This window comes from Cucumis melo, chromosome 5 (assembly GCF_025177605.1).
Source record: "Cucumis melo cultivar AY chromosome 5, USDA_Cmelo_AY_1.0, whole genome shotgun sequence".
Classification (NCBI taxonomy): domain Eukaryota; kingdom Viridiplantae; phylum Streptophyta; class Magnoliopsida; order Cucurbitales; family Cucurbitaceae; genus Cucumis; species Cucumis melo.
Genome location: NC_066861.1, coordinates 24,672,941 through 24,745,029, shown reverse-complemented (window position 1 = coordinate 24,745,029; position 72,089 = coordinate 24,672,941). Strand labels below are relative to the sequence as shown.

General features: G+C 31.7%; 3 protein-coding genes and 1 pseudogene across 4 annotated transcripts; all 4 read right to left on the bottom strand.

The window, feature by feature from the left end:
* Nucleotides 1–1,496: 1,496 nt before the first annotated feature.
* LOC103493164 ((R)-mandelonitrile lyase 1-like) lies at nucleotides 1,497–4,682 on the bottom strand. The gene is made up of 2 exons (XM_008453819.3): nucleotides 3,799–4,682; nucleotides 1,497–1,759 (listed from the first exon to the last, which is right to left on the bottom strand). Exons 1-2 carry the CDS (start codon nucleotides 4,437–4,439, stop codon nucleotides 1,714–1,716), a joined length of 687 nt encoding a protein of 228 aa, XP_008452041.2. The 5' UTR covers nucleotides 4,440–4,682; the 3' UTR covers nucleotides 1,497–1,713.
* A 421-nt stretch (nucleotides 4,683–5,103) lies between these two features.
* On the bottom strand, nucleotides 5,104–5,745 carry LOC127149588 ((R)-mandelonitrile lyase 1-like). The gene has a single exon (XM_051085361.1). The coding sequence runs from the start codon at nucleotides 5,743–5,745 to the stop codon at nucleotides 5,104–5,106; it is 642 nt and encodes a 213-aa protein (XP_050941318.1).
* Nucleotides 5,746–24,514: 18,769 nt separating this feature from the next.
* Nucleotides 24,515–30,810, bottom strand: LOC103493152 (probable beta-1,3-galactosyltransferase 2; annotated as a pseudogene).
* Nucleotides 30,811–47,268: 16,458 nt separating this feature from the next.
* Nucleotides 47,269–53,328, bottom strand: LOC103493130 ((R)-mandelonitrile lyase 1-like). 2 transcript variants are annotated; one of them, XM_008453775.2, is made up of 4 exons: nucleotides 53,244–53,328; nucleotides 51,840–52,487; nucleotides 49,697–50,543; nucleotides 47,269–47,647 (listed from the first exon to the last, which is right to left on the bottom strand). In XM_008453775.2, exons 2-4 carry the CDS (start codon nucleotides 52,474–52,476, stop codon nucleotides 47,608–47,610), a joined length of 1,524 nt encoding a protein of 507 aa, XP_008451997.1. In that variant the 5' UTR covers nucleotides 52,477–52,487; nucleotides 53,244–53,328; the 3' UTR covers nucleotides 47,269–47,607. The 2 variants fall into 2 exon arrangements, with proteins under 2 accessions (XP_008451997.1, XP_008451990.1); XM_008453768.3 differs by lacking the exon at nucleotides 53,244–53,328 and adding an exon at nucleotides 52,632–52,910.
* Between the last annotated feature and the right edge of the window lie 18,761 nt (nucleotides 53,329–72,089).

Genomic DNA, 72,089 nt, shown 5'->3' with positions numbered 1-72,089 from the left:
GTACTCTGTTCAATAATATAACTTAATAACATGCGTCTTGACATCAGACTCCAGGCTCCCCCTCAGTTACTTATCTTCACGATGTCTAGCTTCAGGCTCCCCCTGAACACATGACTGAATATCTTTGGCGACGTCTTTAGATCCCTCTAAAGATCCTCGTGATCATACCAATTACTTGTTTTGTCTGTTACTCATCAATAATTGTTACTACGATCAACATGACGACCTCATTGACATAAGATCATCGTACCTTTTTAACTCCGTACCTTCTGCGGACGACCTTTGATGCAAAAGACTGTCTTCAACCTGTATTTTTTGCTTTTTCGCCGCAAAACCTCACCGTTACATAACGTCACATATATAATATATGTATAGATCTTCCTATCTTAACAAGATTCCTAGAATACTGGGAAATCTTTTTATCTCTTAAATATCTCATCTTTTAATTCATTAATGAAAGATAATTAGTCAAAGATATTCCATAAAATCTTTTAGACAAAAACTCCAACATAATCATCCACAAATCTAGCAAACTTATATTCACTAACAAGTCTATTAGTGATAGATGTCTATCTCCAACAGACGTTTATCAATAATCAAACTTTCTATTACTGATAGAAACATTAATTAGGTGATAAAACCATGAAACTAAAATCAAGTTCGTGTTGCAATTTTAGGCATTAATCAAAGTGAATATCCATTTCAGTTAACGAAATTTTGAGCACTTTTCACATTATCAATCAATTCATTGTCAAATTCTAAAACTTCATAACATATATGAGTCTATAAGTGATAGGTGTTTATCAATTATATACTTCTATCACTAATAACAAATCTATCAGTATAGAAATTTATTGTTAATGGTTATATATATAATTGATAAGCTTCTATCTCCAACAATTGAAACATCAGTGACAAGATAGGTTGAAGTCTAAACAAAAAATGGTGAATCATTCTAATATGTTTTTGACTGATATCCTTCTACTATTTATAAAGTCTATCACTAATATGTTTTTAAAATATCAGTGCGTCAGTTGTAGAATAATTAATGACTATTTTTAATTATAAAAGCTCTAAACAAAAATTGTGAATCTAAAATAAATATTTTTTCACTAATAGAAGTTTAGTTATAAAAATATACATCTTAACAGTGTGTAAACGATAGACCAGTAAATATTGTTGATATAGGTCTATTAGTGATAACACACTAATAAGCATCGGTGATATACTTCAATTTTTCGTGCATCAAATGAATTTTCATACCTTTAATAAAATTTTTGGACATTTTCTAGGGGTTGAAGGTAGATTTTGCTATAATTCTCAATAGTCTTAAGCTTTTCTATTTTCACAATATTTTAGTTTAATTTTTCCATTCATGCAAAACAATAATATCTTTAAATTATATGTTTTAGCTTAGCTTCTTTTGCGCAGGCAAAAGTATTAGCTGATAATTTGTTCAAGATTTGAAGTCAACTCCATTTTAAGAGTAAAAGAGAAGACAAAACAATAAGTTTATTCATGTTGTTGGACAACCTACAAAGTGAGAAGAAGAAGAAGAAGAAGAAAAAAAAATACGATTCTTAGAAACTAATTAAAAATATGAAAAGAATTATCATAATAAAACACAATTATAATTAATTATATTAAAGAAAAAACATGATACATGCAGCCGACGAACAACTGAGAAGAACATTGACCAAAAAATGGCCTCTTTTAGTTGAGATTCAATCTTTCTTGGAGTACCTTAAGGCCAACATATCTGCAAAATTATTTTGAAATTATTAGTTCATATAAATAAAAGATAATATTGAAATAAAATCACAAAATACATCATATTTCTCTAACATACTAGCCTATTTCTTTATATGAAAATATTATATGAGGTTATTTTTATGAAAGAAAACTTCGAGGTTACGATAATCGATTAGTTTTAAATATAGTCCTTAGATTAAAAATATTAATATATATAATAATATTTTGGAAAATTGTAAATATAGTAAAATCTTGTTAGATTATGTTACAAATATTAATAGTATATTTGGTTATTAATAATTCTAAAATTGATATCGATTCTGATCTTTTGATAATAGCTTTTAAATTTGCAAATTATTTCTAAATCCTTAAATAGCTTTTGAGGATTAAAAAAATCAATTTAGAAGTCAATAACACGAATTGGATTTTTGTGGGTTATTTCAATTGTAAGCTTTGAATTAGTCCTTTTGTAGGATTATGAATAAAAATATAGGTATAAGTTTTTTTAGGTCTCTAAGGAAATGTTAAATAATTATTTAGTTTTCTTTTATATTTCTAAAATTAAACTAATAATTAAACACTACTTTCATTTATTGGATTTTTTTTAACTCTTTTTAAGAAATCGTTTTAAAAATAAAAAAAGTTCTCAAATAAATAAAACGTAATTTTAAAAAAGAAAACTGTTGATAAATCAAGTGTTTGTAATAAAAATGAAAAAGCATTAATAATTCAAGTCAAATAAAACTTATAAAAATTATTGTAAAGGATAAAAGTGCTAAAAATATTAAAAAAATATATAACAAAATTTCATATTCTACCAATAGTAGATATTGATAAACATGAATAGATCTCCACCAATGTTTATCATTAATAGAATTTTAAATTTTTTAATATTTTTTAAAATATTGGTTCATGCATTGTGTTATATTTGATTTGAAAATGTCAACAAGCGCTTAGCTAACTGACATCCCGTAACCACAAAATTTGTTGTTTGAATTCATATAGGCTAAATTATAAAAATTGCTCTTGAATTTGTTGTTTGTATCAAAAATACCCTTAAATTTTCAAAAGTTTAAAATATGTCTTTAAACTTTCTTAAATTGTTCAAAAATATCATTACCGTTAGTTTTGGATGGAAACCGTTAAATTTTTGTTCCAAAAATACCACTAAATATTGAAAAGTTTCATAAATACCCTTGAGCTAAAAAAACAAAGAAGTAGAAAATACTCTCATTCATCCATATTCAACACTAATTTTCTCACAGTGGTAGATCAAGAACACAACCAATCTCAATAGAGTTATTGTTGTAATTAACATACAGGTAATTGTCAAATAAAAATTTATTTGACTATTAACACAAAGTGATAGTTTGGTAGATCTACAGTGTGAGATTTTTTTTTTTATTGTTTTAATATATACTAAGGGAAAAATTTTATTTTGGAATTTTATGTTTTAACCAAGGTTTAAAATATCAATACTGATAAATCAAAATCTTAATTTTACAAAAAATTTAATTTCGATTCATATTTTTAGAAAATTATAAAAACGAAAAAAAACAAATTTTGATTAGTAAATAAGTTTTTTATTATTGTCAAATAAGCAGTCATGTTATATTAGTGTCATTTTGATGATTATTAAATTTTTATATAATGTAATAGAAATATCGATTACCTCTTTCTCTATCAATATTGAACCAATCGATCAAATGTGAAAATATCAATAGAAATATTAAAATATTGATGAAAATTTAAAACTATAGTTTTAACTTAAAATTTTGACTTTTATTTTGGATGCTAAGAAATTATTAAATTAATGAAAGTAGGTATTTTGAAATCGTTTTAAGTTGAAGTGTATCGATAAAACTTTTTAGTAGTTTTAAATATCATTTACATAAGTTTTAAGGAAATTTTCAAAACATTTGAAAGGCTAGAAGTAATTTTTTTTTTTTATCAAAATACAAAGTTGAAGGAATTTTTTTATAATTTAATGATTCCCATCTCCTAAATGTTGTACTAGAAAAATTAAAATAAAAAAGAAAAACTCACCGGCCAAGCATCATGAGAGTGGCCATAGGATTAGTTCCCGGCGACTCAGAGAAAGTGGAGCCATCAACAATACGCAAATTCTTAATTCCAATGACTTTATAATTACCGTCAACCACTTTTCCCACCACACATCCTCCATGGTAATGCCAATAAGTACTCTCCGTTTTTTTACAATATTCTTCAACAGCGCTAACATTCCCCAAATTTTCCGGCAATGGAACCCCCAAAAACTCAAATCCTTTATTGCCCTCCAAATTTTGTGTCTTAATCTTTTCCATAGTTTTAGTTTTAAGCAAATCTCCAATTTTTCTTACACCTTTAACACATCGACCAAGATCATCAGGATGTGAATAATAATTGAATCGAACAATGGGACTCCTTTTCACATTAGTGGAGGAATTTAATCGAAGTGAGCCTTCAGAATGAACCTCCGAGAATTTTCCAACAAATATTGCGAAGGTTGGGGTGATGGAAGTGACTTGAGTAAGAAAACTGAAAATTGGAGGAACTAAAATTGGGAAAGGGCTGGCAATAGATTGTATATAGATATTGTCTTGTAAAATTCCAACAACTTTTACAGACGAAGGAAGGACTGGGAATGGAAGGATGATGTTGGTGCCAAAACGGGGATTGTCGGACATGGATTGGCCGACATATGGTTGGTGAAGAACGACAGGTAGTTTTAAGGATGAAAGATAAGATTTTGGACCAATCCCACTTAGAAGAAGAAGTTGAGGACTTCCAATGGCTCCTGCACTTAAAATGATTTCTCCTTTTCTGCGAATGAATGCTTTGTGTAGCTTTCCTTTTGAATCTGAATACAAAACCCCATTTGCTGATAAACCTACGAGTCAAAATTACTACATGAGCAAAATGTATGGAAATTGTCCGTTGGAATAAATGTTTTGTGACTATTGGCGTGGAGTTGTATTAATCAACTTTATTTGAAGAGAAGAGGTATGATCAACTCAAAATATTTATTTCTTCAAAATTAATGCATTTTACAATAACTTTTCACGAGCACTTTTCTTACGTAGGAAACATTTCTCCCTTCTTTTGTAAACTTTTTCAAGTTTAATTTTTTTTTTTTACAAAAGTATAGTTTATTTGAAAGAGCGTTGCTTCCAAAAAAAAAAAAAAAAAAAAAAAAAAATTGTTCAATTCTTGGAAACAATTACTCATGAACCTCTTAGTGAAACAATATAAAATCATTTGCTCAAATTTCTTCGTGAAAATTTCGTTAAAGTATAAATTAAAAGTCCAATAAATTAAAATAAATATAATTTAAATTGAATATTTGCAGCACTAACCAGAGAAGAGGATTCTTTGAACTGTGGCTTCAGTAGCAACTTTAATATTTGTGGGATTAGCCTTATTAAGAAGCTCCACAGCTCCATGTCTATTTCCTTTATTATCAAAAATTGAACCTCCAGTTTTAGTTCCCACAAGATGCCTTAAATCAAACCCATTATCAGGGATAACACCACCTTCCAATAAAGAACTTCTAAAAGCAGATTGCCAAGCATTCAAAATTGGTTGAGATACAACAGTTTCTTCAACCCATTCATAAGCCTTCTCAACCAATTCCATGTTCCAATCAACACCTGCACTTGCGAAAAACTCTTGATGTCCCCTTGAATAGAACCCAGCATTGACCATGCTTCCACCGCCAAGGACTCGTGCTCTTATGTTCTCTATGCCGTCCTCTGAGACGAAACGTTGAAAGGGATTTTTTCCATCATCTCCAGCAGCAAAAACGTTCAACAGACCTTGTTCATTCAACACAGAAGGATATTTGTTGGGGTCACTGCCTCTTTCTAAAAGGAGGACTGAGAATTTTGATGATAATGTCGTAGCTAATGGACACCCCGCAGTTCCACCTCCTATAATTATGTAGTCATATTCTTCTTTTGTTGGTAAATCAGTAGCATTATGTACAAACTTCATGTAGTGAACATCTGAAAATTAAATTTCATTCCAAAGTAAGTATCAATGAAGGAAAATTTTAAATAAAAAAAAAAAAGTGACACAAACAAACGTTGTAAAACTGTCATCCGAGTTGTGACGATGACCTATTCTGCAATAATTCGTACCTTGATTGGGGATAGCAAGTGAGGAGTGAAGTTGTAATTGAAAGATAGAGATCATAAGGCTGAGTATGAGAATGGTAACCCTAAAATGTTCCATGGCCTTTCAAAAGCTAAATGTTATTGGGATACAAAGCTTGTCCCCTCCAGTCTATGAAACTGTTGGGTATATACATTTATATACATACAAAGTATGACTCTTGCATGTAACGATATAAATGGTTGGTCAAATTTAACTATAATTTTTAGTTCTACCAGTCGTGTATTGTGTGCTACCACGTTATCAAATGTGAATGTATATTTTGTTTGAAAAATGATAAATTTTTCAAAAAAAAAAAAAGTATTAATTTTGAATTACTATGGTTTCTATCGTCAAAACAAAATTTTTAAGGGAATGAGATGTTTAATCTGCAATATCATGAAGAATTCTAGCAATCGTTGTAGAAAAATTAAATAAAACGTCTTGGGCGTATATAGAATAGATAATACAAAGAAGAAGAGAAACATTTTAGGAATCGAGTCTAAATGGTTTTCTAATTCTTTATTATTTTTAATTAACAAATCAATAGAAAAAACAATAAATTATAGACACATCAGAACATCTCAACCATTGTTTACTTTATCTTTTAACAGTTAAAAGTTTCAATTTTATGTTTTATAGATTTCAAAATTTTAAATTTGGCTAATATATGTCATTTGACTTTCAATTTTTGTATATATCAATAAAATTATTGCATCTTAATTTTTTTTAAAAAAATTGATTTTAACATATCTATAAGTTTTTTTTTTAATATGAACCGAAACTTTCATTTTTGTGTTTATTACATCAACTAATTTAAAAAGGAAATTTTACGTGAACATAAGAAATCTGAAAGTATCTACGTTTTATAGCAAAAAATGGAGCTTAGGTCATGCCAAATTTCTATTTTTATATTATTTCAAAATTACCCATCAACTGATTCAAATCTTTGCTCGATTACTCGGTTCTTAGTGTCTTGTTCATATATTTTTTTTGCAAGTTGATCATAGTTGATTTGTGTTTTAATCTTCATTGATCATTAAAGTTTTGATCACGACAGCAAATATCACCACAGTCGGTGTTTCCACATTCATCACCAGCGAAAAATATTTTCATAGTTAGTGTTTCCACATCCACCATCGACGATTATTTTCTTTCTACATATTATTTTCTTCTTTTTCTTTTAGTTTTTCTTTCTAATTGTTGTTTTTGTGCTACTTTTCTCTATGTTTTAGGTTTAATTAATTAATGCTCTGTTTTTTTCTTGTTCTTTTTCTTTTTTTTCTAATTGAAATTCAATAGCTCACTTGTAAGTGATAGACATTGAAATTAAAGTGTTTTTTTAGAATTAATTTGAATTTTGTGGATTTTTTTCTGTAAATTATTTAGGTTTTAGTGATATTCATTTTTATTCGTTTTTCTGAATTTGTACATATAATTAGTTCATCCTTTGTGTAATGTAATGTATAACTTGAAATTTTATTTTCTTTTGTTTTGTATGTGAAGATGTAGGCAATGAAAATCTATCTATTAGTTATGTATTGGGTAAAAATGTAGTGAATTAAGAGTAGTTTACGATACAACTCTATCACTCATTTAAAAGTAAAATTAGTTTGCAATAGGACATTATCACTTTCTATCGGTAGAAAGTGATACTGTTAATGAATCCCAACTAAGGAGACTACTTAAAAGGTATATGGGCTACTCCTTCAATTGTCAATTGGTTTTAAGATAAAAGGAACTTCAATCTTCGATTCAATCTTCGAGGGTGTCGACTTTCAGGAATTAGGAGTCTTCTATTTTTTGGCAACCATATGGATTTGGGTGATATTTAGCATTTGGCTAAATTAAGCTTACTTTTATGCGTAATTGAACTGCTATAATAAGAATCTGTCAATTTATGTCTTCAATTTCAAATTGCGACACATGTTAACTTTTAATTAGTCTCGAATTCAATTATTTATATTTTTTCGTTATTAATTTGATAAATGATATGATAATTTGTTATTGGTTCAAAATTTCTTATTCAACAGTAGCTAATAGAGTTTGATTGGACGTATATACATCAACTCCAATAAAATGCACTATATACTCGAAAATTCCAGATAATATGACAAGTACGAACTCACAAACATGTAAAATCAATGTGAAATCAACATTCATTGCACTAGAATTTACATCTTTTTCAATAACATAATTTACAAGTTTAAAAGCAAGTTTCAAAATGTAACGACATTAATTCACGAAGTGAATAGTAAAGCAAGTTCCAATGTCAAGGTTGGCAAGGATCAGTTTAAGATGAAGATAACAATCCTAAGTTAAAGGTTGGAGCACTATTCATCAATGATGATGTTGCTGTTGTTGAATAATTATCTTGAATTATCAAGAAGTTTCTTGAAGACAAATTTTTGGACCATTGGATCTCACACTTTCTCAAAGAATAATTTATAGCCATTGAATCTTTCACATCTCTCTAGAATATTTGGAGTCATTAGATCATACACATATATCAAGGACAAATTAGAGTCATTGGATTTGCTTGATGGCCAAGTATCTTTTGGCTATAAATAGGTAAGAACCCATGGTTGCCAATCCCTCCCAAAATGTCCAACAAGTTGAGTGAAATATAAAATAGAGAGAGTTTCTTCTTAGAGAGCTTTGTATTCCTTAATAAGAAAGAAAGTTTTTGTAACTCCTATTTTATATAGTGAATTCTTCTATCCTTGCCCGTGGTTTTTACCCTAACTTGTTTAGGGGTTTTCCACGTAAAATCCTTGTGTTCTATCCTCTCCCTTCTTCTTCTTCATTATTATTATTATTCTCAATCTCATTTAGTTGCAATCTTACTTTATTCGATCACAGTCCGAATTAACAACAAGTGGTATCAAAGCCAAGTTTAATTTTAGGTGTTAATATCTACTTATTGTATGCTCTGTGGTTGCCACTAATAGGTGGATCCTCCACATCAGAAAATAAGTAAGATATTTTTCACCTTTATTAAACGGCATGATTGAGGATTGTTTATTGTTCGTGATAGAAGTAATGGCGGCAAAGTTCGAAATTGAGAAGTTCAACGAAACTAATTTCTCATTATGGAAGTTGAAGATGAAAGCTGTCTTGAGAAAAGATAATTGCCTTGAAGCCATCGATAAGAGGCCAGCGGAGATTACAGATGACAACAAGTGGAACGAGATGGATGGAAATGCTATGGCAAACATTCATCTAGCATTAGCTGATAATGTGTTGTCAAGCATCGAGGAGAAGAAAACTGCAAAGGAGATTAATTTGGGACCATCTCACTAAACTGTATGAGGCCAAATCACTTCACAACAAGATTTTCCTTAAGAGGAAGTTGTACACTCTTCGGATGTCTGAATCCACATCAATGACAGAGCATATAAATACATTGAATACTTTATTTTCTCAACTTACATTAATGGGTTATAAAATAGAGCCAAATGAACGTGCAGAACTTCTACTTCAAAGTCTTCCTGATTCGTATGATCAATTTGTCATCAATCTGAAAAATAATATTCTAACTGACTATCTAAGCTTTGATGATGTTGCTGCTGCTGTCCTAGAGGAGGAAAACCGACGCAAGAACAAAGAAGATAAGTTAGTAAGTTCATAACAAGCAGAAGCCCTGACAGTGACTAGAGGTAGACCATTGGAACACAACTCAAGTGGGAACAAAAATCAAGGAAGGTCAAAGTCACGAAGTAAGAAGAACAAAAAGTGCTACAATTGTGGAAAGAAGGGACATTTGAAGAAGAATTGTTGGAATCTAAACAAGAAAGATTCCAATCCTCAAGGAAATGTAGCAAGCACCATAAATGAAGGTGGTGCCTTGTCTTGTGAAGCAGTGACAACTATGGAAGGCAGAAAAAGAATGGCTGATGGATGGTTCTTCGACTTAGGAGCCACTTATCACATGACCTCTCGTCGAGAATGGTTCCATAATTACGAACCTATCTTTGGAGGATCTGTGTTCAGTTGTAATGATAATGCCTTGAAGATTGTTGGCATTGGAACTATCAAGTTGAAGCTTCATGATAATACTGTTTGCACGATTCAACAAGTGCGACATGTAGAAGGCCTGAAAAAGAACTTGCTCTCATTAGGTCAACTTGATGATCTTGATTGCAAATTTGTAGTTGAGAAAAAACTTATGAAGGTAATCTAAGGTGCGCTAGTACTTATGAAAAAGGTGGATGCAAACTTGTACATGTTAGAGGAAGAAACTTTGCAGGAAGGAGAAGCATCTGTTGCTTCAAGTAGTTTAGGTTTAAATCTCTCATGATGTGGCATTGCAAATTAGGCCACATGTCTGAACAAGGATTAAAAGTTCTTGTAGAGCAAAATCTACTCCCAGGGCTCACTAAGGTGTCTTTACCCTTTTGTAAGCATTGTATTACAAGTAAGCAACACAGATTGAAGTTCAATACATCAAGTTCTAGAAGTAAAGTGATTCTAGAACTAGTTAATTCTGATGTATGGCAATCACCGGTTACATCTCTAGGAGGAGCAAGGTACTTTGTGTCCTTTATAGATGATTTCTCCAGAAGGTGTTGGGTGTATCCTATTAAGAAGAAGGCAGATGTATGTTCCATCTTCAAAGTATTCAAAGCGCAAGTGGAACTTCAATTTGGTAAAAAGATCAAGTGCTTTACGAACAGATAATGGAGGAGAATATATAAGCAATGAGTTTGCGGAATTTTGTAATCAGGAAGGCATTAAAAGACAATTCACTACTGCTGACACTCCTCAATAAAATAGAGTGGCAGAGCAGATGAACAGAATCTTGGGAGCTGTAGGCTTAAAGAAAGCTTTCCGGACAGATGCTGTTAATACCGCATGTTATATAGTGAATCGTTCTCCATCAACTGCAATTGACTTAAAGACACCAATGCAGATGTGGACTGGCAAGCTAGCTGATTATTTAAAGCTCTATATATTTGGAAGTCCAGTATATGTAATGTATAATACGCAAGAAACTACAAAGTTGGATCCAAAATCCAGAAGATGTTTATTCTTGGGATATGCTGATGGGGTGAAGGGGTATCGGCTGTAGGATCCCACTACCCATAAGGTCATCATCAGCAGGGATGTAATCTTTACGGAAGATAAGAAACAAGTAGTAGATGATAGCACCGTAGATGAAAGCTCAGAGACTGCAACAGTACATGTGGAGAGAATCTGTAGATGACTCTTTTGAAGTTGAGCCAATGCACGAGATCCAAGAACCAGTTGAGCAACAAGTACTAGAAATTCGTCAATCTGGTCGAACAACAAGACCCCCAAGTTGGCAATCTGAGCATATTATGGAGAGCAATGTTGCATACTGTCTTCTAACCGAGGATGGAGAGCCATTAACTCTAAAAAAGGCAATGACCAGTTCAGATGCTGCTTAGTGGATGATAGTAATGCAGGAAGAAATAGAAGCTCTTCATAAGAACAAAACTTGGGAACTCGTAACACTACCACAAGGGAGAAAGCCCATTGGAAACAAGTGGGTTTATAAGATAAAGCGCAATAATGATGACCAAGTAGAGCGATACCGTGCAAGATTGGTGGTAAAGGGATATGCTAAAAAAGAAGGTATTGACTTCAATGAGATATTTTCTCCAGTAGTTCGACTTACTACTATTAGAATAGTTTTAGAAATGTGTGCTACATTTGACTTACACCTGGAGAAATTAGATGTAAAAACTGCATTTCTCCATGGAGATCTTGAAGAAGAAATATATATGCTCCAACCAGAAGGCTTTGAAGCAAAAGGAAAAGAGAACTTGGTTTGCAGGTTAAACAAGTCTCTGTACGGTCTAAAACAGGCGTCGAGGTGTTGGTACAAGAGATTTGATTCCTTCATTGTGAGCCTTAAATACAACAGGCTGAATGCAGACCCTTGTGCATATTTTAAGAGGTTTGGAGAAAAAGACTTCATTGTCTTACTATTGTACGTAGACGACATGTTGGTAGCAGGCCCTAACAAAGATCATATTGAAGAATTGAAGGCTCATTTGCCTAGGAAATTTGAAATGAAGGACTTGGGACTAGCAAACAAGATTCTAGGAATGCAAATTCACTGAGACAGAAATAATAGGAAGATTTTTCTATCTCAGAAAAATTACTTGAAGAAAGTCTTGCGACGCTTCAACATGCAAGATTGTAAATTTCTACCCCCATCCTGTTAATTTCAAGATATCCTCCAATATGAGCCTTAGCAGTGAAGCCGAGAGGATGGAGATGTCTCGGGTACCGTATGCATCGGCAGTGGGAAGTTTAATGTTCGCCATGATATGTACCAGATCAGACATTGCAGATGTAGTGGGAGTAGTTAGTCGGTATATGGCGAATCCTGGTCGAGAGCATTCGAATATTGTTAAAAAGGATCCTTAGTTACATCAAAGGATCCATAGATGTTGCATTGTGTTATGGAGGAACAGACTTTACTATCAGAGGATATGTTAACTCTGATTATGCAGGAGATCTTGATAAAAGCAAATCTACCACCGAATATGTGTTTACTCTTGCTAGCGGTGCTATAAGCTGGGTTTCCAAACTATAGTCAGTTGTGGCTATATCAACAACAGAAGCAGAATACGTTGCTGCTACACAAGCTAGTAAAGAAGTAGTATGGTTAAAAATGCTATTGGAAGAGCTCGAACATGAACATACGAAAATCTCTTTGTTTTGTGACAATCAGAGTGCCTTGTATCTTGCAAGAAATCCAGCTTTCCATGCCAAGAACATATTCCAGTGCAGTACCACTTCGTTCATGAGAAAGTAGAGGAAGGAATAATAGATATGCATAAAATTCATACAAAAGAAAACCTAGCAGATTACTTGACCAAGGCAGTCAACATTGACAGGTTCATTTGGTGTCGATCCTCAAATGGCCTAGCTGAAACATAAGCAACATGAACACGGCAAGGAAGAAAGAATGGTGTGGAAATGTGATTGATCATCAATCAAATCTCCAAGTGGGAGATTGTTGAATAATTATCTTGAATTATCAAGAAGTTTCTTGAAGACAAATTTTTGGACCAATGGATCTCACACATTCTCCAAAAATAATTTATAGCCATTGGATCTTTCACATCTCTCTACAATATTTGGAGCCATTAGATTATACACATATATCAAGGACAAATAGAGCCATTGGATTTGCTTGATGGCCAAGTATCTTTTGGCTATAAATAGGTAAGAACCCATGGTTGCCAACCCATCCCAAAATCTCCAACAAGTTGAGTGAAATATAAAATAGAGAGAGAGTTTCTTCTTAGAGAGCTTTGTATCCCTTAATAAGAAAGAAAGTTTTTGTAACTCCTATTTTATATAGTGAATTCTTCTATCCTTGCCCGTGGTTTTTACCCTAACTTGTTTAGGGGTTTTCCACGTAAAATCCTTGTGTTCTATTCTCTCCCTTCTTCTTCTTTCATTATTATTGTTCTCAATCTCCTTTAATTGCAATCTTACTCTATTCGATCACAGTCCGAATTAACAACAGTCGTTTCGCGGTCTTTCCTTGTTTGCATCTTTATTGGAGGGGCTTTCGTCATTGTCTCTGTTGTTTGTTTTTTTTCTTTTTTCTTTTTTTCTTTCTTTCTTTCTTTCTTTTTTTTTTTTTTTTTGCCTCTCATTCAGAACTTTAGTAATCATCGGCTTATACTTTTGGTTTAAACATTTATGTTTCTCTCTTCCTTTAGAAACCTAATATAACGGTAACAAAAAAAGAATATTAGTGATATAAATATTACTAACTGATCTATGAAAAATTATTTTTGTCATTTTTGTCGTTCTCAAAATGAATAACTCATGTTCTACTTAAGAAGATGTATTAAAACAACATGTTAACTAACACATTTTGAATACTCTAGTATGTATTGATTCGAACTGCCTATCAATGAAAAACATATATATATATATATATATATATATATATATATATATATATATTAAGAAGCCTCGTCAAGATTTCAAGAGGTAAATTAATAGGAAAATAAGCAAGTAATTGAAATGTCAATATGTTAGAAGGTTTAATCAAGTCTCATTAATTGCAAACTATAAAATCAAAGTTTAAAGACAAAATCACCTCTCCTACTCAGAATCCTAAAAAGAAAAAACAGAAATAAATAACACCCATTTATGATAGGATCAATCATAACAACCATGAAAAAATGAAAATAGTTAAAGCTAACACTTAAAAAAGGAAAGGATAATGATAGAACTTTTATCTCCTCTTTATTATATACTTTCTATGAAAGATATACACTATAAACTATACATTATTTTTTATTGATAAATATTGACAATAGTTTAACTTTCATTATCTATCGATGACAATACATTCACTTTTTATCATTGATAGACAGTGGTAATGGTTTAGGTTTATAATTGAGCTAACAAACAATATGGATAGATTTTGGGAATGAAAATAAAATTTGGGCTTTCTTTTACAATCTCCTTTTTTTTTTCATTTCTAATTTTGTTGTTTTTTCTTTTGATGATTCAACTTTTAATATAGTATTTTGCCTCTATTTTTGCTTGCCGTCTGATTTCAAAAAAAAAAAAAAGATTTAATAAGTATGAACAAACAACAAAGAAAATAATTAGAACTTTGTCACCTTTGCAATTTTTGAACCTACTCCTCTTTCTTAAATTAGAGAAGCAAACAACCGTCTCACGTCTTTGAAGGAAAAAATAAATTTGGATAAATGGTGGATTCGACCTTGGTTGTGTCTTGTTCTTTGAGATTCTCACGTGTTAGGTTGGGCGCTTTTTGTATTTTACATACCTTTTGGGCTATTATTCACATGCAAAAAATTTTGCTTAAATAGTTTCCCAATTTCTTCTATTTTTTAAAATTTTCTTCAAAAACTACATCTTAAATGCGTCTAAGGATTTGGTAATACATACAGTATAAAATAAACCTACATTCAACACAAAATTGGCAACTTAAAACAATAGCCATATATTAAAGTTGATGTTTCATATGACGTAAGTTTATTACATGGTCTCGATCATTTTTTAAAAAATTATTATAAACGACAAACTTGTTGAAATATTTACAAGATATAATAAAATTTTAAATTCTGACACCGATAGATTTCTATCATTAATAGAATATAAAACATGATTATATTTGTAACGTCTAAGTTTAGGAGGGGGACGTGAATGAATCCCTATCACATCTGAATGAGAGGGATTCTAATGACATGAAAAGTAAATTAAAAAATAGTTAAAAAAAATTAAAAGTTATTATCTATACCGACAAGGTGCATCTTTCTTTTCGGCATCTCAATCACAGGAACTCCAGTTTGTGAGGAGAACACATTTACTCTAATAAGTTTTTAAGACAAGTAAGGATGATGTTGTCAAGTCGTAGGTGAATGTCGGAGATTCGAATTTCAAATCCTGAACTTGTAGCTTTACAATATTTTGTAAATATGTTAGTTTATTTTGTCATATTTAAAAATGCATTTTTCTTGTTTCTACCTATTATATGCACTATAGTATAATTAATAAGAAATTTGTCGTGGGTACGTTTATTTAAGGGGTTTTTTAAAAAATATAAAAAAGCGGTAAAGTATTTATACTGTATAGAACAGTTCCGAAAATGGAAAAAACCCAGAGGCCCACCGTATAAAATACCAAAAAATGCCCCCATCAACAACATCGTCAACAACGTGTGCGTAATATATTTGCGATCGTTTAGATTTGACTATTATTTGGTACACGATCGTTTAGATAGGGCTACAATTTATTTTTTCAATTATATTGTTTAATTTTGTTACAGGATCGTTTAGTTTGGTTACACAATCGTTTATTTTGGTTACATTTAAATTTGGTTACACGATCGTTTAGGTTTGATCGTTTAGATTTGGATTTGGCTATTGTTTGGTACACTATCGTTTAGATATGACTACAATTCATTTTTTCAATTCTATCGTTTAATTTGGTTACGTTTAAATTTGGTTACACTACAAGAGACGGGGGTACTCCCGATGCACAAATACGTCGGCGAAAATGCAAAGTACGTCGGGAAAGGATATCCCGACGTACAAAACGACGTCGGGAAGAACGTCGGGAGAAATGCGTCGCGAGAGGCTTTCCCGACGCCGTACCAAATCAGCGTCGGGAAAGCCTTTCCCGACGCCGGGAGATGCGTCGGGACGTGGTTCTGTAATTCACAGAACTGAAACGAATTTAAAGGGGATTTCCCGACCAGTGACGTGGCGTCGGGAAATCCCTCAAAATGCGTCGGGAAAAAGGGAATTCCCGACGCTCATTAAACCCCTTTTCCCGACGTTTCACGCGGCGTCGGGAAAAACCCCTATTCCCGACGCCGCTCCCGACGCACTGTTCACGGCGTCGGGAAAAACCCCTTTTCCCGACGTATTCTTGCCGACGCCTTCATGGTGCGTCGGGAAAGATGGTTTTCCCGACGCATCTCCCGACGCCCTCAACAACGCGTCGGGAAAGCCCTTATTCCCGACGTTCTTTATGCCGACGTGCTTTTCGGCGTCGGGAATGCTCCATTTTCTTGTAGTGTTACATGATAATTTGATCGTTTAGATTTGGCTAAACGATTTTTTTAAATTCTTTTGCTACACGATCGTTTATTTTTTTTTATACGGTCGTTTAGATTTGTCTACTAGATCGTTTAGATTTGGTTAAATGATTTTTTTAATTCTTTTGGTACACGATCGTTTACATTTGTCTATAGATGATTTATTTTTTTTACACGATAGCTTACATTTGGCTACTCCAATCTAAATGATTTTTTTTCAAGATTTTTTATACATGATTTTTATTGTTTAGATTTGTCTACACGTTTAGATTTGGCTAAACAAGTTTTTAAATTCTTTTGGTACACGATCGTTTAGATTTGTCTATCGATCATTTATTTTTTTACACGATCGTTTACATTTGGCTACTCTAATCTAAAAATCACAGCAAAAAAGGAAAAGAAAAATAAAAAAGACGATGGGCAGATTTATGATGTAAAAAAAGAATTGAAAAATAAGAAAGATTATGGAAAGAAATAGCAAAAAAAAAAAAAAAAGAAAAGGAAAAGAAGAAAAACGATGAAACAAATTGCAGGAGGAAGACGATGAAAGAAATCGCAGGAGGAAGAAGACGATTTCATCGCGAGGAAGAGAAGAAAGATGGAAGACCAAACCTGAAATATTTAAAAAATGGCTAATTTTACCGGATTTGTTACATGATCGTAAATAGTTTGGTGTTTTGGTAGATGTACGTAAGTTTTTCTTTATTTAAATACTTTGTTGCACTCGTGTCATCCATTTTTGTTATTTTGCAAACATGAAAATTCTTCAAATCTCAAATTTTCTTTATTTATTTCGAAATTGTCGTTGATTCGTATTATTTCCCTTTTTCCTCTTGCGTTTTGAGCATATCTTCCTTTACGATATTTTTGTGCGATTTAATATATTTTTCTTTTAATAATTATGATATATCTAATTTATATAGGATTTCCAAGTAATTTTCTTTAGACATTTAAGTCCATGTGATTGTGATCAGGTGATCAATGTCTGATCATATATGATTTCAATCGGTTTGTAATTCAAGTTTACTCAGGATAGTCTTATAATTTTAGTGTATTGGATTCTAAATTATAGTATTCAATTCCTCTTATAATTTCTCGATAATAGCTTTATTGAATAGAATATTATTTTAGTGTTACAAATTATGAGTTTTAGAACATAAATTCCTACAAGTCTCATTTATTGTACAAATTAGTAAGTATATGTCAAAGAATAAAAGGTAATTAAATAAATAACAATAAAAAGGTAATCCAAACAATATTAACAATTACTAATAAATTGACAAAAAAAAAAAAAAGGTGATCAAATAAAAAAAAGTAATCTAATAGCTCTCAAAACGTTAACTAATTGGAAAAAAAATTATAATCATACAACTATCATATAACAATTAGATAATAATCGATATCATTGACAATCAATATCAGATAGTAATAAAAACAATTAGATAACAATCGGTATCATTGACAACCAATATTAGATATTAATCAGACAATGATCAAACAACACTACTTAGCATTATAGGCAATCAGATAACAACTAAATTAATATCAAATAGCAATAAAACAACATTTAGATAGAAAATATCATTATTAATTAGATAACAATCAATATCAAATAACTATTAAGTAATAATCAGGCAACAATAAGTATCATTAACAACCCATTTTAAATATTGTTAAACAACAATTAGATAACAGTCGTTATCAGAAAAGAATTGATGTCATTGATAGCCAATATCATATAGTAATTAGATAAAATTTGGTATCATTGACAATATATTGCCATCAATATCAAGTAACAATCAAACAACCATCAATGTCATTAACAATTAGATAGAAATCAAACAATAATCATGTAGAAATTAGTATCGTTAACAATTATACGGTAATCAAATCACAAACACATGATAATCAGAGGACAATTAAGATATAATCAGACATTTTTATTTGGGAGGGGCATTTTAATTGGGTTAGGGTTAAACATTTTGCCATTTTTATAAAAATCATAAATCATTATGAAAGGATTTGACTTTTTACAAAAAGTTTACTCGAGCAAGAGGCCTAATTAAATTAAACATGAGGGTGGGTAAGGTTATCTCAGATTTCTAATCGAGACAGAATTGAATAGGATATTGTTAATTAATAATTGATTATTATTATTACTATTTTTTTAATTTTTTTTCAAAGATAATAAGAAGTATTACTATTATTGTAAAGTCAATAACCCAAGCAGCAACCATCTGGTCCATTTAATTTTAATTTAATAATTATTTTGAAAAATAGTAATACAAATATCTATTTATTGAGTGATCAATCACACACCATATTACATAAATCAAAAACTATATTAATTCAAAATTAAACAAAGTATTTTCTTCATAATCCAGTTTTTATATACTTGACGTAATTTTATAATCCTTGGGACATTGACAACAATGATAATTATAATAATGTAATAATAATATATAAAGACCCAAATGTGATAGTTATTTATTTATGTTTTAGGAATTCCAACGAAAAATGTATATTTGGTTCTATCGAAAAGAAAAAAAATTGATATTATCCCGTTGAAATATTCACATACACGTCTAATCTTTTAATAATGTTGCATACTCTTCTATTTAGAAAAGCTTAATTAAAATGTAATCAAAGGGAAATGGAGATTAGCTTGTATTAGTCAATGGCCCTTGTTACAATAGAACACGTTTCTTCTCCAACAACTTTTACCATAAGATCTCTATTTAGGATTATTTTTAAATATAATAAAAAATAAATCAATATATTTATAAATACAACAAAAGTTATATTTTTTATTATAAGTAGTAGATCATGATAAACTATTCTCTATGTCGTAATTAGACCGTGACATTTTTGTCGTGATCGACTCCTTTAATTTATCATTTAAAAGATTTTTTATCTCATGAAAGTTTAAAATAATCAAGAGTCCGTCCATATTATTATTAAATAAAAGTAATATATTTCATATATATATATATATATTTATGTATAACTATATTGTCATTTAATTAGAAAAAAACAATGAAGTTAATTATGTTTAGAAAGTAATGCAGGGGAGAATTAAATTGAAGAGACTATTCTAGAAAAGTTGAAAAACTAATGGTTAGATTTGTAGAATTTTCAATTTGACTTAGGTTTATGGTGATGATATGAATATAATGATGGATTATATAGATAAGAAAGTATTCAAATGACGTGTAGAGTAGCACATCATACTAGCTATTGATTATTTTCTTTTTTCTTATTTGAAAAAATAACAAAAAGATATTGAGAATTATCGATTTAGCAAACTTCAACCATAATTTCTTTTTCTGATTTCATACTCATTTTTCTAAATTATGATTTTTTTTTTTCTAAATTATTATCGTTTCTTGTATCCGTGCTAAGGATGTTCCAATCTAATTGAAATATTACCTACTCATTTCAGTATTTTAAAATATATTTTAGAAAAATTAAAGTAATTAAGAAAATTAGACTTTGTATGTATGTGCCCATCACTCCTACGTTGGATCATTTCAAGATATTTTATACAATCATTTTCAACAAAAAAATACAGAAACAAACACAAGAAACCAAAACATTCAAACTTCAAATCAATTAAAGACATACTTGGAAGTTGGTCAATTTGAAATTTATAGTTCCTAAAGTTTCGTCCCTAATAATGGTTTCATAGATCTCTTAAAAGAATTTTTATTGTAGTGATTACTTAGTCACGTGAATTCTATCAAACTATATGAACTATTTATAAGATGTTTTATTAAACTACGGGACTAAATTCTAACATTTAGACATATGGAACGAACCTACTCTTGACCAAATTTTTTCATAAATAATAGCAAGAGGTCTGGCCGGTTTGATCTTGCACTAATCTTCTACTCTAATACAAGAATTTATTAGTATGAAAATGATTGAATGAGTCAACTGAATCATTTGATTTTTTGATTAATGAAATGCAAGACTGATATATTGTATAGGATAAACTCTGTCATCATAAAATTAATAAATGAGTCAATTAAAAACTTTTTAGTAGAGCTTTCTCAAGTCACAAGTTATCCTAAAAGCATAAGCTGATTGGTAAAAGTAAATTTAATCACTTATCATCTAACATCATAATTGAGCTTGAATAAAATGATCTCTAGACTATATATATATTCTTATAATCACCATATTAAATCATTAATTGATTCAAAGGTTTAAAAACATGTGAATGAAAGTATATTTAATATTATATAATTTAATTGAAGCTACGTTTATATAGGTGACATCTTAAATATTTCTTAAAGTTTAGGTCCTATTTGATACGATGAACGACTTTCCTCGATTAAGAGTGTAATTCATCTTTTAACCATCTTACTTATTGATTAATGCACGGAAGAACATGCCTATTTCGATAATATAATATATATATATATATATATATATACATACTAATATTTATGTTCAATAATTGATTGACAAAATCTTCGTGGGGTCGGAAAAAAAATATAGGACTAAAATTTATAAAACATTGCCTTTGGTTTGGAACTCCTCAAAATGTTTAGGTCTCAAAACGTACACTGTAAAGTAAATTAATATGTTGAACGAATTTACTGTGTTAATAAAAATATTTAATCTTCGGTCAAATTGAACTTAATTACATGATAAAATATAATATGACTGCCATCCTAGAGGGAAAGCTTAAATTGTCGTACTAAAAGAAAAATTTAAACGTCTATTCTCTTTGCTAAAGTTACTAAGAGTATCCTCTTTCACTTAGTGTATAGGTTTTTTTCCACTGGTTCATTAGTTCCTTTGATTAGATCTATCAAGGAGAGTTGAAAAGATTTCCAAAATTATTTGGAGTTATTCTTGGTTTCGAGAAGGCTAGACGTGCAAATAACGTTCAAAACTTTGTTGAAAATGGATTGAATCTCTCCTTAAGTTTTTTTTTTTTTTTTTTTTTTTGTGCAAATCAAGGGTCTAATTCTGCTGGTCATGCATTAGCTTATCATGCTCACCTGCATCGATATTTTGCTGTGTGGCTTGAAGACCACCTTCCATGGATGAACTTTGCTATTCCATCTGATTTTCTTTGTGTAGTTGTTTTTTTTTCCTTTTTTTTTTTTTTTTTTTTTTTTTTATCTTCTTCATTATTTTTAAGAAAAATATTTAAACTAATAAATAACTATTTAAGTTGTTGAATAATCTTGAGGTATATGATCTTTAAATCCTAAATGTGCATGGGTCTTTACAATTTTGATGAAATCAAAGAGATTTGCCATTGTTTTAATATGCATCTAATAAACGTTAATTTTAATCTATAGTCTTAATATGAATCAAATTCATATTTTATTTAATTAATATTTGACTCCTTCAAATATTTAATTCTCTTATAATTTAATTTTGAATCATTTCAAATATCAAATTTATATTATATAAAGTTCATTAAAATATAAATACCCTTTACAAGTTAGGAATGAGACCTAATAAATTTACACATGATATTAGAAATTCCAATGACATGAGATTAATGGGTTAAACCCATTAACTACATTAATCAATATTTGTTAACTGTGTGTGTATAGTCTATTAAAGACTTATATAGCTACACTTTTCTCACTGTATACATATTTGTAAACAAATAACAATATATGTTAGTCCTTCGCGAGTGCTTGAACACCAACTGTGTCAAATTACCATTTTACTCCTTGGTTGCTTCTAAATTCGATTAAATACTAATACTCTTCTAATGAACAATATGTTTATGGTTCTACTATAAAATAGAAACCCCTCTCAAGTCAACTCAACTCGCCTATCATTTTGAGGACAAGACTGATAGAGTATGAAATATGTTATCTATTTTCGCTTAACTTGAGCTTGTTCTATGATTTTACGTTCTTGATTGGATATTTTATAGGTGTTCTACAATTTGAAGGTATAATGTGGTGATTAGGTCATTTTGAAGCTAATTTGGACCAATACGGAGTCAAACAGCATCACCCGAGGCAAATCGAGGACCAAATTTGCATTGTGTACTTCCATACTACTAGCAAATTTTCAAAGGTTCTGACTTTCATACTTTTTAATGGTTGAGATAATTTCTCTAACAAACGAGTTCCATCTCGAGGTACTGAAGGGGTGTGGGCATAGTGAGACTGATTTTTCATTGCAAGAAAGCTAAATTGCTTGAAACTAATGTGAATTGTAAAGATTCAATGAATAAAAAGTCTAGCCTGGGTTATACCGATCTCTTCCTGTCCAAAGAATTTATTCACCGAGTTATCATCACTTATCTATATGTAACCTTCACGCAACCAATTTAATTAATAACTAAATTATCTTAAGGCCTAGGTGTTCTAATTGATCAATACGATTAAGGATGCATAATTGAATTTCCCAACTGTTAGGAATTTATGTCCTAAAACTCATAGTTTGTAGTTAAATTATATTCTATTCAATAAAGTGGTTATTGAGGACTTATTAGTGAAATTAGAATACTATAATCTTGAATCTAATAAACTAAGGTCCAGAGGCTATCTAGTGTAGACATGAACTTTATATAGAGATATAAACATGAAACAACTTCGAGTATACAACCCAAATGGTCTATATAGTGTGTGAATAAGGTTGGGTGCCTTATTCTGGAAACGCTATAGATATGACTCGCTTTGTAGTTAGTACAAACGAGATGATCATGAATCGTTCATGTTGTAGCCACCTAATTTTATCTGACATTATTTAAAATCAATTTAATTGTTAGATTAATTTTGGCCATAATTTGGTTTATTTTTAATTTTGTGATTAACTACCTTTTCTAAAAAAAAATGTTATTTAACTACTTTTTAAGTTTTGTAGGTAGTTTGGTTAAAGTAACTAAACCATTTAGTTAGGGTAACTAAGATGGTAGATAAATACCAAAGAAGGTAACTTTTTTGAATTTGATTTTGGTTATTAAAGACTCTATGTCATTTTGATATGAATGCTAAAGTTGGTATTATTTTCAAATGCAAAAACAAATCCCACCATTTTGAATTTTTAGTCATTTGAAGAAATGATTTTGGCTATAAATAATCTCTTCTTCTTGATACACACAACACAAAATAGAGAAAAGGCTACAAAAAAAAAAAAAAAAAAAACCCTAGAAATTTTTACAACCTTCACATCCTCTCTTCTTCATCTAAATCTTTAACTTCCATACCCCCTACTTCCTTTAACCTTCATACCTTCTTAAAATATATATATATATATATATACAACATCCATTTTATCTTCTCTTCTAGCAACACCTAAATCTTCATCTTTCTCCCTACAATGTCAAGAATCCAAAAAAAAAAAAAAAAAAAAAAAACTTTAACTTAATTGGAGGTATATGGTAGGGTTTTGGTCCCAATGCACTACTACAAAAACTGACTCTCTTGACGTTTTTAAATTGTCAAGAATGATTATTTTTTACGGTTTTAAAACCGTCGTTGAATCCAGTGTCAAGAAAGGTAATTTTCTTGACAGTTGTAAAAAACGTCAAGAATTGTTAACGTTGACAGTTTATAACCGTCAAGTATTCAATTATTCATGACAGTTTAGAACCGTCAAGATTATAAGTTTTAATGACAGTTTAGAACCGTCAAGAATGTGACTATGAATGACAAAAACCGTCAAAAATACAAATATTCATGACATTTTAAAACCGTCAAGAGTGCATTTTTCACAACATTTAATAATCGTCAAGAAAATGATTGTTTATGACATTTTTTACCCATCAAGAGTATTCTTTTTCATTTTTTAATTGTAATTTATTTATATTATTGTTCCTGTATTATGCTCCCATTAGTCCAAAAATTCAACTACATATAAACGACAAATATACATCAAATATAGTTTTAAAACTCAAACATAAATATGCACTAGAACAATTCCAAAAGTACTTTACATATTTGTTCGATATTGTCATATACAAAACATTACTTCTATCAACCCAACTCAATGACCTTGAATGAAACTTGGCTTCAAATAAACTTGCATTCTGCATCCTCTACTACCTCCAATTCATGAGCTAAAATAAGTACCACCAACAGCAGAGCCAATCTACAAGAAGTAGATAACATCACAACAACAAAGTATGTTCAAAACTTATTCAGTCAAAGAAATCAACTAACAACTATTAAGAGTAAGCTGATCATACTACACAAATAAAAATCACAGTTTCTATTCTCCAACAACCATGAATTTAATGCCTAGAGTTGCTTCCAGACCACCAGAATCATCAACATAGCTAATCATTAATACTTTACATTGATTTTTAATAGACCAAACGGTGCCTGTTAGAAACTAACCACAAAAGTAGTCCTTAATTCAAGACAAAGACAAATAAAATCTAAAATACCTTCGCAACATTATTGATATTTGCATCAGAAGGCAAGCAACTCTCAACCTCTTTTGTACATGCATTCGTGCATTGCAAGTCTGCTTTTGTATATGCATTTGTTTTGTAACTCTGCATTAGATAAATCACCAACTCAAGTAAATGAACAATTCTACAACATAGTTCGTACTAATTTCTTGAGGCCCAAATTAAACATCAAAAGAAAAATAAGCTAAAGAAACATCCAAAGCAACAGAGCATAAACATCAAAGGAACTGAAAATACAAAACAGATAATTAAGAATCGAAGGTTGAAATTCATAATAATCAAAAGATCACAAGGAAAAAAATTCCTTTAAATCACATCAATGACTATACTCTCTGTGAATGAACTTTGTCGAGTAATCTAGAGATTTTCAATGGTATTCAAATGGAATCTAACTAATATCAACATTGCTTGTATTAAAATTATTCATTTTCAATATAATCTCAAGTGGACACAACATGAAAATGATTCCAGTTTTCAACATGCCTTATAGAGCTTTACTATAATACAACCATGCCTTATATTGAACTAAGAAGAGTTGAATCACATCAGTACCTTGAAAAGTTGGCAGCAAGGACCCCAATGTGAGTGCTTCAAATTCAACAGAATCGATCTTAAATTTGGGAATTTGCTCTACAATTATAGGTTAGGTAATATTTCTTGTTGTTTTGCATATTTTCTGTGTCAAGAAAAAATAAAAAAAGATTGTGTATTCAGAAAAAAAAATCACTACCAATCTAAGGAAATCTCCATGCTCTCTGTCCTCTTCTTCAATAGCTCTGTCAAGGATACCTCTAGATGTGGCACTAAACATCAAGAAGAAGCTCATTTAAAATCTTTTGGTAAAGGCCAAATGATTCTACGACATATTATCACAAGAAAGTCTACAGATCTTGTTAACAGTTATTATCAAATGACAAAAGAACATGTACCTATGGCCGATGACAAATCGAATTATAATCCCCTTCTCCTCCTCTAGTTTCTTTCTCTTTTCCCTTGTTTTTCAAGTTTTCAATTACTCTCATCAGCACATAATTTAAACAAGAAGAAATGACGGAACAATTACAGTTCGTCTCAAAAGAATAACAATCACAAGCTACATACCTTGAGGCATCCACGTCGCACGAATTGAATCTCATCTTTTTCTACTACTAAAAGCAGTATTGATCCCTACAACCATTAAGTATCTTCTTTTCCCAGATGATTGGTTATTCTTTAAATCATCCGTTGAAGGCGAACCGCTCTGTATAGACTCCTGAGCTGCTTTGGTAGCAGTCAATTCCATCTCGAAATTTGAAATTGTCTTATCTAATGTTCTCAATCGAACAACATCAAAGTAAACTCGCAGTTTGAATTCTTCATGTAATACGTTCAAATCATGTTCAGTTAAGCAGTGTAACAATTTCAACTTTTACTCACTGTAGAGCATTGTGAGTCTTAGAGACTTCCTTGAAAATATCTTTCGACGCGCGCTTTACTTCCTTCTCATCCAACTAGAAAATATAAAAGTAGCAATGTAATTACTTTCTTGAACATGTATCCTTTTCGACAAGTAACGAAAACAGCTTTGAAGATGCTTATCGATTTCGGACCACAGCCTTATGAAACTAACTTTAACTTTTCGGCTTCAAATGGCGTTGTTCGAGTGATTCCTTTAGGTTCTGGAACATTCCACATCCTACAAGCAATTTGAATATGATCTTCAGTTTATCTCTTCTTTTTAAGGAAAAAAAAACATTGTAACGATCTTCCCGATAGAGCTGATTCTTAAGCTTCTCAAAACAGACGTCCTTTTTCCCATAATTGACGGTGGATGTTATAAGAATACTCATGATAACAACGAAATCAAATCCATAAATCTATAAACAACCCAAGGTTTTGTCTAAATCTTGATTCAATGAGGAAATGGTGAAAAGAAACAGTTCTTCACCCAATCAGAATGAGGAGGAAAACGAAAACAACTCGATGGTGGAACGAAATAGAAAAAAAAAAAAAGAAAAATCGTATTAATAGGGCTATAACTGCTGGTGATCAATTTTTCAGAATATACAACTTTAATCAACAAACAAAAATACAAAAAACCAAGAACATTAATACTGTCGGCTACATTTAATAAATGAAAAATGGGCAATGTTTCCCCAAATAAATACAAAACCCAAAAAGAGAACACCCAAATTGGAACCTAAAACCTAGGAATCCAAGAGAAACCATTTCAACCCATCGATCAAAGCTAATTGAACACACCCCCCATCAAATTTTTCTTACTGATACGAACCTGTTTGTGAAGAACATTGTAACGCCCCGAATTTTCGAGGTAAAATTTTAGCATTTTATGTGAATTTTTCAGGATTTTAAAATTTTGTAAATGATAAAATAATAATATAATATTATTTATATTATTATTATCATTTATTATTATCTTTATAATTTAATATTAATACATTTATGTTTATTTAATAGTATATTCATTATTTGATATTAATATTATTATAATTAATTAATATTAATATTGTATTATTAATTTTATTATTATTATTTAATATTTTATCATTTATATTATTATTATTTTTATTTATTTATTTTTATTTAATATATATATATATAATAAGAATTTTTTTTTAAAATCAACCCTAGCCGCGCGCGACACCCCCCCAGCCGTTCCATCTTCTTCTTCTTCCTACATCGTCCACAGCCGCCGTCTCCATCCTTTCTCCTCCATTCATGTCTCCACCTCCGTCTGCGCGTCCTCGACTGCCTTCACGAAGCCAACGCCACGCCGTTCTTCTTCTTCTTCTCTTCAGCTTCTTCACCCGACGAACGCAGCCATCATCCGCGCGTTTGCACCGTCTGCCGTCTTCGTAGCCGCACATCATTGACGGAATCCCCGAATCGGCATCCGTTCATCTGCAGCCGACGTCTCTCTCTCTCTCTCTCTTCGTCTCTGCCACCGCCGGCGGCTTCTCCCTTCTCATCTTGTGTTTCTGACGCAGACAGAACACCGAGGGGAGCTACCTTCTACCGCCGTCGTTGTCGGAAGGAGAAAGGAGTTGAACTCGAGCCGCGAAGTGAAGCCGACCCGAGCAACGAATCCGAATCGAGCGAGCCGCGAGCCGAGCTGCAAGCCGAGTTGAGCCGAGCCGCAAGCCGAGTTGAGTCGAGCCGCGAGTCGAGCCGCAAGCCGAGTTGAGTCGAGCCGCAATCTGAGTTGAGCCGAGCCGTAAGCCGAGTTGAGCCGAACCGCGAGCCGAGCCGAGCTGAGGCCGAGCCGAGCCGAGCCGAGGGTGAGCCAAGTCGAGTCGAGCCACCTAAGCCATATTTTTCTCCCTCCACTTCGGGTCACGGCGAGTCTTCAGTAAGGATCATTTTGGTAATTTACCCAACGTTGCTATAATCGTTTCGAGTTTGAATATTGGAGTAAGACTGGATCCCATCTTTCGTTCCTTGAAGGTAATAGGGGTTTGACGCTCAAGTTCACGGTCCCACGGCAAGTTAATTTGGAAATAGCTTTCCTTTCCTGAGGTAAGTCAACGGATGTTGCTTAGGACCATTTAAAATGACTTCTACTAGTATCCTCGTTTAAGACCCTTGTGTTTCCGTTTAGGTGGATCCATTGCGCGTGGACTCGATCGGGGGGCATAACCAAGTATCAGGTAAGGGTTTTCCTACTACTGGACCTCGGATCGAGGTTGGAAACGTAGTAATCCACAGGGGATTACACGTTAGTAACTGTACTGAATAAATGTATGTGTGTTTGACTTTTAAGTATCGTTGCTATGCTCTTGTCTGATATAAAGGTAACGCGACCGCTAGTTGTAGCTTGTGTGCCATCGGATGTAAGGAGTTGTTTACGGATAGACACCGATGCCAGATGTTCGGTATATTGTAGTTATGTTAATGGGCTACGTTGTGGATTGGAATGGTATGTCGATGGACCTTAAAGTTTTACGGTTAGGCACGTGGTAGTCTTTTGTTTGGACTTTGGTCATGGAGTCTGGTCGTGGAAGGACGGTGAGTCCGATTTTGATTGACTAGTTGACTGGATCTAGGGATATCACAATGATGTGTGAAGCGGAAACGCATATAGCAACTGCGGATGTAGTTGTTTAAACCTATACTATCTGACTGGCGAAGCCTATGGCGAAATTGTAATATGAATGTTGTTGGGGTATGACTGTTGTAGACGGTTTAGTATGGACTGAGGGGTAACGGTTAGCTTCATCTATGGGGTAGTGTACCTTACGGATATGTGCATCCTTCGGGAGCACTAGACTGATAGGTGCATCCTTCGGGAGCACTAGACTGATACGTGCATCCTTCGGGAGCACTAAACTGATATATACATCCCTCGGGATCACTAGACTGATAGGTGTATCCTTCGGGAGCACTAGACTGATATGTGCATCCTTCGGGAGCACTAGACTGATACGTGCATCCTTCGGGAGCACTAAACTGATATGTACATCCCTCGGGATCACTAGACTGATAGGTGTATCTTTCGGGATCACTAGACTGATACGTGCATCCTTCGGGATCACGAGACTGATATGTGCGTTCTACGGAACCACTAGACTGTTATGTAGGGTACCCCTGAATAGGAAGTTAACTGTTGTTCCCTAATGGGCCCAGTAGTGGGTCCCTTACTGGGTATATTTTATACTCACCCTTTTTCTTCTTTAACTTTGCAGGTAAGGGTACAGCTAGGGGCAGACCGACGAGGGGCAAGAAGGATGCGTGAAGGCCATATGGAGGCGTCTGGTTCTTTATGCTTCCGCTGATGTTTTTTGTTAGAATATTTGGTTTTGTGATTTTGAGTTTGATGACTTGAGTATTGCATTTGAAATTCTCGTGACTGTGATTTAAAATAGGGCCCGAAACTACTTTTATAATATTTCTAACGTTTTTAATGAATCGTAACCGGTCCGTTATGACTTTTTTATGTTTTGTGGTCGAGTCTTAGTATTGAGTAGTGACCTCGGCTTAGTCCGGAAAGTGGGGTTGTTACAAACATCCCTAAACAGAAGCTGCCGAGGCAAAGAAAATCTGCCCATTTCTGCGAAATGACGCTTCTTGAAGATTGTTCAGGCTTAAAATAAGCAGACGGAGACTTGCAATCCAAAGGAAAAGTAAGTCAACAACTTGATTTGAAAGGCTTTATTTTAACCATTTCATTCTAGTTTTGCTTATCACCTTTGATTGTGAGCTCCTGTATTCATATTCATTACATAAAACAACCATAATATAATAATTATAAGGGAATATTATCATGTCCTAAGAACTTACTTTAGGGACAGAGAAATCACATTTAAGAAGCAAATTTCTGGCCTTTGCTAAAATTTCTTTCCTCTTCCCAGATGCAAAGTACAACTACATTGACAATACGAGTCAATCACATAATCATTTCTCAAAGACATAAAAATGAATGCCTATCTCTCAAAACAACCAAGTAGAAGCAACATAAGCATTTTTTTATCCCAAGCATCCAATAACGTAAACAATACAGAATCAAAAAGGATAGTCAAGCTTTAAATCGTCACCAAGAAACCATGTTTAGAGCACATTAAAGAGTAGCCAACATAAACAAAACAAAGACCAGATCTATAACGGAAACACCTTTCTTTGATTCAGAAAAGAGATTAATTAAACACAAAAAGAAGGATTAGACTGACCTTGAGCGACTTGAGTCATGAACCGGTGATTCTATGCATGGTGAAGCTGAGTGGCAGTGAACCCTAGAAAAGGTTGAGGCTCGCCTTAGTTTCTCCCTCGAGTTCGGTTTTCAAAGAAACCCCAATGGTGGCTGTGACAGGGGCGGTAGAAGGAAAGTGGGTCTGGTGCGACGTAGAAGGCGGCGTCCAGCGGTGCGGTGTCCAGCAGTGCGGTGTCCAACGATGCGGCGTCTAGTGGTGTGGCGTACAGCACAGAGCGACGGCGTCATGAGCGGCAGCGTACGACATGAGCGGAGGAGCGGCAAGCGTCTTGCAGTGAGGAGCACGGTGAGATTGGAGATGGAGGCGTGAGATATGTGAGATGGAGGCGGGGAAAATGAAATGGGTTAGAGGGAAAGTTTTATAAATTAAATTTATTTTCATAAATTGTTTTATTAAATATATTTTATTAAATTTATTTTGTGGTAGGAGGGGGAATTTTGTGGAAAAATAGGGAAAGGGAAATTGGGGGTTTAGGTTTTTTTTAAAAATGAAATTAGTTTTTTATTTAAAAAGTAAAAAGAAATTAGGTTTTTTTAAAAAAAAATTATGTATATATTTTTTTTCAATTATTTAGTAATTCTTGACGTTCCTAAAACGTCAAGAAAAAACCCTCTTACTTGATGTTTTAAAAATGTCAAGAAATATTAAAATTATTCCTCTTCGCATTTTATAAAATTTCTTGACGTTTTAAAACGTCAAGAATTTAATCGATATTACTTGATGTTTTTAAAACGTCAAGGATAACTACATATTATTTGACATTTTGAAAAACATCAAGAATGTCAACTTTATAAAAATTCTTGACGTTTTAAAAACGTCAAGAATTTAGAAGATAATCCTTGACAGTTTATAACCGTCAAGAAAAGGTTCATATTTCTTGACAGTTTAAAACCGTCAAGAAAGCTAAAAATTGCCTACCCTCCGCCTTTTCATAAAAATTCTTGACAGTTTTTCTATTAAACCACCCCTTTCTTGACGTTTTTTCCAAAAACCGTCAAGAAAATAAAGCCTTTTTTTCTAGTAGTGATGATTCACACCTCTTCCACAAATGAGTTTAGTGTATTGAGATTTCAAGTTTTCTTTCTTTTCTTTTTCCTCTTCTTCTTCTTGTTATTTTGTTTATTTTTCTTCAAAATTCTTTATTTTTCATTATTATTACTATTTTAATTATTTAATTTATATTTCTTCCGTCCTCCATAAAAAAATACAAAAAAAGAAAAAAGAAAAAAGAAAAAGAAAGATTAAATGATTAAATATTTGCTTATTATTATTGTTCTTATTTCTCTACTTTTATTTCTCTTATAATTATTTATTTATTATCTTATGAGCTTCTCTTTTATAGTTTTTTTATTTATTTATTACATATTTCTTCTTACCTTGTTGTTATCTATTTTTTATTTATTATTATGTCTTTCCTTTATTAATTTATTCTTAAGCTTTATTTTCTATATATTGTTTCTTTAAATTTTTTTATATATAATTAGCATTTTTATTTATTTAATTCTTTTTTCTTTTTATAGCATTTATTATTGTTTCATTGGTATTTTCTCATCTTGATTATCGCTTCTTTAATATTTTTCTCATCTTGATTATTGCTTTTTATTATGTTCTTATCTTTTATATGTTATTTAATATTTTTTCCCTCTTTATTGTCAATTTATTATGTTATTGCTAATAATTTTTAAGTTTGTTAACATTTTAATTTTTTTTTTTAAATCCGACGATGGAATCTTGGAAATTTTGGAGTATAATTTCTTAGGGTGTGTTTAGGCCTCTGGTTTAGGGGAAAAAGAAAAGGTTTTTGGCCCAAACAAGTTTTTGTGTAAAAAGGGATTAGGGTTGTCCTAATCCCCATTTTAGCATTCTTCTCCATTAGTTTTTTTGCAGCCCTACCGTCGATTTTCTCATTTTCCTCTCCATATTTCCAAAATTTTCCTTCCTTTTCCCTTGACTTTTCTGCCCCACTTTCCGATCTCTTCTTCGTTCCTCTTCACTCTTAACCGACTGAAATTAAGGAAAATTTACATTTCCTTCCTCTATTTTTATAAGGTGTTGTTCGTTTTCGATTTTCGCCCTACTCTCTCCTACTTTTTTTGTCCCTGCCATAAATACCCATTTTCGTTTTATGACGATGGCACTTCAACACTGCCTCCGAAAAATTTCTCATCCTCTCTCCATCTCATATGTTTGGTTTGTCGATGCACCCTTGCCGCTCCCCACCCTTATCGGTTCGAGAACATTCTCTGTACTTTTGTTCCAACCGAACAGCCATTAATGCAACAGATGCTACACTTGCTTTGGTGAGCGGTATGGTGGGGCATGGTAGAGGTCATTGGATTACACCGAAGGTATGTTAAGTCCATGATGAGTAAATTGGTGGTCATTCACTTATGTAAATTGTTGGTCATTCATTGATCTCATAGTTTCCATGTTTTTTTTCCATGTTCAACCCATGATGTTCTAAACCAATATACATTTCTTTTTCAATTTTGGTTCGGTGATGAGTTAACTTTTGGCACTATATGTTGTATGTTGAATTTTGGTTGAAACTTGTTTTTTAATGGTCCGTCTGTATTTTTGTTGAATCTCTGTTCGGTTGAATCTGTGTTACATGTATAATGTTGATTTGCCTCCATTGTTTTTTTGTTTCACTATGTCTTCTTCACATGTATGGATTTGTATCAACATGGTGTTGTGTTTCCATGGTTGCATTGAATTGTGGTTATTGTCTTCTAGCTTAGGATAAATAGTGTAAACTCCTCTAGCATCCTGTTTTGATGTAAAAAATGTGATGGCTATTATGTACTATTGTTGAAATTTTTGTCCATGGCTACTTTCTTCAACTTTGACTGTCAGAATTGTCACCCTCATTTGTCAAATCCCCTATTTTATGGGATTCACTTTGGTCTTTAACGCTTGCTGCCCTATTTAATACTATCTTCCCTTTACTATATATTTGTCCCTTCCCATTCTTGCATTCCATTCCCGAGTGTCTTTCAAATTTGGTGTTGTTGGCATTCCTCTTTGGTATGTACATCAAATGTTACCCTTCTTATTTCTTTTTCACAATATATGTCCTGCTTCACTTACTCTGTTTTATCCCTATTGGTTTCCTCACTGTGTCTAATTTGCTTTTTTTTTCTACTCACCCTAATTTTTTTTGTCTAACATGCTCACTGACCATGTGAAAGCATCTCATTTATATTTCTCACAACTGTTGTGTATGTCTCCTATGCTCAAACATATCATGTTAGTAAAGCCCCTTTTTTATACCGTGTCTTTGCCACTGTATTGAATTATTTATAACACATTGTTTTTGTCACAATGCTCTTTTGTTATTTTGAATGATCCCTTGCTCTTTTCGATGATGTAAATTGCTCCCGGTTTGCTCACTGTTTAACAAAATGGCTACTATTCTGTCACCATGTCTCTATTGTCATTTTTAATGGTCTCAGTTTTCTGACTCTCTTTGCTTGCTTTGCTTTTGCATATGATGTTATTGAGTCCACTGCACGAAATTCTATCGCAAATGCAATATTCTCGATTGCCTTTGCGGGAATTTCTTAACTTTGATGTAATTTTCTTTCCCTTCCTTTATGTACTAACACTTCTGTTTTTTATTGGTCAGGTACATACATTTGTAGGTTTTTTCTTGCAGTTAAGGTATGTTTAGTATGCATTTTTAATTCATTTTACATTAGGAAACATATATGGCACGCATATATAATGACTTGGAATTTTTTGGGGTGCATTTTTAGATTGTCGCACTTAAAACATTCATAAACGAGGTACTACGGCTATAAACCTCATTCATTTATGCGGTCAGTTTTATGTGTGTTCTCACTATGTGAATTTTGTAATAAACTCATTTATTTCCTTTGTCTTAATGTTTGTTTATTAAACGGTTTGTATACGTTATGTAATTTTTTTAGTTTTTGGCTTACTATGTTATTTGATTACTATGTTGAAATAAAATTTTGTTTATTCATTCATTTGCATACTACACTTACTCTGCCTTGCCTTGACATTTGCAATGCCATTTAAATTAATTAGCTACTTATTTGTGAAAAAATAATTGGTACTAAACATGTAATCGTTTGGAATTTTTAACTTCCTAGACATAGACTCATAGTGTAAGTTGCTTAGGATGTTTACTAACTTCTCATGGTTGCAAAAAAAAAAAAAAAAAAAAAATCATATGAACTTAATAAATTAATTGTGTTTTCATAACAAATATAGAAATTAAACACAATAGGTCTTTTATAGGTTTTTTACACGTTATGGAAGAGTTATAAAATATACGTATTCTATAGGATTTTTATGTACAACTCGAATGCATTTTTAGGATTCCTAGTGACTTGCGTAAGTTCAATAGATAAAAAAATTAAATGAAAAGCTATTTCTAATGAAAATACGCATACTACCTAAATAACCATTTTTTATAAATTAGGTTAGCTTATTTGAAAAGAAATATCAGATAATTGTGTTTGAATTCAATGGTTGTTTTGAAAAAAAAAAAGCAAAAAGTTGGAGAATTTAGTTAACCACCACGCTTAAAAAAGCCAGAAAATGTGTTAACTTACCAAACTGTTTTCCGCTTACAAACAAGAAAAAATTACGTTTTTACATTCTCTTTTTTACGCTTAAAGTGTTACAAAAGCACTTAGTTCATTTACATAATGCGTTTACAAAAAAACTTCAACCCATTCTTACGAACTTTTTCGAAAAAAAAAATTAACGAACTTAGTTTATATACAAACATATTTTCTAATTTCACGTACTTAGTTACCAAAAATGGGTTTCCAAAAATACATTATGAAATTTTCACAAACGTCTTTTCCAAACGGTGATAGAAACTCAATCAGTTAATTTGCAAACAGCTAAATAAAACTCACGGACTTTACTTACAAACATATCTTACATTTGAACATATTTCCAACCCTTTCTGAACCTAGATTGATAGTATGTCATTAGCTAACAACATTCGAAATTAACACGTTGTTAGGATTCTTTTTCAACAGGGTGTCAATCTACAAGTTATAATGGACGAACACGAGTTTGCATCTATTCTAAATGTGTTCATAACATCCCAACGTCAGTTGCTACTAATGTTGGAGCTGTTAAACAATGACACAAAGAGGATAACACACATCCCGCATTAAACTAGGCATAGTACTAGACAGTTAGCCTATTTTCGCATGATTCATGCCTCAAACCTTGTGTGTCACCAGAGTACGAGAATGGATCGAAGATGTTTCGCCATTCTGTGCCACCTACTGAAGACCATTGATGGACTAACGTCGACGAAGTTGTCGATATTGAGGAGATGTTAGCAATGTTCCTCCACATTCTTCTCCATGACATAAAAAACCGTGTGATTCAATGGAAGTTCATGCAGTCGGGTGAGATAATTTCCCATCATTTCAACATGGTTTTGTTGGCTGTTATTCGACTTCATGGCGATCTTTTGAAAAAACCACAATTAGTGCCTAATGATTGCACAAATCAAAGATGAAGGTGGTTTAAGGTAGACATTTCTATGAAACTACGTACTTGATTTGCCCAACGACGTTAGATCTTGACGATAATCATTAGTTATGCGTTGCAAAATTGCCTAAGTGGATTAGATGGAACGTACATAAAAGTCAATGTTTTAGCAAGTGACCGGGTTAGGTATAGAACACGCAAGGGGGAGTTGGCCACAAATGTACTTGGCCTGTATGACACGAAAAGGAGATTTCGTTTACGTACTTTCCAGTTGGGAAGGATCAGCTGCGGACTCACGCCTCTTTCGTGATGCCATTTCAAGACCTAATGGCCTGAACGTGCCCATTGGTAACTACGTACTTCATTGTATGTATAAATACAATTTTTCAATTAACAGCTGCAACATTTTAATAGTGCAATGTCATCACAGGCTTTTACTACCTGGTTGATGTCGGGTACCCAAATGTAGAGGGTTTCTTGGCACCCTACAGAGGCCAACGCTACCACTTGTAGGAATGGCGTGGCATTGAAAATGAACCTTCAACGTCGAAAGAGTTCTTCAATATGAAGCATTCGTCTGCTCATAATGTAATCAAAAGAGCATTCGGTGTCTTGAAGGGTCGATGGACGATACTGCGGGGAAAGCCATACTACCCTGTAGAAGTCCAATGTCGCACAATACTCGTATGTTGTCTCCTCCACAACCTTATCAATAGAAAGATGACAAACTTTGATATAGAAGACGACATAGATGAGGTTGATTCCACCCACGCGACTACTGCTGCCGATGACATACATTACATAGAAACATCCAATGAGTGGTCTCGGTGGAGGGACGACCTTGCTGAAGAAATGTTTAGTGACTGGGAGTTGAGTAACCAATAGAACAATTAAATATTCATCGTTCATTTTCATACTTAAGTAGTGATTGTAATGAGTCTTATTTTGTCATAATTTTTGGAATATATTTTTTTTGAATGTATTGATTACACAAGTAAATTAATGGCGAACTATTTTCTAGTACTAGTTGAATGTACTATGTGAAGGGATAAAATCCCTTTACACAACGGAGGAATTAAAAGAAACCATAACTCAATTTAATTGGAACCTAAAAATTACCAAAACATTGGCAAATTAAATTACAAAATTCTATTGCTAAGCATGCTTTCAAGAAAATACAGAGAAGAAGAACTTACGCTCGTTGACGACTCTAAATCTACCAATCACCAATTTGGGCACCACCACATGGAAACCTTCATATTCTCAATTAGGATGGTTTGTGGGAACCAAAATTGGATTGAGGGAATTTTTTCAGAGAGAAAAAAAAATTCTAGCGAGAATGGGATGATATTTCAAAATCATAGAACTACTTCTATTTTGTTACGCAAAGAACTCCCTCTTCTTTAGACGGAAGAAGTGGGAAGTTGAAAGAATAAATGGAAACGTGGGAAAACCATTCACTTCCCTATTAATTTAATAAATCAATATTAAATTAATATATATTAAACATTAATAAATTTAATTAAATAAATAAATAATTTAATAATTAATTAAATTATATTTAATTAATATTTTCATTTAAATCATATTTAAATGAATAACTCTCGACCTATAGTTTTAATTTAATTAATTTAATTTAATCAAATTAAACTAAACTATTAATTAATTTTCTAATTAATTAATTTATAAATTAAATATCTTATATTTAATGTAATCTAAAATTTGAATCATATTCAAATATAAATTTCTCTCACAACCTATAGTTTTAATATGTATCACATACACATTAAATTTTAACTTATAGTTTTCATATGAATCTAATTCACATTAAATTAATATTTGAACTCATTTAAATATTTTATTTTCTCATAATATAATTTTGAATCATATCCAAAATTAAATTTATATAATAAAGTCTAATTAAAATATAAACTTTATATTATAATGTATCAACATACATTACATTAATTCCCAAAGTAAATTTGAACATTTCAAATTCCAACCAATATAAGTAAATCTCATTACTCTTTATGAGCTAGGAAGGGGACCTAATGGACCTACAGATTAGAAGCTACAACGATATGAGATTAATTAGCTAAACTCATTAACCACATTAATTACTATTCGTTAACTGTGTGTACACCCCACTAAAGACTCACCGCTGAACTCTTCTCACTGTAGATATATTTCTGTGTCCACGGATATAGACCAATACCAGTAAGTTAGTCCTTCACAAGTGTTCGTAACACTAGCTAGGTCAAATTACCTTTTTACCCTTGAGTTAATTCTAGTCCTTAAATACCAATGCTCCTTTATTGAACAACCTGTTTATGGTCCAACCACTAAACAGAAACCTTTCTCGTGCCATAGAGAGGGTAGGGCCCTTTGTTCAAGTCCCAGAGACACCATTTAAGGGAACACTTATCAGCTTACCCTAAAGGCAGGAATGAGTGAATTTCGTCTTGTGTGATTATGTTTCCAGCTCCCCACTCAGTCTTGTCTCCAAAATGATAAGCATATTGAGTTGGCAATTTGGCCACTCTCACCCGTACAAATCAAAGGACAATCCTTCGCAAATAGGAGTTCATAATACACTTAGGATTAAGACTAAGTTACATAGGTCATCCTATCGAAATAGAAATCCAACTAGTTAACGGAGTTATATTTAGTGATTATTATTTCGTGGTCCGGTCTTATGCAAACTCATTACATAGGATACCCTCACTTACATGTCGCATACATGAACACATTAGATCAATGTGTTTGTATCTGTTGAATAAGAAATTTTGGAACCAATCACAAATTGCCACGTCATTTACTGAAATAATCGTATTTAAGATTAACTAAAAATTGTCATGTGTCCCAAATTAAATTTAAAGATAAATTGGATAATTCTAATGATATCACGTGTCTTTATTATGACAATTTGATCAAATTAATTATTTTGGTTCAATTAAATATTATTTACTTGGGCTAAAATTCAAATGAGCCAAAAAATAAGCTTAATTTAGACAAAAATAAAATATGACCTAAATCCATGTGATTGAGCCCATGGGTATGGTCCATGGACTAGACCAAAGTCAAGTCCATAAAAGCCCACTAGGAAACTCTATAAATAAAGGAGTTGTATTCATTTGTGGGGTTGGAAATTTTTGACTCCAGAAGGTCTAGAGAGAATTCTCATAAGATAGAAGCCTCCTCTAACTCCTGAAGTCGACCACCCTCGAAGATCAAAACTCCGACCGCTCTCAAAGATTGAAGCTCCTTTGAAGATACAAGCTTTCTTCCAAGACTTCAATTTCAAGAACACCTTTGAAGATACAAGCTTTCTTCCAAGACTCCAACTTCAAGAACACCCTCAAAGATTGAAGCTCCTTTAAAGATACAAGCTTTCTTCCAAAACTCTAACTCCATGAACATCACGTGCTTCGTTTCTTCAAATCAAGCGTAAGCATCCAACCGAGAGAGCATCAAAGGATCACATTCTAGAGATCGAACCACATCGCATCGAATCAACGTAAATACAACATCAACACATGTTCAACTCCACAAATCAAAAATCTCGTGTGAACAGTATCAAATACAAAGTGAGTCGTATGCATAGTGTTAGCAGGATAAGGTACCCAACCTTAATTCTATACTATAGACCATTTAAGCTGATCTTGAACATTGATCCCTACATACTATCCAAAACTCATCAAACAGCTTAGGATGTTAGTTTATTAGATTTAGGTTATTAAGACAAAAGTAATAATATAATCAATAACACTTATTGAAATTATAATAATAAAACACTTTATTAATAACGGTCAATTGATTAAATTTACTATCTGTGAGTTTCAGGACATAAAACCCAATACTACGTTTGTAATCGTAGGAAATTAATGAAACTAATATGTTTGCGTTTGATTTCTAGCTTGACAAGTTCATCGAGACTACTTAAGCACAATTGGACTAAAGAGGAAGAGGTCGGCCTCGTTGAGTGCCTCTTGGAGTTAGTCAATGATGGTGGGTGGAGGTTCGACAACGGGATGTTTCGGGCAGGGTACCTAAATCAGTTGGCGAGAATGATGGCCTTCAAGATCCCAGGTTCTAACGTCCATACTTTAACGATCGATATCCGAATAAAATTGTTGAAGAGAATGTTTCATGCACTTGCGAAGATGTGCGATCCAACTTGCAGTAGTTTTGGGTGGAATGATGAACAAAAATGCCTCGTCACAGAGAAAGAAGTTTTCATTGATTGGGTCAACAGGTGCGTTACTAGTCATTTGAACAATTATTGTAGTATATTTAAAAAATGAACCAACAATTTATTATTGCACTTGTACAGAGTAATTCGGCGGCCAAGGACCTCCTTAATAAGTCGTTTCCCCACTATGACGAACTATCATACGTGTTTGGCAAAGATCGTGCAACGAGAGGCCAGGCTGAGACTTTTATGGATGTTCGCTTAAACGATCCTGCTAAGTACGAGGCATTTGTCGCTGATGCTGCACTGGATACGGACTTTCAGCCAATGTACAATCAGGGATTGAACATGTCACCTGATGAATTGATGGGAACAAGAACCACTCGGGTAAGTGAAGGTAGGTTTGTTTCGAATAGGTCTGAGCGAAAACGTGGACCACAGGCCGCAAACAGTGAGGAAGTAATTCGCACTGCGATTGAGTACGAAAATGAACAACTTAACCGCATTGCTGAATCGCCTGTCTTACAACGTCAAGACGCAAGCCAAACACGTCAAGAGGTTGTCCGACAGTTGGAGGTCATCCCTGAGCTGACATTGATGGATAGGTGTCGCGTAATGCGTATACTCATGCGTAACGTCGACGACATGAAAGCTTTCCTTGACATTCCCGACAATATGAAGTACTCGTACTGCAACATCATTCTTCAAGAAAACTAATGACCAGTTTGTTTGTTGTATTTGTATTAGTGGCTTTTCTGTGCTAATGAAATTACGGATTTACGAATTAATTTTGCACAACATAACATAAGAGAAGAAACAAAATTATTAAATGGTACTCAATATAACTATTTTAGAAAACAAATATTTTGTTACTCAGAGGGTACGTCAAAAAAAATATTTCAAAAACGTATTGGATTATTCTAATTACATAATTGAATATTGATCATTTAAAAAAAATTAAATTATATATTTTTTATTCATTTATCAACATTCCTTATTAAAAAAATATCCTAAATCCAATTAACGTAATCTTTGGCCCAAACAAGTATTATAATAATACTAACTCATGACTCTTCCTCCAAACACATTTTATAATAATACTACAATAATAATCCTTCCCCCAAACACATATTATAATAATACTACAAAATTATAATAATACTACAATAATAATCATTCTCCCAAACACATATTATTATAGCACTACTATAATAATCCATTTCCCAAACACATACTATCATAACACTACTTTTCATATTTCTTCCCCAAACATGTTATAATAACATTACCAATAATAACTCTTCCCCCAAACACATATTATCATAACACTAAGATTATCATAATTCTTTTCCCCCATAACTCTTTCCCTCTGCCAAACACACCTTTAGAGTTCTTGAGGTGAGGAAATCAATTCTTTCGAAGTCCAAGATTATTATGTTAATTCTTCTAAGTAAATTTAAACTTTCAATATTCTTTTTTGCACCATGAATGAGACTTAGTAGACCTATAAATCAGAAGCTCAAACAATATGAGATTAATTAGCTAAACTCACTAACCACATTAATCAGTATTCATTAACTGCGTGTACACTTCATTAAAGATTCACTGTAGATATATTTCTGTTTTCATAGATATAGGCCAATAACAACAAGTTAGTTCCTCGCAAGTGATCATGATCTTATCTTTACACAATGGTCATTTCGTGCAAAATTCTTTAAAAACTACTCCTTGGCAACAATATCTATAAATTTAAATGCATTATTGTACTTGATCAATTGATGTTGGGCTTGATCAATGAATGGGTCGGGGTCTGTTGACAGTGCTTTTCCTAATACTCATCCTCATCCAAAATGTGTTTTTTTCAAAAAAAAAAAAAAAATCACAATGGTAATTGCGAAGTCCCATATGATGTGAACTCAACGATAGAGCCCTTGCATGTATCCGAAGGACCGATATTACAAAAAGAAAGGCAAGAAGATTCAAGAAATTTTTGCACTACACGTTCAAAAGCTAGCAAATTCACATGAAACAATAAATTATTTTGATTAAAATAATGTTAGTTCAATGAGTCAAGATGACATGGAAAAAAATTCTAGAAGAGTTATTTAAGGTATTGTGAAGACTTTCTACATCTTTTAAGTTTTTCAATTCTGCCTTTATATTGTACGCAATCTTGTTTTAAGTTCCTAGGTTTTGTTTTCTTTGAAAGCATTTAAGTATATTTGGATGGCTATTAGGCTTCCACTCATGCATGTATTTTCTTTAATTAGCATTTAGTGTGACTATTCACTGGCAATACTTGATGCTTGTTGTTTTGAAATACTTGACAATTTTAATAAAATTTGTCAAGTAAAATGTAAAAACGTCAAGAATAACAAAAAGTATAAAATGTTTATTTTTTGTATTTTTCATTTCAATACTTGACAGATTAAAAGTGTCAAGATTAGTTTTATTTACTTGACATTTTTTAAATGTCAAATAATACATATGGTTAAATATTTTTCTTTTATCCATTTTCTTAAAACACAAAACTTCTAATTTTCCTTTTTTTTCCTCAATTTAATTTATGCAAAAACCCCAGGGGTGTTTCTTCCTCTCGTACGTTCTTCTTTTCTTGTTCCCATTCTTTTTCCCATCGTTCCTCCACCCAAGCTCATCGACCGTCAATTTCACCTACAGACGACGTTACGCACAAGCTTTGACCGACGTTCCACCACCAGACGTTCACACACAGACGACATTCGATCATCACAGACGACGTTCACGCACAAGCTTCGATCGCGCCACCATAGGGATATTAATCGACTTGTCGGTGCCACCACAGATGATGTTCCCTCCCTTGAAGTCTATAGCATACTTTCGCCCAGTAGATCTCCCACGAACGGCTGCCCCAACTTTGCTCCACCACGTACGTTCCCGCACTGATTTGATCTCTTTTTGTTTGATTAATTAATAAGCTAATCTCAACTCCCATTTTATTTAATTATAATTTCACTTATTATTTTGGATGAGTGATAATTGCTTGCTATGGTTGAAAGCAAAGTAAAGAGTCATTCTTTCTCTATACTTATTTTTTTAGCAATTGCCTACTATGGTTGAAAGCAAAGTATTGTGTTATTTTGTTTTGTTTTCTTGGTTTTTTTCCACCCCTCTATTTCTGTCAGGATTCTTTACCTCATATTGTTTATTCTAAATTGGTGCTAAATTGGTGGAAGCTTTGTATGATATATATATCAATTAGACTTTTAGCTGAAGTTTTGAAGTTGTATTCCACAATAGGTAATGAATACAATGGAATTTTCCTACTTTGAGTTTGCAAAATGGTAATTGAGAATGCCGATGTATGAAAAGGCCTAATGGAATTCTCTATATCATTATGAATTCTCTATGGATGGTAATTGAGTGGATTATAGCATTATGAATTCTCTCTTTCTCTTAGTAATATACTAGTGATTGTATAAATACAGGTGGAAAATTTGTTCAAATAGTGAACAAAAGCCTTATTGACTATATATTCGTTCATAGTTTGGAAGTTGCTCAACGCTTCAACTTGCCAATGCAAATAAATACTGGGTAAGATAAATTACCACCCACCAGCATTCGTTTGGTCTACATTTTTCTATGACTTAAACTGAAAGCTTAACTATGATATAAATTGATAACCTAATTTATTTACAGTACAACATACAACTTCTAATTGCAGCGCTATTGAAAAATCTTTTTCTAATATTGCCTCTTATCAACCTAGATTGGAGACCATTTTTCTGATTTCTTAGACTTAGGGGTTTGCTCTTTCCAAAGGCTTTTATGCGATTTGGGGCTTGTTTATTTGGATACATATCTCTGCTTATTTTTCATAAGATACATAAACTTTTCAATGATATTTGGTAAGTTAATTTTCATTTATTTAAGTTTAACTCCAAGAAAAACTTGTTATCATAGATCCTTTTGTTCCTCTCATATCATTCACTCAAAGGCTCAAATAGTAAACTGAATATTGTTGATCCAAGTAATTCTTGGTGTTACTCTAAAGCCATAGTTGCTATAAAGGCCAAAGACATTACTTTTAGGCTTGAAATTATAAAGCTCATAAGTTTTTGTGTAGCTTAATGGAAGCTCATAAGCACTAGCTATACAAACAAGGAAAAAAAATGACAAATGTGGGTATCTTTTAAATTAGTTCCTTAGTCCCCTACCTGCTGTTGGTTCTTACCTTTCTGTGGCTTATATACTTATTGTTGTTTCTTATATAAAAAAACATAAAAATATATAATACAGGGAATTTGTTCCAACAAGGAAGTTGAAACTTTAAGAAGTTTGTAGATTCTTTTATAGATGAAATTAGGAAGTTTGAAGATGGTAGGAATAGTACCGAGATGTTTATGTTTATGTTTATGATATAGATGCTCTGCTTGTATATAAATGAAATGTACTTCTTGTAACTGCTAATTATGTTGTGGTAGATTTTCTTCTTTATCATGTTTTATCAGTTATCATATGGTATATAACTGGCGAGATGATATTTTCTCTTGGTTGTCAGTTAGCTTTGAAGTTGCTAAATAGCTAGGGGGTTCAGGGATAAATTTCTAACTCTTTTTAACTGCTCTAATATACTATCAACGTTCAAGATGAAGTAATGAAATTCTAAGATTATACTAGTGTTGATGGCTTTTTTCCCAGCACATAGAGTAAGTCGAAGTTAGTAGGTTACTTTTTGCTTTTCTTTACTTTGGTTGAATTTTTTAGAACCAGATAGTTTTGTTATTTTTGAAAATAAGAGTTGAACCATCTGGTATGTAATAATTAATTGGTTTGGTTGAACTTGCATGCTACAAAATGTGTTATATTCATTTTTATGTAATAATTAATTGGATTTTCCTTTACATACTGCAGGTAGACTAGAAATTTTGCAAATATTTCCATCATGATAGTGTTGGTAATCTAATGGTGCATTAAGGATTACATAATTAACCAATTTAAGTTTTCTACATGTAGATCCAGGAGTTCAATGATGTTAACAGCAACTACAAAATATTTATTCTAAGTACACAGGCTGGTGGTCTGGGTATCAACCTGACTACAACAGATACTTATTAACTCTATGGTAGCAATTGGGTACTTTTCTCGACAAGCACTACATGTATTTTTTTTTCTTTGCCAGTTTCTGCATTGCAGTTGATTCACCATGTACACTACAATTATACACCAGAACCCACAAATGGATTTGCAGGCCATGGATAGGTGTCATAGAATAGGTGAATTGAAATTTGTACATGTTTGCAAACTTGCAACAACTGATCAATCTATAGAGGTAGCTTGCTGATGGTCTTAGTCTTTTGTATGTATATTCATGATGGTATTCATCAGTTTTCTCTGGAATTGACTTAACAAGTCGTATTCTGAAGAGAGCCTTTAGTAAGTTGAAGCTTGAGTACGTGGTCATAAAAAAAGGCCAACTCCACCAAGAGCGAACAAAACCCAATGCTGCAGATATTGATCAGGTTTGTTAAACACATTTCAATTCGTTTTATCTAATTCTTCACTGACTACATTTTACTTTTGAATAGTTGAGTAGAGTCGTGATGCAGAATTTGTAGAAATTTTAGTAGAGAGCCAAGGAGTGTATTGAATTGGTTCATTTGGCCATGGATAGCCCTCGTTTTCAGACTCTTGGATTCTGAATTAATATTGTTCATGTTATTGGAAATTGCCTCCACTATGAACCTTTTATTTTTTTTCACTCTATTGTTACGAAAGTGGCTCTTTCGCTTAGGGGGTTTGTTTATTTTTTTCACTCGAGGAGGTTTGTTTTTTCACTCTATTGTCATGACGTCAAGCTTGACCACTTCATTCAGAAGTTACAAGATTAAGGGTATCATTTTGATTCTGCATATTTCTAATTATGATTTTCATTCGTCCATATTACAAAATAATTGAGATAAATTGTCTTTATTGTTTTTTTTTTCCTTTTAATATGTTCTTCATATGTTCACTATCCAAAATGTAAGTTGAGATTGAGAAAGGTTGAGAATGTGATTTCGACTTTGAATTTCATTGTATGTTAACAAATGCACTTTAATGTGGTATTTTTCGTACGTTTGTGCCTTTTCTTTTTGTTGTTCTTGTTTATCTTTAGAAAGTCCCAAGTGTTTTTGCTTGTTGGTTTAATCTATCTTGAACACTAACTTAAGCTAAAAAAAGCATGATGTTGCGTTATTCTTCTTTTCTTGCAAGTTTAGACTATGAATTAGTTTTAGCTTGTTGGAGGCATTATTTGATTTAGACATAAAGTTCTTAGTTTTAATGCTATTCTCATTTTGTTTGTAGATTTCAAGGAGTTAAGAATAACGATCGGTGAGACTTTAAGCTTGGAGTTATCTAAGAGTGTTGTGGTGCTTGGAGGAAGGTGGTGTCTCTGTTTCTTATTATTACATATACTTTGTGTTTTATGATTAAAAACGATGATCATAGCTCGTTTTGTAATATGAATAATGTTTCTTCTTGTTATATATACTTTGTGTTATATGCAATTTGTTAAAATATATTTAGTTCGTTGATTGAAAGTTTGGGTTGATTAAATTGTTCAATTAATGTGTAGCACATTTGTGTACTCTCTTACTTATGTTTGTAGTAGTGATTGGACTTCCACCCAATGCATGCATGACCATTTAGGCTATAAAATGGCTCGTAATACTCTTGAAAAAATAGAATTATATCAATATTAAAAAGCTTGTGCTTATGCAAAAATCAATTCATAAGCACAAGCTTTACATTTGATGTGATTTAGTCTTGATCATACTATTTCAAGGATGAGTTGTCTTTGGTTCTAAGAGTGACCACCATAGATTTTAGGTTTGATCTAAGTAGCTTTTCTTTGTGAGTATTTGCAAATATCTTAGAAGGATCTCTAGCTCTGAATCTAACAAACATAGGGGGTGCTTATCACCATAGAACCGTTGTTACCATTGACACATATTTGCATTCTCTTAACACATAACCTCATTACTTAGATTCTCTTAACATAGAATCTCATTACTTTAATTCACGCATCTGGTTCATCATATTTTACAACAATTATCACTTACATATTCATGACGTAGAAACACTACGAGTGTATTAAGATAATAAAAGCTAGGCTTAGCCATTTTAATACACTTCTAAATAACTAATAACACATTAACTTATACTTGGGTAGCTTTAAAATTCTCCTTAATGATCATTTCCGCTAAAACTTTAGGTTACCTCCCTCCTAATTAATTAGGAAGCACTACCACAAAGAAGACGAATCCAATTAGTTTGCACTAACTTTAATTTCAACCATGGTTTTCCAAGTTTAATTCCACTCTTAACTTGATCTTTGTTGCACAATCTTAAGGCCAACATATCTGCACAACCATTTTGAACTTGTTATTTCATGGAAATAAAACATCAAAAAAAAATTTTATGTTTCCATATAATACATAAGAAGATACTATATTTTAATAAAATTATTAAATAACAAAACTTCTAAAAATATTTACAAAATATAGTAAAATTTCAAACAATCAATGACTGGTGTCTAAAATTGCTATATGTTTTCTAACTATTTTGACTCATTTTACTATACTTGAGAATGTCCTTATATTTTATTTTTTAAAAATCATTAAGCTATAGTTAATTATTAGGATGTAATTTAAAGATTAACCCACTTTGATCTACTTTGTTCTCCCTATTTTAAAAATATCTACTATTATCCGAAAAAGTATCTTAAAACGTTTGTATTAAAAAAAAAAAAAAAAAAAAAAAAAAAGACTATCTTAGTTCCTTCCATTTCAATTTTATCTAGTTTCTTTCTATCAATAATTTAGTACAACACTTAATTAATTTAATTATTTACGTAGAAAAAGGACAATTATTTAAGAGGTTTTAAAATAGATTTATTATTGCGGTAGAATTGTAAATTAGTTCCAATGACTTTTTTTTTTTTTTTTTTTGCAAATAAGTGCATCTTCTTCCTTATGTCTTTTAATTAGGAAAGAGAAAATGAGAGGAAGAGAGGGAGGCAGCAGGATCGAGCAAGCTTTTCCGGTGTGTTTGATACTGGCTTCCGACAGTTCATCAGTCCCCTTAGACTGTCGGTTGTGGCTTCTTCACAAGTTTGCAGTAGGTTGTTTGACATGTGGGCCTTTGATCAAGGAGGTGGTTTTCGATGAGTTTTGAATCCCAGTATCAGAGGCAACAGTCAGCATGTGGGTCTCGAAGTTTCTTGGTGTTTGGTCGACGGTATAGCCGGGTTCGACATGGTTAAATTACAGATTGCATATTACTTTTTTATTTCTATAATTGTATCTTGATTGCTTTTGATAAAATCTCTCCAAGCTGGTTCTCAAAGTGGATGTAGAACCAAATTGAACGAATCACTATATATCTTTGTGTTGTTTATTCTTTTATAAGTTTGTGATTATCTGACTATTGTGTTTTGCTTGGTTATGCATGTGTTCTATGATCTAGTGCAGGAAATTATACCAAGTGGTTTTAGAACTTGAAGTAAATTCTAACAAGTGATATATAATAGAGTTTAGATAGAATTTCTAACAACTGGTCAGAACTTGGTTGAAGTTATAACAATTTAAAATGGTAGATTTGTTTCAAAAAGTTCCCATTTAGGTATGAAATATGAGTTAATGATTTTCATATGGTAATGGTCACAGTGGTAATACTTTGATGGTAATTAAAGGGTCGACAAATATATACAAAGATTAAAAGGAACAAAATTAACAAAAATAAAAACATAAAACATAGAAAAATTTTAAAGGTTTTTTTTTTTTCCTTCTAGATAAAAATACTTCGAACTTTTTTAAATTAAGAAATTTAGAGGAAAAAAAATAATTTCAAATTTAGACTCTAAGCTTTTGTTGACTACAAGATAACTTATGTAGTTTTTCGTATTTTAAGTTTTTTTTTTTTCTATTTTTTAATTTTAATTTTTATATATTTTAAGAATTCTTAAAACAAAAGTTAACTTTTTTTACTTGATTTGATATTATATTTAAATTCTTAAGCTGTGTCTTTAAAATTACCGTTTCGATTATTTTAATTTTTTTCATAGATATTAATTTTAAAATTTTATATTTTATTAACTTCTTAAATTTAAATAGTTGAATGAACGAAGCTCAAGAGACCCCTTATCCATAAAAAAGAATGATTAAAAAAACTTTAATTACAAATTTTGTCTCTAAGGTTGAGGTAAACTAAGCCTTATCGTTAATAAAATCTTATAAATAATTCTAGATGATTTAATGCTCTATTCATATCTTCAAGTTAGGTCTAAATTCTAATTAATAGTTATAAGTAATAAATTTTAATTTTGTCCAAAATATAAAAGTCACCAATTTTTTTCAAAAGAAAAATAAAATAAAAAAATTATGTGTGAATAAATATAAAGTAGTACTCACCGGCCGAGCATCATGAGGGTTGCCATAGGATTAGTTCCTGGCGAGACAGAGAAAGTGGAGCCATCAACTACACGTAAATTTTCAATTCCGATCACTTTATAATTACCGTCAACAACTTTTCCGACCAAACATCCTCCATGATAATGCCAATAAGTAGCCACCGTCTTTTTACAATATTCTTCAACAGCGCTATCATTCCACAAATTTTCCGGCAATGGAAGCCCCAAAAACATAAATCGTTTATTACCTTCCAAATCTTGTGTCTTAATCTTTTCCATTGTTGGAGTTTTAAACACATCTCCTAATTTTCTTACACTTTTAACACATCGAGCAAGATCACCAGGATGGGAATAATAATTGAACTGAACAATGGGACTCTTCTTCACATCAATAGAGGAATTTAGTTTAAGTGAGCCTTTAGAATTAACTTCAGAGAATTTCCCCACAAAATTGGCTAAGGTTAGATTAATTGAAGTGGGCTGAGAAGGAAGAAGACTGAAAGTTGGTGGAACTAAAAATGGTGAAGGGCCAGCAAGAGATTGGAAATAGATATTGTCTTGTAAAATTCCAACAACTTTTGCGGCTGTAGGAACCACTTGGAATTGAACGACCATGGATGCCCCAAAACGGGGATTGTCCGACATGGATTTTCCGACATATGGTTGGTGAAGAACGACAGGTAGTTTTAAGGATGAAAGATGAGATTTTGGACCAATCCCACTTAGAAGGAGAAGTTGAGGACTTCCAATGGCTCCTGCACTTAAAACGATTTCTCCTTTTTTATGAATGAATGCTGTGTGTAACTTTCCTGTTGAATCTAAATATGAAACTCCCTTTGCTGATAAGTCTGCATGTTCATAATATGATACATGTTCGTATTATAAGTCTGAACTATTCTATTAATAAAGAGAGAGTGATGAGGGTGCTAATAAAATGTCCACTTAGTAAAGATGTTTGGTGCATCCGACTTATCATATATCTTTTTTCAGAAAAAACAATATAATACATGTGAAAAAATGTGGAATTGATAAACGATTTAGGCACCCTTTCATTTGAAACTGATTTAAAATTGTTTCACTTGGTTGTATAATTTTTTTTCTTTTTATAATGGAGAAAAGAAAAAAAATCCAAACCTTTTTTAATTATGACTGAGATATGGAAATAGACATGAGTATCGATTATAAGTATGAATATTCTATACACAAATGGGGATAAAAGGGAAAAAAATAATAACAAATTAATTTTGTTATTATAGATATCAATATGAATACATATTATTGATATTAATACTAAACATCGATACTGATCACTAATGACAATTATGATTACTAATAATTCTAATATGGTGTTTTGCAAGGAAAATCAAAGAAATAATTAAGATTGATAAGTCTTTTATGAAATAGAAATATATGATACGATTACAATGTTCTAAAAGGAGACAAAAAAAAATAAAAACATATGAAAAAAAGAAGGATAATACATAGATTATTAAAAGAAAAAGATAATTAAAGAAAAGAAGAAAAAGTACTTAGGAAGTAGATCAGAAAGAGCAAAGATGGGGCAGAGAATGGATATCACTGCGAAAGGGGAGTGGAAAGAGAAATATGAATACACATCGAAAATATGGTGTAATTGAAATAAAATTTCGTCAATAAAAGAATAGTTTAAATCACAAACATAATTAGTTTTGTTTCTAATTATATTTACTAATCTAACACACTTTAGTTTTATTATTATCATTACCATTACTGCTTAATTCTTACGATATTGATAAAGGTAATAGTAAAAATAGATGTGACAGATTCACAATTAATATAGTAAATTGACAACACCCCTTTCATTTCTTATTTAAATTGCATGGTTTAACGGTAGATTTTAAAGTGGGCTCCACAACTCATTATTGAATGTACGTAAACAATAACAAATGTAAACAAATGTGACCCACTTTTCATCATATTATTACTGATTGATGACCTTCCCACCAGAAGTAAAACCTGGCCAAAATCAATTTCTTTTAAATTTAAGAAATCATTTCAATGTTTTAAAATCTTAGAATAATTGAAATAGTTTCTAACCATCCTAGCTGCTTTTAAACAAGATAGACATCGTAATGGAGAGAACCAAATATTTAATTAGGACTAACCAGAGAAGAGGATTCTTTGGACTGTGACTTCAATTGCAACTTTAAGGTTCTTGGGATTAGCCTTATTGAGAAGCTCCACGGCTCCATGTCTATTTCCTTTATTATCAAAGATAGAACCTCCAGTTTTAGTACCTACAAGATGCCTCAAATCAAACCCATTATCAGGAACAATACCACCTTCCAACAAAGCACTTCTAAAAGCAGCTTGCCAATCTTTCAAAATCGGTTGCGATACCACAGTCTCTTCAACCCATTCATAAGCTTTCTCCACCAATTCCATGTCCCAATCAACACCTGCACTTTCAAAAAACTCTTTGTGTCCTCTTGAATAGAACCCGATGTTGACCATGCTTCCACCGCCAAGGACTCGCCCTCGAATGTTCTCTACGCCGTCCTCCGAGACGAAACGTTGGAAGGGAGTTTTACCATCATCTTCTGTACCAAAAGCCTTTGATAGACCTTGTTCATTCAACACATAAGGATATTTGTTGGGGTCACTGCCTCTTTCAAGAAGGAGGACTGAGAATTTTGATGATAATGTTGTGGCTAATGGACACCCTGCTGTTCCTCCTCCTATAATTATGTAGTCATATTTTTCTTTTGCTGGTAAATCAATACCATTATGTACAAACTTCATGTAGCTAACATCTGAAAAAGGAAAGTTCAGACCAAAATAATTATCAATGAAGGTAAATATGAAATAAAAAAGCCGACAGGTAACATGCAAACATTGAAAAACATGTCAGCCTCGTTATAAAGATAACTATCTATAACAATTTGTAATTGTAGTACTTTGATTGGGGATAGCATGCGAGGAGTGAACTTGTAATTGAAAGATAGAGATTATAAGGCTGAGTATGAGAATGGTAGACTTAGAATAATTCTCCATTATTTCCAAAAGCTAAATGTGGGGATACAAGCTTTTTTGTTTCCTCAAGTTTACAACCGTTGGAATATATACATACAAGGTTTGACTCTTAATTTAAATGCATACTTCCCTTTCTTTTTGGAAGAAAAGGAGGACCTGACCAAATCGATGAAACCAAGGAGAATCGAGTCAATGAAATGGAAAAAACAAAGGATGAATTCATCTCTAAAAGGGCTGGTTTAAATGGTTGATCGAAATTAACCATTTTTCAATTTGTATTAAATTAATTTAGTAGTATTTTCTTGAGTGCCACAAAATCTTTAAATGCAAATTTTTTATTTTGTTTTAAAATAAAAATTTGATTTACGTATTTTTCTTTCGAAAAAAATAATGAAACTGTTACAAAAACATTTTCATCATCCAAAATAAAAAGCAACTCTTCTTTTGGGGTTTACCGATTTCACTTAATCAGTAGAACAAGACGTTGAGCTAATTCGAACCATAACATCAACCGAAAATTGAAGACAAAAAATTACCTTTTGCCACGAGGAGTTATGCGACGCTTGCTAGCACCCTGCCCACATCATTTCTAACATCATTGTTATTAAAATTGAATGATTTGAAAAAATGTTTAATATTTTGAAAAAAAAATTAACTAAAAAAATAAATTATATTTAAACTTAACAGATGTAAGTTAGTTGTTGGATGTTTTTTTTTTATTATTATTATAATTGGATAAAATTGTTGAAGGTAACAGTATGAACCAAACAAAAATATCACTTAGCTTATTTAAGAAAAAAACAAAATTATTTCCTTCATGATCCTTTGACTTTATATGTACTTTATATATTTTAAATTTCTTGCAATAATGACATGTAATAATATATAAAAAGTCGAGATGATATTTAATAGGATTGACTTTTTCTAAAAAATATATATCTTTTTAAAAAAGGTAAGAAGCAACTAAAATATTTACATTGTATAGAACAATTTCAAAAATGAAAAAAGTTCACAAGCTCACAATGAAAAATACCAAAAATGTCTCACCAGTTAACACACGATTAATTAGTCACACGCACGTAATTTTTAAGAGCTATAGTAAAAGAAATTTCTTCTAAACGATCATGATACGCGACGCATACCAAATCTAAATGATCTTGGTTTAAGATTGTGTATCATGATCTTTTATATTTAGTACACAATCTTGTACCGATATTGTTTAGATTTGATACACAATCGTGTAGCCAAATCTAAACAATTATGTACCAATATCTCATCGATTTTTTTTCAAGATCATGTGCCAAATATAAATCTAAACCCTAAATATAAATCTTTATATTTGATACGCGATCTTATAGATACTTTTATATTTCGTACATGATCATTTACATTTGGCTACACGATCATAAACCCAAATCTAATTGATCATGTACTAATTGATCTTTTATATTTAGTCCACGATCTTGTACCAATATCGTTTAGATTTGGTATACAATCGTGTACTAATATCAGTGGCATATCCAAAAATTTTGTATAGGGGGCACTATATAATAAACATACTAAAAAATGTAAAACAAATATTAATAGCTTCAAAGATTAATTAATTTAATACGTATTACAATTGTCTTCTATGAGTTTTCATGTTTCCAATCTTTCTTTTTTCTTCCAATTGGAAAATTCTACACTAACAAAACATTCCCTTCCTGATTCTTCACTTACTTCTGGTTTGAACAAGTAGCAACATAAACAAAATGCAGCATCCTTAGAAATACTATATTCTAACCAATTGGAATATTCTTTAAACCAAGCCGGATTAAATCGTCTTAACTTTGCCCCTAACTTCTTGAATGGAAAAATATGATTCGAGGTTGACAAGGACCTTTTTGTAGATATGCTCTACGAACTTGATCTTGAATATTATAGTTATATTCAGAAATTCTAATTCTTAGATCCTGCAGGTAACTCTCCTAAATTGATTTCTTTATAAGATCTATCATAATCAGAAATATGTATCTTTTTTGATGATGATGACTCTATAGTTTCTACGGTTGTTTTTCTTTTAAAATATATCTTCATGTTGATATTTTTAAAACATGTTAACTCTACAAAATTAGTATTAAACAATATAAGTATTATGATTTATCACATTGATTGAAAAATATTAAAACAAATAATAGTTAAGAAGAATTTAAACTTACTGGCAAATTGATATTGTACGTATATTATAACGATGAACGAAAAAAAATATCTTATAGCCTTTAATTCTGAAATAAATTAAAATAAATACATATATAAGTAATGTAAATGTGAATTTAAAAATATTTGATATTTAGGAAAAGAAAATTAACGATGTTTGGAATAAAATATATTTTGTGTAACTTAGGAACAAATTGATATTTGGGAAACAAAAATATTTATATTTGGAATAAAAATTTATTAATAAAAATGATTGCAATTCCTAGGATTCAAACCTCTAACTTATAGGTTATAAAATAAAGAAACAAACACTACACTAGAACCATAATTTTGAAAAAATAAAACATTGTTTAATATATAGTATAGTCTAACACTTCAAAATTTATATTAAAATGCAAAAATCGATAATGTGAGTGGGGCATGTGTCTCCGCTAGTCCCTTAATAAATCTGCCACTGACTAATATCCCAACAGTTTTCGTTCAATATTGTGTATCAAGATATTTTATATTTGGTATATACAACCTTGAACCAAATATATAATCGAGATGATCACGTACCAAATATAAAAGATCTATACGATCTTCAACTAAATAACACTTTGAAAAAAATAATACAAGATTTATGATTGATTGAAAAGAAAAATCATGATTTCAAAAAGATATTAAAGAAAAACTGCAAAAGAAGAAGAGAAGAAAGAATATGAAAAGGAAAAGAAAAATCGTAGAAGAAGAAGAGAAGAAAGAAGATGGAAAGGAAGAACAAAGAAATCGAAGCCGTGCGAAATTCAAAAGCAACAAGCGCAAACCTAGAATATTAAAAAAAATGATCAGCTTCATGGATTTTTTAATTTTGTTACTCGAACTATAAATATTTGGGTGTTTTATTATATTTATGAAAATTAACTACATATATTTTTAAAAAAATACATTTTAATTTTTAACACTTTCGAAGACAATTGTCTAAAATATTCTTCAAAAGGTCATTTTATGTGGTCACCACACACATAAATTTTTTAAAGAATAACTTACTTTTCAGAATAAACACCTAAAAATTATATATTTCAAACACACTACATATTACATAAGTATGTTTGAATACTCAACTTCAATAGGCAATTTGAAAACAAAATTTTGAAAGTAAAAAAAACATAATCTTGTTTTTAGATATGCGTTTAATAGCATATTCATAAATTAAATTTCAATTCATAAATTAAATTTCAATTTAAACAATTTGTCCAAAGACTAGGTTGAATAATATATATATATACTCAAAGAATTTTTATAGAAACATGTTTTATGTTAAAATTTTTTATAACTATAACTTTGTAATATATCATGGAATATATTATATATTGTATATTGTATATTATGTTACATATTTTTATAACTTTAACAAAAATAATTAATTGAGTTTAATTTATAACAAGAATTACTATATCTGTTTATGTTTGTCCCTTCTAATATAATTCTGCATTTTAAAGCTGAATTCAAAATATAGATAATTTGTAAACTTAAAAAAATTATTTTCTGAATTTACACAATTTAAAACACACAATCTAAAACCAAATGACTTGGTGATTTAAAAACATCAAATAAAATCTAAGTGATTGTCATAACTCATTTTATTTTACTTTTTAGTACCTGGAAAAAATTTATACTTCCAATCTCATGATTGACAATATACCTTTTACAAGTTAAACTACATTTGTGTTTGGTTTGGAGTTTTTAATTTATTTTAACCTACGACTTTTAACTCATTGTATTTAAATGCTTAATTAATTGCCATAATAACTCATTTTTACTTTTGTAAACAACCTATCTAGATCAAGATAGTAACTAATCATACAATAAAATTCAACTCAACTAATAAAATATCATTTCAATGACGACGACGACGTTGCAGTAGCAGCAGCAGCAACAACAACAACAACAATGTCTAAAACAAATAGAATTCATATTTGCCAGTCAAATGTCTAAAACATAAAACAAAATCTAAATTACATAACAAACATATGCTCTAACTGGAATTTTATTTTAATTTTCTAGTACAAGATGGAAAATTTTTGAACTTGTGATCCTGTGATTGATAATATACCATTTTTACACGTTAAACTATACTTGTGTTTGCTTGAAAGTTTTAATTTATTTTAACCTAGACTTTTTAACTTTATCGTTTTTAAATGCTTAATTAATTGTCTTAATAATTCAACAACCTATCTAGTTCAAAGTACTAACTAACCATACAATCCAATTCAACTCAATTAATAAAATAACGACTTTTTAACTTTATTGTTTTTAAATGCTTAATTAATTGTCCTAATAATTGAACAACCTATCTAGTTCAAAGTACTAACTAACCATACAATCCAATTCATCTCAATTAATAAAATATTGTTTTATTTTCACTAAAATCCTAGCTAAAACTGGTTCTTTTATTTATCATATTGTTGATTTTTTTTTTAAAAGGATTAGTTTCTATTAGCATTTTCTTTTATAAAATTTGAAATAATATTTATGTGATTATAAGAAATTTTGGACGGAATGATATAATTGGCATTTAAAAACGACAAAATAAAAAAAACGCATATGATATATGTGTTGAAAGTGACAATAGAGACTAAAATAGGATTGACAGACTCTTGCTAGATACTCAATTATGAGGCTGACTGATCTGGCCAAACACAAATTATCACAATTTAACTCAACTAACCAAACGTTTGATCTCTCTATTAAATTTCTTAGAATATATAAGAGAAATAAGAAAAGTGGTGTTTTTCGATGATTTATGAAAAGAAATTAAATTTGCATTCAAACACTACAAGAAATCTGGCCTTTAATGTCGGTTTAAAACCGACATTAAAGGCCTTTAATGTCACTTGGCGACCGACATCTTTGCAAGCGTTACTAAAGGCCTTTAATGTCGGTTGGGCTTTAATGTCGGTTTAAAACCGACATTAAAGACAGCTTTAATGTCGGTTATAAACCGACATTAAACGCCTTCTATGTCGGTTATAAACCGACATCTTTGAAGGTGTTATTGAAGGCCTTTAATGTCGGTTCATCTTTAATGTCGGTTATAAACCGACATTAAAGATGTCTTTAATGTCGCTTATGATACATGTTTAATGTTGTTTTTCCATCGACATTAAAGAGGTCTTTAATTTTTTTAACTGACATTAAAGTTATTTTTAATGTCATTTTCAAACCGACATTAAAGATACATTTAGTGTCGTTTTTAAACTGACGTTAAAGACACATTTAATGTCGTATTTATAATAGTTTTTATGATGTTCTATTCTTTTGCATCCACGACTTATCCATATTATATAAGATGCAATTTAATCTACAAAAAAATCCCTAAAAACACTAAAAAATACTACACAAAACCAATGAATTCTATCCAATGAATTAGGAAACAAAACCTAAAAACATTAAAAAAAAAAACTTTATAACAAACATGAACATTACACAAAACCAAAAGAAAAACTTACATTTAACTTCTTTTGTCTACCAACACGAAAACCACAAAAAAAAATCAAGATTTTTCTTCCTTGATAGCCAAACAGAAACTTCCCCAAAAATCACTTCACACCCTAACAGAGGAAAAATCTGAAAGAATTAAATCAACAAACAATTCAATGATGTAAAGAAGAAGAGCAAAGTGTTTATTTAGGAGCAATGTAGGGACAAAAAAGGAATGTACTAATTCTTCCCCTTCTAATATAGTATAAGTAATTGAAGTAAAACTTCAAGTTTAGTCCCTTAATTTTATGGGTTATCTATAGATTTATTGTACTTTTGATTTTGTGCTAAATAGGTAACGAACATATTTGACATATATAAAACTCTAATGGATATGTTATATACAAAATTAAACAATAAATAAGCTACTAATCGATTTAACATTAAGTTATGACTACCAAGTTTAACTTAAAATTTAATGAAAAAAATTCTAAGTTTGTAAATTTTTAATTCATACCTTCATGGAATTTATCAAAATATTTGATTTTTTAAACTTTATTTTATGAATTTATGAGAAGATACTAAAATGTCTCTTTCTGCTAACACCAAAAGTCAGAACTAATAGGATATGTTATATACAAAATTAAACAATAAATAAGCTACTAATCGATTTAACATTAAGTTATGACTACCAAGTTTAACTTAAAATTTAATGAAAAAAATTCTAAGTTTGTAAATTTTTAATTCATACCTTCATGGAATTTATCAAAATATTTGATTTTTTAAACTTTATTTTATGAATTTATGAGAAGATACTAAAATGTCTCTTTCTGCTAACACCAAAAGTCAGAACTAATAGGATATGTTATACACAAAATTAAACAATAAATAAGCTACTAATCGATTAACATTAAGTTATGACTAACAAGTTTAACTTAAATTTAATGAAAAAAATCTAAGTTTCTAAACTTTTAATTCATACCTCCATGGAACTTATCAAAATATTTGATTTTTTAAACTTTATTTTATGAATTTATGAGAAGATACTAAAATGTCTCTTTCTCCTAACACCAAAAGTCAGAAGTTAAATAGATCCTAGGCAGAATAATTGGTAGAACAGGAATGAACTAGATGCATTTGTTATCTCATTTGGAGGTGGGGAGGGCATATTTTAATCCATTATTCAGTATATAAAAAGTAGACATTTAGACAAGAATATGAAAAGAAAAGTAATGAAACTTTTTTCGTTCGAAGTGTTATTCTCTGTATTTCAATCAGGTTTCGAACTATAAGCATGTAAAATGAAATGACAAAAAATAATAACAAAAGATATATCTATTAGAATCAAATTTAGCCCAATGATAGGACAGAAACAACTAAATGAAAGAGAAGAAGAAGAAAGGAATTAATCCATGTACTAACAGATGGAAAAGTAGATGCGTTGACTCTTTTGTACCTTCTAGATAAAAAAGAGGAACCCACAAACATGCTACGGACTGAAGTTCAAGTTGGTCATCTTACTATTATCTATTTTGATAGAATAGAAGTCTTGCGAGGATCGAGTTTACTGTAGTTTCAATGTAGTAATTCTGAATATTTATTCACCTAATAGTTCATTAAAAGATGCAAGAGTTATCGACATTAACACATTAAAATGTACTAAAATGACATTAACATATACTAAAATGTACCACTATCCCAAGATCCAATACCTATACCCATAACACATTAACACATTATTAACACATTAACCAAACTAAATTCATTTATTTCATTAAATCTCCTCCATCCATTTCAAAATATCATTTTAATAATTGTACTGACTTACTTCCATGTTTTCTACTTTTCTTTTCAATCTTCACTCTCAAATTTAGATAATTTTAGTCTCTCTATTTCCAAAATTTTAAAATAAAAAAAAATAAAAACTAGAAGAATCACATCACTTTTTACTAACTATAGGATCTTTTAATTATTATTATTGTCGAGAAAACACTCATCCATCCACCTAAATCAAAATAGATATTTTAAAAAGTGGATTCATCCATTGGTCCCACTTCATAAACAACCAAAGAAACATAAACAACCAAAGAAAAGTTTACTTCAAATTTGTCATTTGTTTCAAATAATGTACTTCCAAGAGTTGGAAGATTGGGCTCAAACAATCATAAAGTTTTCAAAACTATAATTGGTAATAAAAAGCAATAAAAATTTTTTGAAAGAGAGAAAAAATGGTGAATGAAATGAGATGACAGAATTTGAAACGTGAAACCCAATTAAAGACAGCCCAACAAATTTTTTTCCCTCGAATGCATTTTTCTATGCTGCAAAAAGTTTGATTTGTAACTTAAGGAGATGAGGGAGAGAAAGAAATTGAGCACATAATAATCAAGAAACAGTCTATTACAGAAAAAAAGTAGAAAAAAAGAAACAAGGGTGGGGAAAATAAACTTGAACAGAGCAAGAGAGAGAGAGAAGAGAGACCCTTTTTCCCCTGTTCCTATTTTCTCCTCTTCTTCTTTGGTTTCTCTTTTTGGTTCTTTAGCAGTTGGAAGAGTCCACAAATCAGAAGCTTAATCATCAAATCCCTCATTTTGATCTCCCTCCCAATATCCTATATAGTGTTGTTAACATTTGTTTGCTGACAGTTTTTATTTTCTCTTTTGTTAATGTACATTTGCCTACTTTGTTTCTCTTGATTTTTCATGTTCATTTTCTTCTTTTGCTTTCAATTTTTCAGGCTGAAAAGGAATTGAATGAAGTCTATGTTCAAATCATTTTATACCCAGAGGCTGATTATGCATATATTTTTACTTCTTAGCATTAATCCTTCTTCTGTTCCTCTTCCTTCTTAGCCATCCATCCATCCATCCTCCAATCCCATTTTCTGAAACTTCCTAACAACTTACACCCCTCTTCTCTTCAATATATATATAAACCCAAACCAACCTCCTCCTTTTCCCAAATCAGGTCACCCTTGATATATTTAACTTTCATTGATATACAACTCATAAACTAGTACATTGAAAAAAGTGTATGCACATTCATGAATATATGTTCAGTTCAACAATAAACTCAAAGATAATACAGCAAGCATAAGGCTCCATTCGGTTTAAATTAATTATACATTGATGGAAGGACATACCTATAGTTTTAGGTACAATCTGCCCATATAATCCAATCATGATTCTACCTACAAAGAGAGAAAACAGAAAGGATTTAGAAGTATTAATCATGTCCACATATACTCAAATACTGAAATAACTCATGTTGAATTTTGAACAAAACCCAAACTCAGTCCTCATCAGAATGAAATGACCGAACCACTAAACGCAAGATAGCAAGATAAATACTGTCCACAGATACTCAAATATTGAAAAAAATTAAATTTTGAGATTGATGGGTGGTTTGCAGTCTAAATCGAAATAAAAAAACATGCAGTTTAAACCCCAAATTAAAAAAAATCACGACCACTTGAAAGATGATGGAAATTACCGTTGCTGTGAATGTGAGAGGGAGAATGAGAATGTGAGAGGAAGACACGGACGAGTTTGTTTAGAAGGAGAGAAATGCGGCTGAATTTATTTCCAAGGGTGGGCAATTAAAACAACAATGGTGGCGGCAGCAAGCACATTGGTGGCGGCGATAACAATGGTGGCGTCGATCACTTATTTGGAGAAGGAACAACCATCAGAGAAGAAATGGAGGGATTCATTTAGAGAAGAAAAGGGTTGTGAAAATAATTTGGAGATGGTCGAAAAGATTTGGAGAAATGGAGTTCGTATAGCAGACGGTCGAAAAGAGTAAAGTAAGAGAGAGACAATGTTATTTTTTCACAAAAAAAAATTATTAAAAAAAATTAAATGGACCTTTAATGTCGGTGGAAAACCGACATTAAAGTGTCCTATTTTTTTCACAAAATAAAAAAATTAAAATAAAAATTTAAATGGACCTTTAATGTCGATTTTCAAAATGGCGGACCTTTAATGTCGGTTTAAAACCGACATTAAAGCTTAGTCTTTAATGTCGGTGGAAAACCGACATTAAAGGTCCACCTTTTCAAAATCGACATTAATGTTCTTTTTTCATTTTTCCCAACCGACATTAAAGCCTATATTTCTTCTAGTGAAATTAAAAGTAAATTGCATCAGATGAATTCCGAACAATGTTTAAGGAATACAATATATTAAACGCAACCCAGGGTTAGGAATAGATTTGGTTTTGATTTTCATCATTGAATACTTGTGATTTGAACATTTTTTTTTTTTGTAATAAACACACAACCATTCTTTTTTATTTTATGAAGTAAACGTATGAGATATAGAGTTATTCCGGATATCTCTATTGTGGGAGAATCCTTCGTCACAAGACAACCTATAATTTTATTAATTTATAAAAATGTTACACGTGTGGATCAAAGGGCTAGAGCTAAGCCCAATAATACATCGAGATTAGACTATCAAAACATTTATATTGAGGGAGGCTATGCAGGGATTGTGTAAATATATTTGAAAAGAATGTGTCTGCTTGACCATAATCCAATTAAATTGCAAATGTTCTCCCAAGAGTTTGTGCCACTAATTTGCTGATCCTTTAAAACTTGGTTGTTTCTCCCCAATCAAATTGTCCAGAGGAGGCTACCACAACATTGATAATGTTGATGCTTTTTCTATTGATATACTTGAGAGCACACAAGGATAAGCAAACTGATTTTGCATTATGACTTTGCAATATCCAACCTGTTTCCCACCAGATCTTTTTTGCATATAGCTTGTGTCTTGCCACAATGAATGAAGAGGTGGTTTAAATCTTCATTATGTGATTTGCATAGAATGCATCAGTTTGGATTTAGACGTGAATTTGGGAATTTTCTTTGGATTACTTCCATTGTGTTGAACACACAACTGTTCATTTTTTGAAAAAGATACGGTGGGTCAGTAGGTGCACTTGGGCATCTTCACTAGGTGGACAACCCCTTAGCACCATCATCATTCCTGCTTCATTAATAGATAAGAGTTCAGTACAATAAGCAAAGAAAGATGCAAAAAAGGGCTAGAGATAAGCCCAACATGCCGAAAGAAGCATTATACAAAAACATGGATATTTAAAGCAATAGAAGAGGCAGAATAGCTGGAAAAGCTCTTGGGTCTACTTAAATCGGTGAGAAATTTAATATCTTCTTAAATGTCTGATTGTGATTTGTCTTTGTCGTTGAAAGTTCTATTGTTCCCCTCAAGCCAAATACTTTAAAGAGTACGTGATAGCCGACTGATATTTTTTTATTTTTTTTATTTTTTGCTTTCGACCGCAGATATGTTTGCACAGTGCTGAAGTACTTTGTTGTTGGAAATTCCTACTAAAAAGAGTTTTCCCCATCATGATAAAGCAAAGGGGTAGGTTATGAAAAGATGATCTCTATCTTCTTCTTCTCGTCTGCACATAACACACCAATTTGGTTTTAAATACAGATTAGGCAGTGTTTTTTTGCAAATTTTTGGCAATGTTGATGCACTCGTATATAAGAGACAAAAATGAAGATTTGTGCTTTTTAGAAATACTCAATTTTGACATGTTAAGGAAGATGGATGGATAAGAAGAAATCACACCTCTAGAATCACAAGAATGTATAGCTTTTTTAAGCGATGCAATAGAGAATGATCCATTTGTATTAAGCTTGCAAACCAAAGTGTCACAACCAAGAGCCAAGTAAAGGAGCAATAACAGATGATTTAAGTTCATCCCATTGAGAAAATTCCCAACTTCGGAGAGGCCTTCTGGGATATAATAATTCCTAATCAAGAGTATCACGATTTCACATCTCTTTTATGAAGCTGTTAGTTTTTGTAGATATGGCAAAGAGTCTAGGATTGTGGAGAGATAAGGGGATGTTTATGTGCCAAAAAGAGAGGCTATCACAATTTCTGATTTTCCAAAGAATCCAAGATTGATACCATTCAACGCCTTTAATGATGGAATGCCAAGGGGCCCTACTGCTACTGAATTTTCTTTTAGTAGGAAACTCTCACAAATAAGATATTTCATATTTAGCCAAGATGATCCATTTCCAGAGAGGGTTGTCTTCATTAACTAATCTCTCCACAACCATTTATTGAGTAGAGGAAAGTTGGTTTCTTTGGTCCGACTAATACTGAGGCCACCTTTTTCTTTAGGGCTACTATAAGAAGTGGGGTTACTCATGACGGATAAAAAAAATCAGAAAACGTTTAAAATACGTTGAAAAATGAGTTTCTGAAGTTGAAAGAGGCATCGGGAAGAGAGTTGAAAGAAATGCGTCAGAAGGCTTATTCCCGATGCGTTACCAACATGGCGTCAGGATTACATGTCTCCCAATGTCTGCATTTCTGATGTTATTCGTGCATCGAAAACCATCCCAGGTACGTTGGAAATAACCATCCTGGATGCGATGGCGAAAACCATGTGTCTGACGCTTTCTAGAGTGCATCGGGATAGTCCCTATTCTCAATGTATAAGGTGCGTTGGGAAATCTTTTAAATATATAATTTTATTTTTTTGAAAGTTTTTTATTCAATTGTAGTATTTGTATTCGTTGTTTATTCTAGTATAATTTATGCAATATTAAATTACAAAAAATTAAAAATAAATTAGTTAACACTGATATAAAATATCAAATTCAACAACAATTTAAATATGTTTACGGTTCCATAAGGTTCATAATAAAAATCCATAAAAAATAGTTAATGTTAAAAAAATACATAGAAATTCATAAAACTACATACGTCTCCTAACGACCTCGTACGTCATTCTACACCACGAGACCTACAATGATACAAAAGTGTGTAAGTTTAATACATATGCATATCATCACTGAATAATGTAATTTCAAGAACTTAAGAATAATGGAAACATATATTACGTACCGCAAAGCTAGGGATCATGGTGTTCCTTGTTGTGCCCGACTCATGTCTTTTATGAGATTTTGCATTTGTTCCACTTGTGAAGTTAACATCTTCTCTGTTCTTCAATCGCTTGTTTAACTTGATCAAATTCGACCCATAATTGGAGCTCTATCGTAGATTGCAAACACGAAGTCGAGGCACTACTCATACCGATCGTCTTCGAGACTTGGGCTTGGATCCCCAACCAAGGCCTTTTGAGTAGTCTGATCATTTATCCAACACAGTCTTGCATATCTCGTCTCTAGAGAGTGGTCGAGAACCATCTAGGACAAGTTGGGACTAGAGTTCCAGCATTTGATTCTATAACAAATTTAGAAATTAATTTAGTAAGTCACAAATAGAGAGGAAAAATAAGGACAGAAGTATTACTTGAATAACTTACGTGAGTATCCTCTGACCACTACTACAAAACTAGGTTTACTTGACGCTTTTTACCTGTCAAGTATTGGTTTACTTTGACGCTTTTCAATGTGTCAAGTAATCTAGTGTCAAGAATAAGGGAGGTTTACTTGACAGTTTTTAAGTGTCAAGTATAATTATACTTGACAGGTAAAAAACGTCAAGTATATAATTATACTTGACAGTTTTTATGCGTTAACTAATCCAGTGTCCAGAATAAAGGGCTTTAATGTTGACAGTTTTTACGTGTCAAGTGAAATTATACTTGACAGTTTATAGGTATCAAGTATATAATGTTTGTTGACATTTTTTACATGTCAAGAATGTGTTTACTCTTGACACGTTTTGCATGTCAAGTTTGTTTTTCAAATAAAAAATTATATATATTTTAAAATATCCATATATTTTATCATGCACCTATTTTGAAGTTCAACAACATTAAAATACATATTAATTGAACAATTAAAATTAACTCAAACTTTCCATCAAAGAAATTGCATATATATATCAATGAACCACATATATAAGTAGGTGATTACATACTTAATTACAACATATAGCCTAAACTTTTCATCAATGTTGATATAAACAAAATATATTTGTAGCCTAAAGGTGTACCATATCAAAACTACTTCACCTATATCCACTATCAAGAAAACTAGTTTACCTATATTCAGTATCAATAAAATAACAACAAAACTAGTTCCCCTATATCCTTTATCAACAAAAATTGTTTATCTAACACAAAAGAACTTAGCACATGTGGCCACCCAAAAATTCAGTAATCTCTATTCATACTTCATCCAACTCGAGTTGACTGTATGAGGTCCTTCTATTAATCTAATATGAAACCCAAAATATTGAAGAATTATATAAAATAATTCAAACAATCATTTAAACACAACATACCAAATCTGTGACTACTATGCTCCCATTGGTGATTATATCTCTCATGTATCTCATCACATAATACCCACATTCAACTACTCCAACTTGCAAAGGACACTATAAATACATAGTATCCAATATAATGCATATTGCCAAGAAACAATCACATAGTGTATTCAATATAATGCATATTGTCAAGAAACAATCACATAGTGTCCAATATAATGCATATTGTTAAGAAACAGTTACATACTAACCAATATAATGCATATGCCAAGAAACAACCACATAGTATTCAATATAAGCATTTTGTCAAGAAACAATCACATAGTATCCAATATAGTGCATAATGTTAAGAAACCAATCACATACTATCCAATATAGTGCATTTTGCCAAGAAACAATCATATAGTATCCAATATAGTGCATATTGTCAAGAAACAATCACATATTGTCTAATATAGTGCATATTGTTAAGAAACAGTTATATACTAACCAATATAATGCATATGCCAAGAAACAACCGCATAGTATTTAATATAAGAATTTTGTCAAGAAACAATCACATAGTATCCAATATAGTGCATATTGTCAAGAAACCAATCACATACTATCCAATATAATGCATATTGCCAAGAAACAACCACATAGTATTCAATATAAGCATATTGTCAAGAAACAATCACATAGTGCCCAATACAGTACATATTGTCAAGAAACCAATCACATACTATACAATATAGTGCATGTTGTCAAGAAACCAATCACATATTATCCAATATAGTGCATATTGTCAAGAAACAACTATGTGTAGACTTACCTTCATTGTTTTCCATATTGGTTGTTTACGACTTGTTTGGATATTCTTCTGAGATCGAAAGATAGTAATAGCCCTATTACCAAGAAATAACTACGCGTTATATTGGTCCCCGCTTTCTTTGTTGTTTAGGTTTTTCTAATCCATGAATCTCAGCTCCACCAACCTCCTTGTATTCATCGTCTCTTACAATCGTTGACTCCATGTTAAGGAGAATGTCCTGTCAAAGAAAGATTAAAAATTAATTTTAGAATGTAGATTATATTAGGCATACTAGGCATATATGTACATAATAAGTAGAAACTCACCCACAATGTTTATTTAGGAATCCATGTGCCTTCACAATTTGATCGTACATTTGTTGAGATATTCTCATCCAAATCATTACCTCCATCTATATTTGACATATCACTAGGTACTCCTTGACAATGTAACATGATATCTTCAAGTTCATCGTCATTTGATTGATCTTCACAATCTCTCTGTGGTAGAGTAAGCATAATTGACCATCTAACATCACTTGGATCTTCAACGTAAAAAACTTGTCTTGCTCAGGTTGCCATTATAAATGAATCAGACTTATGACCTATTCTTTTTAAATCAACTAAGACAAAACCAAGGTCATCGATCTTCATACCACTATTGTTCTCAACCCAATCACATCTAAACACTGCAACATCGAACGTATTATAATTAAGTTCCCATATGTCTTGAATCACTCCGTAAAAGGACATATCTCCAATGATGGAATTTTTATCTTTCGAACTAGACACTTGCATCGTTTTGACCACTAAACTAACTCCACTATTTTGAACAGTTCGATTCTTATCATAAGACACCATATGATATCGACATCCATTAATGGCATAACTGTTATACTTAATGACAAAAGGATGAGGGCAATGAGCAATCCATCTTAAGTTATCTGAAATTTCAACATTTCCCATCCCAATCTCATATGCAACCTACCATGACAAGTACCTAAACGTAATTACAAAGTCCATCATAAAAAAATATCAGTAAGTTTAAAATTTTACCTCTTCTCTTAACCAAGATATGAAAGTTCGATTTTGTTCTTCTTGAATCCATTTTTTATGAACCTTATTTGGGTATTTCAATTGCAATACATCCACATGTTTACTTAAACATTGAAATATTGTAATAGATAGTTATGTTTATGTCATTAATTAAATAAAAAGCAGAAGACAAGATAATTGAAACTTTAACTTACTCTATATATATATGGTTGCAGATCAATTGTATTAGTCAAAACATACCGATGAGCTTGGTATAGAAGATCTTGTTCAGATTTTAAGAAAACTCCTGTAGACAATGGTCTACCAATGCTTGAATTGTCTAAAGATGCATCTAATCTATCAATGCATAGCCCAACAGAATCAACCCTAGATAAGAAGTCTAAACAAAACTCAATAGCTTCTTCTACTATATAACTTTCTACAATACAATCTTCTGGACGATGTCTATTTCTCACATAGTTTTTTAGAACTTTCATGTAGCTTTCGAAGGGATACATCCATCTAAGATATATAGGCCCACAAAGTTTGACTTTTCTAACAATGTGTATAGTGAGATGCATCATAATGGTGAAAATGATGGAGGAAAATATTTCTCTAGCAAACACATAGTCACCACAATATCTTCTTCCAACTTTTCCAGTTGTTGCATATCAACGACTTTATTACTTATCAGATTGAAAAATATACACAACCGAGTGATTGCATACTAAACATGTTTTGGGAGTATAGATCTTATCGCAATAGGAAACAATTGTTGTAAGAGAATGTTACAGTCATGAGATTTTAAACCATTAAGTTTTAAATCGGTCATCGACACAAGGTTTTTAACATTGGAAGAATAACCTTCTGGTACCTTTACTTCTGACAATATCTTTAGAACACAACGTTTTTCTTCCTTTGTAAGAGTATAACAAGCAGGTGGAATGAAGATTTTTTTTTTCACCATTGATAAGTGCAAGCTCTACTCGAATTTTCAAATGGACTAAATCACGTCTAGCATTCAACTGTCCTTACTTTTTTCAGGAATATCAAGAAGCGTACCCAATATATTCATACAAATATTTTTTTCAATATGCATCACATCTAGACAATGTCTAACATGAAGATCTTTCCAATATGGTATCTCAAAAAACGAAGACACTCTGTTCCAACAACTCCTTACACTTCTTTTCAGAGGTTGTTTTTTTATCTTCTTCTTTCCTTTTGGAAATTCAAGGTCTTTTATTCTTGAATATATAGCCTCTCCAGATAAAAGTTTTGAAACTGCTAAGCAAAAAGTATGAGAAAACAAACGTTTTTATGAATTGCATATTATATGTTCAATTTGTAGACTAAAACAATAATGAAAATAACTAAATAGTAATGAGAAAACAAAAAAGTTCAAATTATGACCATTAACGGAATGATTTTAACTAATTTATGAATTTTCCAACAAAAAAAGTACAGATTATGTTTAATGTGTTGATGAAAAAAATCAAGAAATAAATAATGAGCTAATAACTTATTGATGGCAGCGGATTGGACTGAAAAAGGGCAGAAACGGCGGCGATGGCTTCTGAATGGCGGTGGCGGCTTGTGAAAGGCGACAGACGAACACAATGGGCAAACGATGAACATAATGGGCAGACGGAAGATGAACACAACGCACAGACGATCACAACACGCAGATGGAAGAGATGGCGGCTGCTTGTGAGGAATGACGAACATGCGCAGATAGAAGAGACGACGGCGACTTGCGAGTTACGAACACAACGCGCAGACGAAAGAGAAGCAATGGGTTGCAAGCGACGATGAAGATAACGCACAGATGGAAGAGAGAGCGACGGCAAGCGAGCAACGACGAACACGACACGCGGACGAAAGTGACGGTTGTGGCTTGCGAGCGACGATGAACACCACGCCCAGATGAAAGAGATGGTGAACGCAAATTGGGGCAGACGGAAGATTGATATTGGCAGCCTGTGTGTGTCTTCAATTCGTGAAATTAAAATGTGGGGGGAAAATTAGGGCTTTTTATTAAATTTGGGAAAAAAAGGGAAATTTGGGAAAGTTAAATTAAAAGACGGAAAAATTATTGAAAAATATATATTACTTAAATATCAAGTAATTAAAAGACACTTTTAAACTGTCAAGTATTTAAAACAAAAAAAAAAAAACAAAAATATGAGTTTTTTTCACTCTTTTTTATTCTTGACACTTTTTTATGTTACTTGACAGTTTGTATTAAAACTTTCAAGTATATCAATTATAAAAGCGTCAACTAAACCCAGTTTTGTAGTAGTGCACCTACGATACAAAAGTGTTGTCTCGAACATGTGTTTGCGAGAACAACTTTACACGATCGACCAGCTCACCTCGTTGCTCAGTGAGCTCGTGCTATCATTGTAGAAATGACTTTGAACTGTTGTTATGATTGTAAAGTTGCTTCTATCAAGCAGCCTTATTGATCCATGATTGCTCCTATATGACAAAAATTATATTGTTTATTTTCTTATACATATTAAAAGTTGAATTTAAATAACCTTTATAAAGCATATCGTTGCTCACCTGGAATGCATGGTTCATGTAATGATCACAGAGGAAGCGTAATCCTCCATACGTCCCACCAATATGTGTGGTGGGTCGGCACGTGCCGTCTCAGGGTCGCTGTACTTTTTGAAGTGCCTTGACAGTCTCCCTTGAACTCGTTAAAAGTATTGAGCATTTGATCCTCAACAAACCTATTCATTGTTTGATTATTGAAATCAAGCACGAAAAAATGATACACATCACATAAAATTATACATTAGCTTGGTTAACTTAAATATGTTTCAAATGAAAACAAAATTGTGTATTACACCTACCTGTAGGTCACTCTTAACGACTTCGATGTATTCTCTTTCTACGTCCACCCACCTAAGGCAACGGATTGGAAATGTCTTCCTTACGTACAAGCTAATCACCTGGCTGAACTGAACATCGTATGGCAAAATAGGCTTCTTCGCGCCATGGCTATAGACATTAGAATCCTCTCATTGGAGTGAACGTAATGCTCCAACTCCATTAGTCGAGGCTGCGCACGTCTCCTAAGAGTCAACGATGGTTAAGTAGTTTCTGCTTAATAAATTAAAATAACAAGTTAATGTAAGAAATAAGTTCGTATAATTATAAGTTAACGTACCATTAAACTCACCCGAATTGTCGCCGACTGATGATGATCCTCATACAGGGTTATTTAGATCCTCGACAAACTTGAGGAACCTCGCATTTGTCTCGTTGAAACCGCCCGAGAATGACAACATAGTACATGTGGACATAGAAAACAAACATTCATTAAGCAAAATAGGAACACATAATCAGATTCGAAATATAAACTAAATAAATATCTAGGTACGTGGTTCGTCACTATCATTAAAAGCCCCCACTCCTTTCCTACACCCAATTAAACCTCTCACCCTCATGAAACGTTCAATTCAAGCCCTCATTCAAAATTCCAATTCAACCCTCCCCCTCCTTCAAAATTTCATCCTTAACCCCCCCTAATTCTCAACCCATCCCCTTCAAATATTCAATCAAACTCACCCCATCCCCTTGAAAAGTTCAACTCATCAATCCCCCCACTTCAAAAATATAATTAAACCTCATCTCTTCCCCCTCTTAATTTCAAAT

What these genes read in the sequence shown, in the direction of transcription:
- LOC103493164 (XM_008453819.3), bottom strand. Translation starts at nt 4,439, where the DNA reads ATGTCCGACAATCCCCGTTTTGGCACCAACATCATCCTTCCATTCCCA. An exon ending in ACTCTCATGATGCTTGGCCG is followed by an intron (nt 1,760 to 3,798) that starts GTGAGTTTTTCT and finishes ATAATTTTGCAG; the next exon opens with ATATGTTGGCCTTAAGGTAC.
- LOC127149588 (XM_051085361.1), bottom strand. Translation starts at nt 5,745, where the DNA reads ATGAAGTTTGTACATAATGCTACTGATTTACCAACAAAAGAAGAATAT.
- LOC103493130 (XM_008453768.3), bottom strand. Translation starts at nt 52,728, where the DNA reads ATGGAGAATTATTCTAAGTCTACCATTCTCATACTCAGCCTTATAATC. An exon ending in CCAAAGAATCCTCTTCTCTG is followed by an intron (nt 50,544 to 51,839) that starts GTTAGTCCTAAT and finishes ATGAACATGCAG; the next exon opens with ACTTATCAGCAAAGGGAGTT. An exon ending in ACCCTCATGATGCTCGGCCG is followed by an intron (nt 47,648 to 49,696) that starts GTGAGTACTACT and finishes ATGGTTGTGCAG; the next exon opens with ATATGTTGGCCTTAAGATTG.